This window comes from Furipterus horrens, unplaced genomic scaffold (genome assembly GCF_987537825.1).
Source record: "Furipterus horrens unplaced genomic scaffold, mFurHor1.1.pri manual_scaffold_4, whole genome shotgun sequence".
Taxonomy (NCBI): Eukaryota; Metazoa; Chordata; class Mammalia; order Chiroptera; family Furipteridae; genus Furipterus; species Furipterus horrens.
The window spans coordinates 54930518-55002606 of record NW_028327174.1 but is presented as its reverse complement, the minus strand read 5'-3'; the positions used below and the strand labels follow the sequence as shown (position 1 = coordinate 55002606).

Sequence of the window (72089 nt, the reverse complement as noted above, 5' to 3'; positions counted from 1 at the left end):
GTCCCCAGTTGGAGGCACGTGAGAGGCAACCACACAGTGACGTTTCTCTCCCTTTCTCTAAAAATAAATAAATAAAATCTTTGGAAAACAAAATTATGCACTTTAAAAAACTAAGTAAATCCTAATTAAAAAAAAAAATAAAATTGAAGCCCTGGCTGCTGTGGCTAAGTGGATAGAGCGTAGGCCTGTGAGCCAAGTGTCGCTGATTCGATTCCCAGTCAGGGCACATGACTAGGTTGCACATCAGGTCCCCAGTTGGGGGCGCGTGTGAGAGGCAACCACACAGTGATGTGTCTCTCCCTCTCTTTCTCTGTTCCCCTCTCTCTAAAAATAAAATAAATAAAAAGACAAATAAATAATTTTTTTAAAAGAATTTTAAGTTACATTAAGGAAACTTTTCTTCTTAAAAAAAACTGATAGCTAAAAGATATTTAAACTTAGCATATGCATTTGTGGGTGGGCAGATGTTTTTTAATTTTCCTTTTCTTTAAATGTACATCAGTGTAGGGGAAATGGAGTCAGTCAGGCTCCCTCACCCGGATATTCAGGCATGAGCAGCATAGAGATAATAATTAGACTCTCATGGGCAGAGCACTCAGTTATATAACCATTGATGTCGTATTTTGGCAAGCAGCCGGCTTTGTCTATGCATAGTATATAGGATGGGTGGGATCCCCACTGGTGAGAGTGAGCAAGCACAAATGCTGAACGTCCTAGTACCCGGAATAAAGGAATGTCAGATATCCCCTTGCTTCCGCATCTTTTCTTCCAGTTGCCAGAATCAAATCTGAACCTGCCCCGTCTGGAACATTTACAGAACACTTGGCATAGTTGGCAGGATTTGCAGCAAACTGGTATGGAACTAATGGCACCTGAGGAGGATGAGAAGGGTGGCCCGCTACCAGTACATGGAACTCGGTAGCATGTCACCTCAGGGCTTGGGTTACCCCACAGGACTAGCCTGAGGTCAGCAGTGCTCCTGATATGGCAGATAAAGCCCTACGGGAAATAGGAGAGACCTCGAGAAGCCGAGCATCCAAGCGGCGGGGGCTGGCGCTATGGGCTGGATTTTCCTTTCAGCCCTGCAAGCCAGGATGGAAAAATGCTTCACGATGCGGCCAAGTTCCAGAAACTCCAGAAAAAAAGGTGAAGATTTGGAGACTCAAGTTTGCGCCCTTGAAGAATATGCCACCAGAGCGACTGTGTCAAGGTGATCCCTCTCACCAACGGTGGAGATCAATTCAGAAGAAAAGGAGGAAGAGCCAGTTCCCCTGCACATTCGCCCCATCATGGTGCAGAAGATGAAATTGCAGCAGACTGTGGCATCTGGGGATGGGTTGGGGGCCGGTGAGCCCTGCCCAGATGTTGGAGCACACCACATACCACCCCATATGCAGGCTGAGCTAGTAGACTTGGGGAAGCACTTTTGGCAGTGGTCTGGCCAGCCACTGGCGACCTGGCTTCTCCACCTGTGGGACCTGGGGGTGAACAGGATTATGCACACTGATAATGAGATAGATAAGTTAGCGTCCATTATGATGCACCCTTCCCTGCACCAGCAGCTACAGAATTGCCAAAGGCATGGGGTGGGGTGGGGCGGGGATCCCACTCTCTCACGCTGGGTTATGGCTGCAATCCCAATGGGTCTGGGCCCATGCAGGAGATGTACCAGACACTGAGTAACTGGCAGTCTTATGCGGATCTAGAGCAGATCCTGTGGGAGTTGAGCATGTGTCAGGCTATGGTTAACCTGAATACTCGCGACCTGGATGATGAGCAGTTCATCATGGGGAAGAGAGATTCTGTGTTGTAGCACACCCCTTCAGCCTCCTTTGGGTCACTCGTGGCTATTTGAGCCAGTATGTTGGGTGCGACATTAATGAGGTCACTACAGTGGTGGTGAGCCTGGGAAAGGCGGAGAGCTGGTGAGCCCAGAAGGGGATCCGAGAAGTGTCACAAGCTCCCTCCCTCAGGTAAAGAGCAAACCCGTGCGGGTGACCCATGCCCAGATGTGGGCGAAGCTCCTAGGGGCTGGAGGTGACTGAGACAAGATCGATAGGAAGCCGAATGCCTCTGTCTTGGAGCTGTGGAAGCAGCTGCAGGCTGATCAGTGCTTCCAGTGACCCTAGAAGAAGAAAGTGAAGCATCCTGGGGTTATGTTCCAGGAGACTCCTGCCATGATTCTTGAAGACCATTTGGCAGTGCCAGACTCCTCCAGAGAGGAGAGCAATATCCTTTAAAAATTTGAATCGGGAAAGGACCAAGGAACTCGTCTGCAGGGGATGGGCAGGGACAGAAGGCCATACATGGAATTGGTGATTCACTGGTACCCCACAAATGTCCAGAGGGTCCTAGCCCTAGTAGATATGGGAACAGAATGCACCTTCCAATATGGGAATCCTGAGAAGTTCCCGGGGCCCAAGGCCCATACACAGTAGTCCCTCTCTATATCGCCGTTCACTTATCGCAGTCTCACTGTATCACGGGATTTTTAAAAATATTATATTTAATTATTTATCGCAGATTTTTTGCTATATCTCGGGGTTTTGCAGTACTGTATACATATGTTGTTAAAGTTATGTAGGTTTAAGAGTGTAGAATATGTTAAGAACATAAGTAGCGTTTATAAAATTGTGGGAAAGGTTAATAAGGGAGTGGGAAAGGTTAATAAGGGTTAATAAGTTGTGGGAAGGGTTTATAAAACCTTAAAATATATATAAATACTAAAATAAATGTAAGGTTCCTACTTGGCAGATTTTCACCTGTCGCGGGGGCATCTAGAACATAATACCTGCGATAAGTGAGGGAATACTGATGGTTATGGGGGGGGGGCTGCAGTGTGAAAGTGAAGCCTGTGCAACTTTCACTAGGCATTGGGCAGCTACCCCCCACCCATGAGTATATTGTTTATGTGTCTCCCATCCCTGAGTATATCTTAGGCATAGATGTGCTCCAGGAGAAGTGGATCAAGACCACTGTGGGAGAGTTTCACTTGTGTGTGGGAGTGGTAAAAGCAGTAGTAAGGAGGCATGCTGAGCATCCCCCAGTGAAGCTGTTGACCCCAAGGCGGGGAGAACAAATAAGCAATACCGATTGCCTGAAGGTCATGGGGAAATCACAGTCACTATAGGGGAGCTGGAGAAGGTGGGAATCGTCAGAATGGCGTACAGCCTCTTTAACATCCCTGTATGGCCGGTGCACAAATCTGATGGCACGTGGAGAATAACTGGATTATCAGGAGTTTAATAAGTTCATTCACCTGACACATGCAGCAGTCCTCTCAGTGATGGATTTGATGGACTGGTTAACTAACGAGTTGGGAACTTACCATTTTGTAGTTGATTTGGCAAATGCTTTTTTCTCCATTGATATTGCTCCAGAAAGCCAAGATCAGTTTGCCTTTACCTGGGAAGGCCAGCAGTGGACTTTCACAGTGCTTCCACAGGGGTATTCTCATAGCCCAACCATTTGTCATAGGCTTATGGCAGAGGACCTGGCCAAGTAGTCACAGCCGGCTGAGGTGCACCTTTTCCACTATATTGATGACATTCTGTTAACTAATTAATCTACTGTAGAACTACAGCAAGTGGTACAAGCGCTGTCACATCTGAAGAAATGTGACTGGGCGGTCACGAAGGCCAAGTTGCAAGGGCCTGGATTGTCTGTCGAATTCTTGGGTGTTGTCTGGCCAGGTAAGACAAAAGTTATCTCTGATGCAGTGATAGATAAAATTCAAGTGTACCCTGCGCCACCACAGTGAAGCAACTCCAAGCATTTCTAGCTAGGTTTGCTTGGGTACTGGAGAGTGTTTGTACCACATCTGGCTCAGGGAATTTATCCCCCGCTATGCAGTAGTAAGAAAAAGGGTGAAGTGGGACTGGACCCCAACTTCAGAACAAGCATTCCAGGGGGCAAAACATGTTATCAAATGTGCTCAAGCTTTGCATACCCTTGATCCTAGTAGGTCCTGTGAACTGGATGTGCATGTGACAGAGGAGGGCTTTGGATGGGGCCTCTGGCAACATTCTGAACAGTTGAGGCAACCCTTAGGGTTTTAATCCCAGTTGTGGAAAGGAGCTGAAGTCTGGTACTTCTTAATTGAGAAGGAACTGGTGGCAGTGTATGCTGCTCTGATAGTCACTGAGGATATAACCAGAACTTCCCCTGTAACAGTGAAGACCACCTATCCTATTGTGGGATGGGTTCGAGATTGGATAGATAAGCTATGCAGTGGGACAGCCCAGACTCCCACACTAGCCAAGTGGGGGGCTTATCTGCAGCAAAGAAACACTCTCTCCACTAGCCCTTTGCGGGCTGAGTTGCAGGAGGTATTAGGCCCTGTTACCTATGAGCTGAGAAATCTACTGTTCCTGCCACAGTGGAAGAAATAGAACCCAGTCCTTTCTATGAAGGAAAGGCACCCATCCTTGCAGATACTTGGTACATTAATGGGTCTAGCAGAGGCCAGCCCACTGTGTAGACTGCTGTGGCAATCCAGCCAGAGACAGACACTATCTGGTTTGACACTGGAGTTGGCCAGAGTAGCCAATGGGAAGAACTGAGAGCCATGTAGCTCATGGTTGCAAATAAAGCACTGCCTCTGACTATTTGTACAGATACTTGGGCAGTGTACTGGGGTCTAACTCTGTGAATCTCTACATGGCATGCTAACAAATGGATGGTTATGCACAGGCCTTTATGGGGACAGGCCTTGTTGCAAGACCTACGGGAAATAGGTCCCCAGAAACAGATAACTGTGTATCATATAACTGGGCATGAACCCCTAGCTTCCCCCAGGAATGATGAGACCGACACTCTAGCCAAGGTGCAGTGGCTAGAATCAGTGCCTAGAGGCCCATCAGGGAGGGAAGTTGCCCAATGGTTGCACCGATGCTTTTTACATGCTGGGCAAAAGTCTACGTGGTCAGTTATGAAAGCCTGGGGACTGCCTGTCACCTTGAGGTGTTGGAGGCTTGTGGGACCTGTGTTGTCTGTTCATAAGAACATCCCCAGAGGCCTGCAGAAACTTCTGGACAGGTGGTGTGAGGACAAGTGCCACTGACTTGGTAGCAGATTCATGTGATTGGGCCCTTGACCAGACCAGAGGATATAAGTATGCAATCACATGTGTGGACATGGCCACTGGACTGATGGCTGCATACTCTGCATGCCACCCAGATCAGAAAGCAGTGCTTTCTGAACCTGAGCTCTTGTGCATTGTCTATGGGCAGCCCTGATTATTGAACGTGATCAGGGAACACATTTCATTGGGGCCCAAGTACAACAGCGGGCTTGTGACATGCAGGTAGACTGAAATTCCATGTGGCCTATCACCCCCAGTCTGTGGGGATGATTGAATAGTATAATGGCTTGTTGAAGCAAGACCTTTGGGTCACAGCTGCCACACCATTTTAAGCAACTGGACAAAATGTTTGTGGACTGTTTTTCAGACTGAATGAGAAAAGCTGGGGGGCGGGGTCCAGCTCCAGTGGAAGTGCTGCTTTACCGGACTGCTGCTTCTATCCAGCTACAGGTGCAAACCAAGGACACTCTCCTGAAGCCAGGCATAGGAAGACAAGAGAATATTCTGTTGCCTACACCAGAGGGCCTGGAGCAAGTCCAGATGGCTACTGGGACCTGGCCTTGGGAGATAAAAGCTCCCCACCTGCGTTGGCTAGCTCTTGTTGCTCTCTGAGGGGAAAGAGAAGAGAAAAACCTGAAGATAGTGCCATGGGTAATTGGACAATGGCCTCCAGTGTTACAAATAACATATCCAGGGCCAGCTTGCCATGAAACGCTCCTCCACGGTTCATTTGTAATTTCTCTTTGGCCTATGATGAGTTCCCCCATCCTACAGCAAGTAGATGCAGAGCCCCTGGTTGAGGCACAGAAGGTGTGGTACTCTTGTCCTGGGAGGCCCCCTCCTCTTGCCACTGTGTTGTCAACTAATCAGAAACTTGCACACATATTGCTTGAAGGCAGGGATTTGCCAATATTGGTTCCAGTAACTGCTTTGGCTTTTCGCCCCTAGGGTGGAAACTAACACCTTAGTGGAATAGGTGCATACTTATGCTGCAGTAGCCAACCAGTCAGCCTGTTGGATCTGCACTGAGATTCCTCTCAGCATGTCTGCTGGCCTTCCCTGGTGCATATCTCCTGCTTCCACAGTGAACTGGACCCGGCTTCAGGACCAATGGAACAGTGCACACTCCTTGTGGAATGTGACTTAGGCTGACATCTATTCTAGGGCTGAGCAGTGGTACAACCAGTCCTGACCAGCAATTGGATATACTGTGTAGGATGGGTCAGGATGGCTCACAGCTGAAGCCATGGAGTTGGCTGGACCAGCTCCCCTCTGTATTGAAAATCCTGAAGGGAGAGCCTATGTAGGCTGGACTCCTGTAGGTTTGTGCCAAAACCACACCACTGAGCATTATTGGAAAGCAAGAGATAATGCGTGGACCACAGTGCCCACTGGAGCCCTTTGGATATGTCTTGCATGGGTAGCCTTACTTGCCTGAAAATTGGACTGGCCACTATACACGGGGCTGGCCTTATCTGTCCGCTCAAGTCCAGAAGACTCTTGTAACTTGGCCAACCAATTAGAAAGTGTTTAAGGCATGGCACTGGGTGAAGCACACCCCCTAGTGGAATTACCTATTAGCTATTTTTTCCCCTCAAGCTGCATCCATAGTAACAGAAGCTGAGGTAACAGCACTGGCATTGCATACTGCTTGGGCACTGAATGCAACACATGATGCCTTGAACCTCTTGAATGAGGAAGTATACCAGTTACAGAAAGTAGATTTGCAGAATTGCATAGCTCTAGATATGCTAACTGCCTCCCAGGGTGGGGTGTGTGCCCTGGTCAGAGCTGAATGCTATATGTATATCCCTGATGTCCATCACAATGTTAGTCAAGGCTTGCAGGCTTTGGGCTCTGAAGCACATGCCATTGAATACCTGACCAGCTACCCATTGCAGGAATGATGGGCATCTCTGACCTCTGGATGGAAGTGGGCCCTTGCTGTATTAGGGGTCAGTGCCTGTTTCTTAGTAGCTTGTTGCTGTAGTCTCTATTGCTGTTGTGGTTTATGAGTGTAGGGCTCAGCCCTCCTCACCAAGGGACCCTTGCAGAAGATGGATCTCGCATAGATTGTAAGGTGAGGACACCTGAAGGGGTAGAGTGTGGGGAAAATGGAGTCAGTCAGGCTCCCTCACCTGGATGTTCAGGCATGAACAACATAAAGATAATAATTAGACTCTCATGTGCACAGCACTCACAGTTATATAACCATTGATGTCATATTTTGGCAAGCAGGCGGCTTTGTCTATGCATAGTATATAGGATGGGTGGGATCCCCACTGGTGAGAGTGAGCAAGCACAAATGCTGAATGTCCCAGTACCTGGAATAAAGGAATGTCAGCTATTCCCTCGCTTCCATGTCTTTTCTTCCAGTTGCCCTAATCAAAGCTGAAACTGCCCTGTCTGGAATAGTTACAGAACAATCAAGATGGCAGGTAATCTTAGTTTCCTGTTGTTGTGCTGTTTCTAAATTTTTTCATCATGTGGTTGCTGAGATCTCATATTCCATCTTCATGTGGTATTTAAATTCATTCTGCTTGAATACATTCTGACATGCCTTTATCCACTCTTGTGTAATTTTTGCTATACATATGTCATTTTATAGGCTTAGGCTGTCTGTTCTCAGTATCTTCTTTATCACTGCAATTGAGGGATTTCCCTTATTTGCTATAAGATAAGCTAACATTAAAGATGTTATTAAATTGTATTGACAATTTTCAGATGTTTGCATTGGTGATACTTTTAACTTATTTTAGTCTACAATATTTTTGTAATTCTGGTATTATATTCTTATAAAAACTTGTGTGCTTTATTACTGTATTACACCTTATTTGTAACTTTTAACCCACATTTTATTATACAATTATATCCATGTGGATGGAATTGTTAAATAGATTTTGAATAGAGGAATTAATTTGTAATGGTACCCCATCAGTTAAGTGAAAGAAATTGTAAAACGTTAATAAAACTAAGAGGAAGTATCAAGACAAAATATGGTTAGAATTTTATCAGAAAAGTTGAGGGAATATTTATCCTTCATTTTGATTAATCAACTACTTTTTTTCTTTTCTTTAAGAAGAATGTCATCTTTTTAATTGAGTCATTCAAGACTTTCTTCACTTGATTGTTTCTCAGGGTATAAATAAATGGGTTCAAGATAGGTGAAATAGAAGAAATGAGCAGGGAAACTACTTTGTTAAGAGTCACCTCTTCCTTTGCTGAAGGCTTGATATAGAGGAAGATGCTGCTGCCATAGGTGATGGAAACCATAATCATGTGGGAAGAACAGTTTGAAAAGGCTTGTGTCCTTTGTGGGGCAGAAGGGAGTCTTAGAATTGTCATGATGATATAAATGTAGGACAAAACCACATACAATGGTCATGATAAAAGTCAACACATAACCCTGGCTGGTGTAGCTCAGTGGATTGAACGTCGGCCTGTGAACCAAGTGTCGCTGGTTTGATTCCCAGTCAGAGCACATGACTAGGTTGCATGTCAGGTCCCTAGTTGGAGACGTGAGTGAGAGGCAACCACACAGTGATGTTTCTCTCCCTCCCTTTCTCCCTTTTCCTCTCTCTAAAAATAAAATAAATAAATAAACAAACAAAGAAGTAAATTTTTTTAAAAAAAGTCAACACAGCACACACTGAATTCATTCACTCTATGAATCATGTGTTCGAGCATGATATCTTTAGCAGAGGAATGGTATCACAGAAAAAGTGATAGATGACCTTAGAGTCACAGAATTCCAGATGGAGGCCCAAGCAAAGGGGGAGGAGGGTGTTATGATTATCAGACCAGTCACCCAACTGCTGATAATAAGTCTATTACAGATTCTATTATTCATGATGGCCACATAATGCAAGGGTTTGCAAATGGCTTCACAGCAGTCAAAGAAGATAGGGGCTAGAAGAAAAAAATTATGTTACCCCCAAAAGATAAGTAAAAAGTATTTGAACAGCACAAGCATCATAGGTGATGATTTTGTCACCAGTTGATATGTTGTACAAAAATCTGGGAATACAAGCAGTTGTGAATGAGATTTCTAGGAAAGATAAATTTTGGAGATAGAAGTACATAGCTGTTCTAAGATGGCAATATATGAAGCTGTGGGATATAATGGTAAGGTTTCCAGTGACACTCTATATGTAGGTGCAAAAAAGAAAAATGAAAATCAGAACTTTCAGTTGCGGCTCATCAGTCAGTCCCACCAGGATGAACGTTGTTATTGTGTGATTTCTCATCATGGGTTCCTGCTTTCTGCCCAGTCAGCACAAAAAATTCAGAGACACTTAAATAGAGTGTAGTGAAGCCAAAATGAGCCTCCAACACTGGCTATAAATACTAAGCAAACTGACTTGACTGTCTAGAAGTGATTATCATTCTATGTGTAATATTTTTATTGGGGTAATTATATTTTCATTCTGGCCTTATCTTCAATCAGATAGTTTGATTCTTGTTCCCAACAATTTGGCTTAGTATATCTACCCATTAGTAATGGAAGCTAGTCATCAAATACTTTGTAGTATTGAGATAATTTTAATTTCCCAAGTTTTTTTTTTTTTTTAGCTTTCACCAATTAAAAAAAGAAATTCAATTTTTCCAGTCCACAGTGTCTCCAGGGTTTGGAATCCCCTATATCAACAAACAGTTAAGAAATTCCCCCCTTCAGACCTGAATTATTTTATGTGATTTTACTTTTATTGTCTATTTAAAATATACTCTTCCTACTATAGTGAGAGCAGGATCAACTTTCACAGTTAAACCTGAAGGTTTGTTGACACTATCAGAGAGAAGGAAATTGTTTTTCTTTTACTCTTTGCTTAAGGGCTGAAAGTTTCCCTTAATTAAGGGCACTCCAGGTACATACAGTCAGTTATAACTTCAGGTTGTTGTTTAGCAACATTAGTTTTTAAGGCTAAAATTTACTTGTGCCTTTCTGTTCTCTATTCCTCATAATTTCACTCTATATTTATTCACAGTTTGGAAATGCATAGATCTTTTTGTTAGTAACAAAAATTATAAAATTTTCATCACAGATGATCCTGGTTATTATAGACCTAAGCAACATGTCTTCATGCTGCCTATACCTGAAAAGAAAAAGCACTTCTGAGAGCTGAGAATTATCAAAACTCTTTCAGATTTTGAATATCTTGACAATCTGACCTTTCTGGGCGGACAGGTTTTCACATTAAGAAGGCTGGTGTTAGCCCGGCTCCTGTGGCTCAGTGGATTGAGCATCGGCCTGTCAGCCAAGTGTCGCTGCTTCGATTCTCAGTCAGGGCACATGACTAGGTTGCACGTCAGGTTCCCAGTTGGGGGCGCGAGTGAGAGGCAACCACACAGTGATGTTTCTCTCCCTTTCTTTCTCCTTTCCCCTCTCTCTAAAAATAAATAAATAAATTATTATTTTTTTTAAAAAGAAGGCTGGTGTTTGTTTTATTTAGCAAACTTGCAATTTAATGAATAAACAAAAGGGTCCTTGGAGACCTGGTTTCTAAAAATCACTGTAGATTCCTTTGTGTCATAATCCTGGCAGAAAGCCTAAAGAATGTAGCTCAGATGATAAGTATATTCTCAGAGGAAAGAAGATGAAACATCTTGGAGACTGGAGAATAGGCAACAAAAATGAGACAATACACTATTATACATAATTACAATTTATATTTGTCATCCAAATCACTTTGAAGATCAAAAATCCCTGATTTTCTCTTGTACTTACCTATTATTTTATGAATAAATAAAATTATTTCAATAATTAACCAGATAAAATTTATATGATATAATGTAGCAAAAACTAATGGTAACACTTTGATAAGGATCCTTTCAGATTACACACCAACAACTTATCTAAATGTTATATGCAACACTTAAGACTATGTGAACAATATTAACTAATATAATTGGCTGAATAAGTTATAAAGATCAGTGTAAATCAAAAACATACTGGAAACCGGACTTCCGGCCAAGATGGAGGCCTAGACAGACATGGTGCATCTCCTTCCACACTAAGAAGGTATACAACTACCTCAAAACTGGAGACAACCAGAAGTTCCAGAAAATCAAGTTGCATGGAAGTCCAACAAACAAAGAAATAAAGAAGAAAAACTCATTCAGACAGGTTGGAGGGGAGGAGCCAGGGCAGAGAGGACGTGGTGTGGTGGTAGTGGCAGTGGCATCAGCGGCAGGCAGGCAGAAAGCACCGTCTCACATTTTAAAAACTAGGGAGGAACACCTGGGGAACACTCCCAGCACTACACCAGACCACACAGCTCACTGTCCCAATGCCAGGGAAAATAAAGCCTCATTGCTTCTGACTGTGCAAACCAGTGGGGGTTGGGGTGGAGGAAGAAACTGCTAGTCTCTCAGCAGAGTCTGCTTATTTAAAGGGCCTCCATAGTCCTACAATGTCTGCAGACCCACCCACTCTGGGAACGACAGCCAGGGCAATAGCTAGAGAGGCGCCAGTCTCACACAGAGTTGGGAGAAGTGCCTGGAAAAGGAGCAAGTGCTGAGCAAGTGGCATTGTTCCCTCTCAGACCCCTCCCCCACATACAGTGGCACAACGTGGTGAAACAGGTCACCCTGTACTGATGAATACCTAAGGTTCTGCCCCTTACAATGTAACTTGTGTGACAGCTCTAACTAAGACACAGAGGCAAACAAACACAGGAGCCTGTCAAGATGAAGAGACAGGGACTGCCATGCCTTGGTCAAGGCCTAACTCAAGATCCAAGCACTGGACCGAGGAAAAGACATGTCCAGAGAGGTTGTTAGCGCCCCGGGAGTTAAGCAAAAGGTGGTGGCCTGTGGGAGGCCATGCTCAGACTCCAGAATCACTCCAGTCTGCCACTGGAGATAGCCAATTTAACAGATGAGAAGATAGCCAACCTAACAGATGTTGAGTGCAAAACACTGGTGATAAAGATGCTCACAGGTGTGACAGTTATACCTAAGTATGGCAAATGCATAAGGTAAGAAGTGAAGGTTATGCTAAGTGAAATGAAGGAAAATCCACACAAAAACGACGGTGAAAGGAAGAAAACTGGGGTTCAAATCAATGATTTGGAATATAAGAAAGAAAAAACAGTCAGCCAATACAGAAAGAGGAAACAAGAATTGAAGAAAATGAGGAGAAGCATAGGTGCCTCTGGGACAACTTTAAACATGCCAACATCCAAATCATAGGGGTGCCAGAAGAAGAAGAGAAAGAGCAAGAAATCGAAAGCTTATGTGAAAAAATAATGAAGGAAAACTTCCCGAATTTGGTGAAGAAAATAGTTATATAAGTCAAGGAAGCACAGAGAGTCCCAAAAAAGCTAGACCCAAGGAGGCCCATAATTACATCATAATTAAAATGCCAAAGGTTCAAGATAAAGAGATAATCTTAAAAGCAGCAAGAGAAAAGCAGAGAGTTACCTACAAAGGGGTGCCTATAAGACTATCAGCTGATTTCACAAAAGAAACTTTGCAGACAAGAAGGGACTGGCAAGAACTATTCAATGCGATGAAAAGCAAGGACCCACAACCAAGATTACTCTATCCAGCAAAGCTATCATTTAGAATGAAAGGGCAGATGAAGTGCTCCCAAGACAAGTTAAAGCTAAGGGAGTTCATCATCACAAAGCCATTATTATATGAAATGTCAAAGGGATTTACTTTAAAAAAAGAAGATCAAAATTATGAACATTAAAATGACAACAAACTCACAACTATCAACAAGTGAATCTAAAAAGTAAAAACAAAATCCACCTAAGCAAACCAGAATAGGAACAGAATCATAGGTATGGGGATCATTTGGAGGGTTACCAGCTGAGAGGTGGAAGGGGTCAAATGGGGAAATGGTGCAGGGATTAAGAAGCATAATTGATTGGTACAAAATAGACAGGGGAAAGCTAAGAATAATATAGGAAAGGGTGAAGCCAAAGAAATTATATGCATGACCCATGGACATGAACTAAAGGGGGTGGAATTGCTGAAGGGAATGGAGGTACTGGGTGCAAGGGAGCAAAGGGGAAAAAATTGGGACTCTTGTAACGACATAATCAATAAAATATACTGAAAAAAACATATTGGAAACCTATGTATAGCAGTTTTAATTTTAATTCCACTATATTTTATTACCATAATATCAGATTAAAAAGCAAGCACTTTGCATAAATTTAGAATTTTATATTTTAATTTTATTAAAATAGATACATTCCTATATCTATTTTAATAAAATAAAACAAAATTTTATATTTGAATTTTATAATTTTAAAGATTATTATCATTTCAGTAAAAATATTTTTGTACTCTAATTAAAATATTCTAGAAAAGATTTTTTTCCAGAAATATACACAAATCAAATGTGTAACTCCTACAACTGAAGTGTAAAATCTGAAATGAGAAATATACTAGATAATATTGTGTTAATAGACTTATAGATAATACAAATTAAAAGAAATTTTACATATAGCTTTGAAAGTCAGATACATTGAAACAGAGAAGGAAAATATAAATAGGTTAAGAATCTGTAGGACAATATCAAGTGATCTAATGCATGTGTGACAGAAATATATTTGAAGAAATAAATGACTGAAACTGTATAAATTTAATGCTAACAAAAACACCAATAATCATCAAGAAAGATAAACACAAACTTCCGGCCAAGATGGAGGCTTAGCCTCCCTCTACAGCTAGAAAGGAGTACAACTACCTCAAAACAAGATAACAAGAAATTTCAGAAAATAAAACTACATAGAAGCCCAACGTATGAAGTTATAAACCAGTGGTGCTCATCCGGACGGGTAGGAGGGACGAAAAACCGGAACGGAAAGGTGGGGTGGTGCTGTTTGTGGTAGCAGCGGGGATAGCGGCAGGGGAGCAATCCCGGCTGCAGTCGAGTCCCAGCAGCTTGCCGCCCCAATGCTGGGAAGGCAGGCCCCCCCATTGCCTCGGACGGTGAGGCCCAGAGGGCGGGGGGACGGATCCCTGTCTCCCAGTGGAGAATAATGGCAGGAATCTATCTTAGACCCCCGCCCCCACACAAAGCGCCACAGCACGGTGAAAAAGGTTGCAGATCACTGCTGGTCGCTGGGTGGTGACTAGTACACAGGGCTCTGCCTCCTACAGCCTGCCCAGGAAGCAAAGCAAAACACAAATCTGTCAAAATGAAGCAGACAATGATTGAAATCCCAGTGATGCAGCTCAGCAGGCAGCAGATGAGGAACTTGACAGACGAACAAATAAAAAACCTTTCAGAGGCTCAGTTCAGAGCCATAGTTATAAGGTGGCTTACAGAATTAACAAAAGATTTAGAACAGGACAGGGAAGGAATGAAAGCCACTCATACTGAAATGAACGAAAACACATACGAGACAAGTGGTGAGGAAATAAAATCCAGAGATCAAATCAACAAACCGGAACATAGGGAAGGAACAAACGGTTAACCAGTGCAGAAAGAGGAAACAAAAAGTAAGGAAAGTGAGGAGAGAATCAGAAATCTATGGGACAGCTAAAAGAGAATGAACATAGGAATTATAGGATTGTCAGAGGGCAAAGAAGAAAAACTAGAAATTGAAAAATTATGTGAAAAAATAATGAAGCAGGACTTCTCAAACTTGGGGAATGAAATAGACTTACAGATCCGGGAAGCACAGAGAGTTCCAGAAAAACTGGACCCAGGGAGAACCACCCCATGACACGTTATAATCAAATTGTCAAAAATTAAAGATAAAGAGAGAATCTTAAAAGCAGCAAGAGAAAAGAAAAGAATCATGTACAAAGGGGTCCCTATTAGACTATCAGCTGATTTCTCAAGGTAGACCCTACAGGCAAGAAGGGACTGGCAAGAAATATTCAAAGTAATGAAAATCCAAAACCTACAGCCACAAATACTCTATCCAGCGAAACTGTCATTCAGAATGGAAGGGCAGAGAAAGTGCTTCCAGAACAAAACTGAAGGAGTTCATTAGATCCAAACCACTATTATATGAGATGTTAAAGGGACTGGTTTAGAAGGAGGATCAAAACTATGAACATTAAAATGAAAACTGCATCACAAGAACCAACAACAGAAGCTAGGGAATCAAAACAAATGCAAACTAAATAGGCAATGAGAGTGGAAAAAGAACTATAGGTATGGGGAACATACTGTGGGGAGGTCAGCAGGGAGGGGAAGAAGGAGAGGGAGGAAGATGGTACAGGAATTAAGAAGCATAGTAGGAGGGAGTGGAATAGATAGGAAGAGGTTGAGAAGAACTATATGCACAACCAATGGAAATGGACTAAAAGAGGGGGACAACTGGAGGGAGGGTGGCCACCGGGTGGAGGGGAGCAGAGGGAAGGGAAATTGGGACAACTGTAACAGCATAGTCAATAAAACATATTTTTTTTTAAAAAAAGATAAACACAAAAGAAATAACACCAAGGATTATAACAATAAAAATCCTCTGAACAAGTGATAAAGAAAAACTCAAAAAAGCAGCTACCAGGACAGATATAAGAATGATCACAGATTTCTCATCAGAAATGATACAAGCCAGATTAAGAAATTACATTATTATAGTTGTGTAACTTGCCCAATATCATACAATGAGAAAGTTGTGAAGTTAGGATGAAAATTAAGGCACCCTGACTCTCGTGGTTGTGCTTTATTTTTATAAGTGTATGACTGTATTTTGTGATTGCATATGCAAGGTACTTAATAAAAATCCTGTTAGCATAGGCAGCTAGTTAGGTACTAACACACGAGAAGGGAGAAAGCTGGCTAAGCTTAATTAGGTCTGGAAACGACAGTTTCATTGCCCTGCCAAGGGGATTAACATCCCTTCGTTCCTCGGAGTAGCACGAAGGATGGTTTTCCAATCACCACAGGGAACAATCGTTCCATTCTCCTGGATTACCAAGGTCGGGTACGGTGAAGTGGAGGATGAAGTGTTTGCATGGTATGTCTTTCTATCCTTTGACTTTTTTTTAAAGTATATTTTATTGATTATGCTGTTACAGTTGTCCCAATTTTTTTCCCTTTGCCCCCTCTGCCTGGTACTGCCCTTCCCTCCAGCAATCCCCCACCCTTAGTTCATTTTTATGGATCGTGCATGTAAGTTCTTTGGCTGCACCCTTTCCTATACTATTCTTAACATTCCCCCTGTCTATTTTGTTCCTACCAATTATGCTTCTTAATCCCTGTATCATTTCCCCTATTCTTCTCCTTCCCCCTCCCAAATTGATAACCCTCCAATTGCTCCCCATACTTATGATTCTCTTTCTATTCTGGTTGTTTGCTTAGTTTGTTTTTGTTTTTATTTTTTAGATTCAGTTGTTGATAGTTGTGAGTTTGTTGTCATTTTAATGTTCATAGCTTTGGTCTTCTTTCTCTTAAATAAGTCTTTTTAACATTTCATATTATAATGGCTAGGTGATGATGAGCTTCTTTAGCCTTACCTTATCTGGGAAGCACTTTACTCACCCTTCCATTCTAAATGGATAGAGTAATCTTGGTTGTAGGTCCTTGCTTTTAATCACATTTAATACTTCTTGCCAGCCAGCTAATATCTTATGGGAACTCCTTCGTAGATAACGCTCTGCTTTTCTCTTGATGCTTTTAAAATTCTCTCTTTATCTTTAACCTTTGGTATTTTAATTATGATGTGTCTTGATGTGGTCCTCTTTGGGTCCAACTTGTTTGGGACTCTTTGCGATTCCTGGACTTTTATGTCTATTTCCTTCACCACATTAAGGAAGTTTTCTATCGTTGTTTTTTTCAAATAAGTTTTCAACTTCTTGCTCTTCCTCTTCTCCATCTAGCACTCCTACAATTCGAATGTTGGTATGTTTAAAATTGTCCCAGAGGTTCCTAATTCTTTCCTCATTTTTTTTCAATTCTTGTTTCCTCTTTCTGTTCCTGGTGAATGTTTATTTCTTCCTTTTGTTCCAAATCATTGATTTGAACCCCAGCTTTCTTCCCTTCGCTGTTGGCCCCCTTTATATTTTTCTTTATTTTACTTTCTATAACCCTCACTCCTTCCTTTATTTTGTGGCTGTACTCAATCATTTCTCCGAGCACCCTGATCACCAGTGTTTTAAACTGCATCTGATAGATTGGCTATCTCTGTTTCATTTAGTCCTTTTTATGGGATTTTGTTCTGTTCTTTCATTTGGGCCATGTTTCTTTGCCTCCTCAATTTGGCAGCCTTACTGTGTTTGTTTCTGTGTATTGAGTAGAGCTGCTTTGACTCTGTGTCTTGATAGTATGGCCTATTGTAGTGGGTGTCCTGTAGGGTCCAGTGGCACAGCCTCCCCTATCACACAAGCTGGGTACTCAAGGTGAGCCCTTCATGTGGGCTGAGTTCACCCTCCTTTTGTAGTTGAGCTTCCATTGCTCTTGGCAAATCAATTGGAAGTATTTACCCAGGCCAGTAAGCTGCAAGAACTGGCTTTGACCACTGATCACAAAACTCCACCCTCCATGGAGGGTCAGCTATGCAGGGGAAGGGGTGTGCTGCTCCAACATGGTCTGTAGCTGTTCACTGGGTATGCAGACCCTGGGGTTTCCTGCATGGTACAGGCCAAGGTCAGCCCCAACCTGTGCTTTGCCCAGGGCACCCTGCCTGAGCTATAAAGCAATCTGAGATGGCTGCTACTTGTGCTGGGCTTGGAGATTCCCAGGTGAAGCCAAGCTGTGAATCTAGGCTGGCTGCTGGTAGTGCCGGGCCTTGAGCTCAGTGAGGCTGGCTGTTGCTTTTTTGATAGGGTTTAGGAAGTTTTGAAGCATGAGCCAAGACCAGCCACTCATGTGGAAAAGCAGCTTGGGTGGGCCCATAAGTTGGGTGGGGTGGAGTCTGGGGATCTTCAAGGTGGGTTAAACAGTGTTAGCTAGGTCAATGGATTCTCAGATATGGCACCAGCTTGCTGGCTCTGTTGCAGGAGGGTTTAGAAAAGAGACAATGGCCTCTGCTCGCCTTGATGCCAGATGCTTCAGTTCCTCCCTGTATGTCACCGGTGACTTTCAAGCTGCTACACTGTGCTGGAGCTCAGAGGGAGTGAGTCTGGTAGGTGAGTCCATGCGTGCGTTCTTTGTGATGAACTGGTTGAGGCTCCAGCAGTTTCTTCCACCGACTCAGTCCCCGCTGGTTTTTTTAGCCAGAAATTGTGGGGAGTTATTTTCTTGGCACTGGAACCCTGGGCTGGGGGCTTGGTGTGGAGTTAGAACTTCTTGACCCTGAGATCTCCCTCCCAAATTTTTATCTACCACACGTGAGTGTGGAACCAACCCATTTCACATCTGTGCCCCTCCTACCCTCTTGATGGATTTTGTTTCTTTAATTCTGTAGTTGTCAGACTTCCAGTCACTTGATTTCTGACAGTTCTGGCTGTTAGCTGTCCTATATTTTAAGTTGTAATTTTGGTGTGGTTGGGTGAAGAGATGAGCCACATTGGCCTACACCACCATCTTGACTGTATCCTCTATCCTTTGGCTTTTAACTACTTATATCATGCTATATTTGAAGTTAGTTTTTGTAGATGATATGTATATTTATATTTATTTTTATATATGTGTATTTATGTTTTCCTGATTTATTAGGAGTATTGATGAAATTGTAATATATTAAAAATATACAACATGATTTAATACACATATAAACTGTGATGTAATTTCTACAATCAAGTTAATTAACATATTCATCACCTCACATAGGTAATTTTTAAATTTTTGTGCTGTTTTCAGCCAATTTCATCTATACAATACAATGTTTTTAACTATTTTTATCATACTGTACATTATATCCTCACAACTTATCGATCTTATAACTGAAAATTTGTACCCTATAGCTTTTCTTCACTCTTTTTAATTTCTTTCTCTTTTTCTCCGCTGACTGGATAATTTCAAGAGAGCTGTCTTCCAGTTCCAAGAGTCTTTCTTCTGATTGATTGAGTCTTCCTTTTTTAGCCCCCCCATTCATTGTATTCTTTATCTCCAGATTGTTTTTAAAAATAATTTCTGTCTTGGTTGAACTTATTTGTTCATGTATTGTTTTCCTGAGTTTGTTGAGTAGTCTGTGTTCTCTTAAATCTCTCTGAGCTTCTTTAAAATAATACTTTAAATTTTATTTCAAATAACTCATAGATCTTCATTTCTTTGGTGTCAGTTACTGGAAAATCACTGTGTTCCTTTGTGTCATATTTCTTTGCTTTTTCATTTTTCTAGTGGCTTGACACTGGTGTCTGTGAATTTGAGAGACCAATTAACTATTGTAGGCATTTCACACTGACTTCAGTGGAGAAGACATTCACCTGCAAGTGATGTGACCGTGTCAGCTGGGTGGAGTGTTGGGTCTTCACCTCTAATAAGGAGCAGTAATGCCCCAGGGGTCTGGGTGCAGAGTAATAGGAGTCCAGTAAGAGTTGCATCTTAGGCACCAGGGTCTGGCATGGAGAGTACTAAGCCACTGGTTGTGGATCAAACCTATGACCTAAGACCAAGTTTGCAGGGTGGGCAGTAGCAGAAAGAAACACATGATCTGGTGAAATCTCTTTAAAATGGGTTGATTAATAATAGACCTCCAAAAAAAAAAACCACACTTTTGCAGAATAAAAAAAAAATTATTTATTAGGATGTCATCAACTGTTGGGCATGAGAAAGCCACTTTAGCTCCACATACACATCTTCAAATTTACTCAATTTATCCTAGCCTATAAGAAATAAAATGTGGTGGGTACTATGATTTAAAATGGCACATTTTTGTACAGGGGGCTAAATTTACTCCATCACTTAAGCTTATGGAATCTGAAAGAGGTTGACTGAGAGAGAAACATCTTCTGCACAAAACTTTGTGGGGTATTTCTTCTGATAAAGTTACATATTTCACTGCTACCAATGTACATAAAGGGTCAAGAAAAACAAAGTATTACATAGACATGTTTATTCCATAATGTCCTTAATATATAGACTCACTGAAAACTGGAAAGGGTGATTTAAACACTGGTTATTTTTTAAAAAATGGTTGAAAAATATTGCATAGCTAATTTTGTAGCTAATTCCTTCCTCACAATGAATATGAGAGGAAGTAACAGAGGCACTTCACTGGAAAGGTTTATAGGACCAGGAGATTTGAGGAGGGGTGGGTGGTATTACAATTTTCATGTATGATTTGAAACACAATTTTTCCTCATTGTCCAGGATCAGATTTTAAGTTATGACTGTCTGAGGAGGAGAATGCCAATGGTCAAAACATAATGTCTATACGATTAAATTTATTTTATTTATTTGTTTTGTTTGTTTATTTATTTTATTTTTAGAGAGAGGGGAAAGAAGAAAGAGAGGGAGAGAAACATCACCGTGTGGTTGCCTCTCACTTGCGCCCTCACCTGGGGACCTGACACGCAACCTAGTTATATATGCCCTGACTGGGAATCAAACCAGTGACACATGGCTCGCAGGCAGAGGCTCAATCCACTGAGTCACAGCAGCCAGGGCCTATACCATTAAATTTAACGGTGTGTATTTCTAACAAGCTTGAGATGTGTCATAATTTCATCCATTTGGCCAAATTAGAGCTAACTCTGAATGTGGCCCCTTAAGTAAGTGGCAGGGATATTTCTGTGACACTTTACCTGTCAGATCTGGTGACAAGTGACTGGAGGTGGAGCAGAGGAGAAGTTCTATCAAATTTGCTTTGACAGCCTGACCTTTGGGTGAAGATGATAGCTGAGATCGAAGATCAAGCTCATTCATTATCAACATGAAGCTTTCAAAGTAATTGAAACATGGACATCTGACCAGTAGGTGGGGATAAGAGATGATGGGTCATGTATTGAATATTTTTATAGACCATGTCTAGAAATGGTGCACATCACTTCCACACCTATTCTGTTAGCTATAACATGGGTTACACAGCCACACCTTACAGTGTAGAAATATAGTGGGAAAATGTGGTCTACTGTTTCCAGAGATAACAACCAAAGTGTTTGGCAAAAATAGTAATTTCTGTCAGATAGTAAGCATAAACACCTTAGAATTTAGTTTTTTTAAATGTATTTTATTGATTATATTGTTACAATAGTTCCAGTTTTCTCCCCTTTAGAATTTAGTTTTAATGGAGAGTAAAAAATGGAATAGTCAGGGTTCACAGTAAGCAGGTTTAAAAACAAAGTGAGAATGTCAGTATGACTGAGGAAAAAAATCAGGTAGAGGTAGAGACAAATGGTATCTCAGTAGAAGCTTCAGCTTTTCTGCCTATTCATCCTCGCTTTTAATTGGATTCATTGACTCTTTTCTTCCTTTACATCTTAGAGAGGAATGCCATTTTTTTAACTAAGTCATGAAAAGCTTGCTTCACTTGCTTGTTTCTCTGTGTGTAAATAAAGGGATTCAACATTGGTGAAATGGAAGTAATAAGGAGTGAAATCCCTTTATTAACAGCTACCTCATCCTTGGCTGAAGGCTTGACATAAATGAAGATGCAGCTACCATAAGTAATGGAAACCACAATCATGTGGGAAGAACATGTGGAAAAGGCTTTTTTCCTTTGCTGGGCAGAGGGAAACCTTAGAATAGTCCTGATGATATAAATGTAGGAAAGAACTACACACATGAGGGTGATGATGAATGTCAACAAAGCACACACTATCACCATCTGCTCTATCACCCATGTGTCTGAGCAAGAGATCTTCAGGAAGGGAGTTGCATCACACAAAAAATGATCAATGAGGTTCGAGTCACAGAATTCCAGGCCCAAACCCAGACTAATTGGTGGGAGAATGATGATCAGTGCTGCTAACCAACAGAAGAGGATGAGGTTCTTGCAGACTCTGCTGTTCATGATGGTGGTGTAATGTAGAGGTTTGCAGATGGCCATGCAGAGATCATAGGACATGGTGGCCAGAAGAAAAAATTCAGTTACTGCAAAGAGGTCTATAAACAAGAGTTGACTGACACAAGCACTATAGGTAATGGACTTGTCCCTGGTTAATATGCTATATAAGAATCTGGGAACACAAGCAGTTGTGAAAGAAATTTCTAAGAAGGAGAAATTTTGAAGGAAAAGATACATAGGTGTTTTAAGGTGGGAATCAATCAGAGTGAGGGTGATGATGGTTACGTTTCCAGATACACTCAACATGTAGGGAACAAATAGAAAGATGAAAAGCAAACTTTTCAGTCGAGTGCCCTTTGGTTTTTCATCCTTGATTATTGTCTCTTGTCCATTCTGCTGGAAACAATAAGGAAGGCTTTATATGAGGAACTCCAGAGTCCTGATCATCTTCCAATCTCAAGAAAAAGAAACCTGAGAGTGATTCCTATACAATTGGTCAGTGGGGAAGAAAGCACTTAAACACTTGCCAATGCTTGACCACCTCTTGTATCACATGAACTGACTGTTTATATTTAAATCACATATTCACACTGCTGTTTCTAATTACAGTTTAGCTGTAATTGGTGTCAGTTCAACATATTACCTTGTAAACATTATTGAAAAACAAGTCCTAAAAGTTGCTTTTTGATTTATTATTTTCTCAATAAAAGTTGCTTTTGGATCTATTACTCCCCACCCCCAATTCCTAACTCCAGACATGCTTCTAGCAAGAAAGTACCTAAAAAACTAACAATGGTCTTTATTAAGAAAATTCTTAGTATTATCCTAATCCCCAAACCAGGTCAAGACACAACAAAGAAAGAAAACTACAGGCCAATATCACTGATGAACATCGATGCTAAAATCCTCAATAAAATATTGGCAAACAGGATCCAGCAATACATAAAAAAGATCATACATCATGATCAAGTGGGCTTCATTCCAGGGATGCAAGGATGGTTTAATATTCGCAAATCAATAAATATAATACATCACCTAAACAGAATGAAAGACAAAAATCACATGATCATTTCAATAGATGCAGAAAAAGCATTTGATAAAGTACAACACCCATTTATGATGAAAACACTCAACAAAATGGGAATAAAGGGAGCATATCTTAACATAATTAAGGCTATATATGAGAAGCCTGAGGCCAACATCATACTCAATGGACAAAAACTGAAAGGATTCCCCCTGAACTCAGGAACTAGACAAGGTTGTCCACTCTCTCCACTCCTTTTCAACATAGTGTTGGAAGTCCTAGCCACAGCAATCAGACAAGAAAAAGAAATAAAAGGCATCCAAATTGGGAAAGAGGAAGTAAAACTTTCATTATATGCAGATGACATGATAGTATACCTAGAAAATCCTATAAACTCCACTAAAAGACTACTCGATATAATAAGTGAATTTGGCAAAATCGCAGGGTACAAAATAAATATACAGAAATCTAAGGCATTTCTGTACACCAACAATAAAATAGCAGAGACAGAGACAAAAAAGAAAATACCATTTACTATAGCAACAAGAAAAATAAAGTACCTAGGAATAAACTTAACCAAAGAGATAAAAGACCTGTATTCTGAAAATTACATAACATTGAAGAAAGAAATTAAGGAAGAAACAAATAAATGGAAGCAAATACCATGTTCTTGGATGGGAAGAATCAACATCATCAAAATGGCCATACTACCCAAAGCAATTTACAGATTCAATGCAATCCTTATTAAAATACCAATGACATATTTCACAGACCTAGAACAAATACTCCATAAATTCATATGGAACCAAAAAAGACCCCGAATAGCAAAAGCAATCTTGAGACAGAAGAACACAGCAGGGGGAATCACAACACCAGATATCAAACAATACTACAAAGCCACTGTAATCAAAACAGTATGGTACTGGCATAAGAACAGACATATAGATCAGTGGAACAGAATAGAGAGCCCAGAAATAAATCCAGGCCTCTATGGTCAACTAATCTTTGATAAAGGAGGAAGGAACATAAAATGGAGTGAGAAGAGCCTCTTTTACAAATGGTGCTGGGAGAACTGGATAGGGACCTGCAAAAATATGAAACTAGACCACCAACTTACACCACACACAAGAATAAACTCAAGATGGATCAAAGACTTAAATGTAAGCCGTGACACCATAAAAGTCCTAGAGGAAAACATAGGCAAGAAAATATCAGATATCTCACGTAACAATCTCTTCACGGATACATCTCCTAAAGCAAGAGAAATAAAGGAAAAAATAAATAAATGGGATTACATCAAACTGAAGAGTTTCTGCTCAGCAAAAGAAAACATCAGCAAGATGAAAAGGAAACCAACCATATGGGAAAACATATTTGCCAATGACATCACAGACAGGGGACTGATTTCCAAAATATATAAAGAGCTGATACGACTCAACATCAAGAAAACAAACAACCCAATTAAAAAATGGGCAAGGGACCTGAACAAACACTTCTCCGAAGAGGACATACAGAAGGTCCATAGACACATGAAAAAATGCTCAACATCATTAGCCATCAGGGAGATGCAAATAAAAACCACAATGAGATACCATTTTACACCAGTCAGAATGGCCATCATCAACAAATCAACAAGCAACAAGTGCTGGCGAGGATGTGGAGAAACGGGAACCCTACTGCACTGTTGGTGGGAATGCAGACTGGTGCAGCCACTATGGAGAACAGTATGGAATTACCTCAAAAGATTAAAAATGGAACTGCCTTTTGAACCAGCGACTCCACTACTAGGATTATACCCGAAGAATCTTGAAACACCAATTCAAAAGAACTTATGCACTCCTATGTTCATAGCAGCACTGTTTACAATAGGTAAGTGCTGGAAACAACCTAAGTGCCCATCTGTAGATGAGTGGATCAAAAAACTGGGGTACATTTACACAATGGAATACTATGCAGCAGAAAGAAAGAAGGAACTCCTGCCATTTGCAACAACATGGATGGAACTAGAGAGAATTATGCTTAGTGAAATAAGCCAGGCAAAGAAAGAAAAATACCATATGATATCACCTAATACAGGAAACTAAAGAACAACACAAGCAAAGGAACTAAATAGAACAAAGAGCAGAATAGCAGTCAATAGAGGGGAGGGGAGAGGGAGAGAAGGGGGATAAGTAAGGGAAGGGATTAGTCAAAGAACCCATATAAAAGACTCATGGACATGGACAACAGGGAGGGATATGATTGCGGGAGAGGCGGTGGGTTTGGTGGGGGAGAGAAATTAGGGGAAAAGGGGACAACTGTAATTGAAAAACCAAAATTAAAAAAAAAAGAAAATTCTTACATTAAAGTTTACATGTGTATTAGTTATTAAACTGACAATGAATACTTATTACGCAGTCTCAGCCAGTCCAGCTTTTCTCCTGTGTATAAAACATTTTTACTGGATACATGTTCTTAAATATTTATTTAAATGTGTTGTAGTCCAAAGTTTTTGGGGTTTTTCTCACAGAAAATTTATTTCAAATATATACATTTTATATCATTAATATTATCCTAGGCTATATTTTACTTCTACTGTTAGGATATAATATCTATGTTATACATTTTTATGCTTTTTAAGATATACTAGTGCTACAAAGAAATTTTTTTCCCAGTTTACAAACAGAAATCTGGAATTATATCCTCTGGTTAATTAATTTCCTTTTAGATTCCTTTGACCCTAATGTCCTCTAACTAGCTGCTATGGTTGCATATTACCTAGATCTTTTTTAAAAATTGTTATTCTATTACAGTTGTCCCATTTTCCCCCACTGCTCTCCCCTGTCCCACCCACATCCCCTTCTCCCACAGTCAATTCCCACTCTGTTGTCCATGTTTATGGGTCATTTATACTAGTTCCTTGACTAGACCCTCCCCCTTTTTATTCTCTAGCTCTTGAGAGTTCTTTTCCCATCAGAGGGTTCTCGTTAAGATCAGATTTTTGAAATTAAAAATTTAAACTGAATTTCCATTATTTCTTTTAAAATATATTTGACAATGATATATTTCTACTCCTTGTATGTATTGTATGTCTTTAATTCAAAATTTATGACAGATTAGTAAGGGAACATTTGGAGTATGTTTATAGAAGTAAAGAGCCATATCCTGATTTTAAATGTTTTTGGATAGCCTTAATTCTGCTTGGAATATATTCAATCACCTTATTATAAATGACATTTAACAATATCAGGTTTAACAAGGTTTAGCAATTTCTCAAATATACTTGCACATTTTTACTTAAATGTCACCTACTTAATAATTGTCTTCTTTGTCATATTAATAATTTATAGTTCAACTCATGAGGTTTTTGCATCATTTAAACTAATCTTGTCAAGGTCACCACTAGTCTCCCTCTTGTTTCAATCATTAAACAGCATTCAGACTTCATTTAATTCAGGTTTCTTATACATGTGAGATTATAAACTGTGAAATTATAAAAAAAGTCTTTATAATTTAATTTTTATCATCTCACATTTTCCTGAATTTCTTCCTATTACTTTGTCTATTTTGTCCTATTCTCCCTCATACTCCTTTTCCTTTCTAATTTTTAGGGTTGTTTGTGCACCTGAAATCTTTTTTAGGAAGTATTCTTTTTCATCCTGCTCTCTCTCTCTCTCTCTCTCTCTCTCTCTCTTTCTCTCCCCCTCTCTCCGAGTTTCTAATAAGTAAGGTGATTTTAAATAGGCTGATGATTTCCAAATTTATATCTGCCAGGAAATTACGTGTTACAGTATTCTGACTTAAACATTCAACTTATTCTTGGGCATCTAGATCAGACTTACAGAGTTTAAATTTACACTTTTCCTTTTTTAATCTTTTTTTTAATCAAGGATGGGCAATTTGTTTAATTTCTTTATCTTATGTTTTTTTTGTGTATGTGCGCACAAAATTCAGATACAATAATATGTACATTTTAGGATTATACTGAAAAATTTAGATAACATAGATAAAATATCTAAAGCTGCATCTGGAATGTAGTGAACACTCATAACTATTCATTGTATTGGGCATTCTTATTTTGTTCTTATGATTTCCTATTTTGAGTCCTGTAGATATGTATATTTCAAATTTTTAATGTGGCACTCATGATTATGTTTCCTTCTCTGTCGGTACTAAGTCTTATATGAGGACATTCTTTTATAGTTCTTTTTCTTTACTCCCATTTTCAGTTTATTATCATGCCTTGCCATTTATGTTATCTGTTTAATTTGTTCCTTTTATTCTCTCACTAACATCACTCATTTTACTCTGTGTCCTTATCTCATAGCTGAATTATTGCAAAAGTGTGTTAACATATGATTAACATATATCCTTTATTTTACCATTTAGTATTTTAAAATCAGTGCAATCAAAACCATTTTTCTAAAGCCCAGATGTGGTTAACTCTCTCCTTAGGTTGTGGAAAATATATTTGAACTGCAGTAACTGACATTCATCCAATACAAGGAATTTCCTTGAAACTTTTGATCTATCTCTCAGTTAAATGGAAGTTACTTCATTTTGGCTTGAAGTAAGAGGAGAAAAGGAATGTATTCATGGGTTTTGAGTTTCAAATTCATCAAGTATTTAGAATAATAAAGTATTAAAAATATTTTTAGGCAATAAATATGCTATTCAGAGTAATGACTAAGAGCAAGGTTTCTTATCCTTTGAGACTTTATATAATTTCTATATTAGGGGATAAGATATTTGGGGGATAGCTTCATAGATTTAGGGGTTCTGAATGAGATGTCTATGTTTGCTATCTTCCACTGATATGGAGCCAGAATAACAGAAAAAAAACGAAATCAATTTCTGCAGTTTCTTCCCCTTGTTGAGATCCAAGGAGAACAATAATAAATAAGTTCCTCCTCAAACATAGGCTAAAAGGGTCTTAGAAAGTCACATAGTATTCTCATTCAGAAGATTGGTATATAATCAGCAGAAGGGTGTTCACATGTCTAGTGTGACATGAAAATAAAGAAAAACCTTAGATATTTGACAAATTTTCCTGCACTGCAATCTGTCATAGAAATACTAAAAGTGTTTTAGAACTTACACACAGAACTACTAGTGTTCCAGAATGAAGATGAAGCTGGGCTGAGGGATGCAACACAGGTATATGGAAATGATTCACTAGAATGAGACGATAATGTTAGGTAGGCAGGGAAAACACTGATATTAAGCTAATTAAAAAATAAATAAACATTGTTTTTCAGAATGTAAATGGAGTTTTGTAACTGAAATATTAATTTTACTTCTTTCAATCACTCCCTTTCCTTCATTATACAATTTAAGCTTCTTAGTTAGCATGTAGACATCTTTCTAGTATTTCCAGTATAAGTTCACACAGTTTCTCTCATTTCTTGTTCTGTCCTGCTGGATTACTTGCACTGGTGGTTAGCAGGAGATTGCATAGCACAGTGATTAATAGTACAGTCTATAGAGCCAGGCTGCTGGTGTATCTCTCCTGATTCAGTTAGCTTCACTAGACATGTCTACTAGCAGTTCTCTTTAAAGGTGATGCTTAAAATTACTTGTGGAAATTCTCATATGCTGGTTCCTTTGTCCTTAATTATCTCTGTACTTGTAGTCTCTAACCTCCCTATCCCCTTTTAAATTTTGGTTTAGGTATGAATTCCTTCAGGAATCTATCTATAACTTTTTCTAAAATTTGGTTTTAGAGAGAGGGAGAAAGAGAGAATGAAACATCAACATGTGAGAGAAACATAATGGATTGCTGCTTCTTGCACTGGGAACCTGGCCTGCAACCCAGGCATGTGCCCTGATAGGAATCCAATAGGAGACCTTTCGCTTTGCAGGCTGGAACTCATTCCACTGAGCCACACTAGCCAACGCTCTACCTATAATTTTTTAAGATAGAGGTAGCTTTTACTCTTACTATCCTGGTAGCCTATGATTATTTTTTTTATTGCTCTCATAACTAAATTTTCAAACAATGTTGAAAAAATTTTCTTGACTTTGTGTCCTCAGCAGCAAGCTTATCTCCAGGAGTGTAGTAAGTGTTCCTTAAAAGTTTGTGGAAATAAAGAAAGAATGACTATCGTATTTGCCTTATTTTATTTGAAATGTGTTTTAAAGGTACTTTCTTTAAAATAATTTAGCAGATCCTTAAAATGACATTTAACATTTTAAAATTATTATTTAAGCTAATTGGTTAAAAATTAACTGATTTTTAAAAAACCTGCCTTTAATGTTATGTAGGCATGACTGACAATTGCTTTTATGAGGACTAATGTCTGGGTAAGAGGAAGTATACTTCCTGTGTTTTTATAGAGTCTCTGGAGTAAGACTGTGGTGTTCTCATTTCTCTTTTTCTTTTTAGGTTCAGTTTCCTCTATAATATATAGTTCATATAATTGTTGTGATTATTGATTGTCGTACTTGATGCAAAGTCTCTGGCAGATAGTTAAAGCTAGCATCTCTACTTTTTGTCTTTCATTCTCTTCCTCCTCCTTTAGTCTCTATAAATTGCTTTACTACTTATGCTAATGTATGAAGGAACTAAATGATTTCTTTTTCCCTGCATTGTTAATAAAGTTTGTGAGTTTTTGTGCCTCTAATAACCTGCTCAGTGTTCTGTGAAGAAATACTAAGGGCAGAGTTTAGAGACTCTGCAATTTTGGACATGAGGCAATATGTATTTCACATTTATTTCTTAACTATCACTAAGTAGTTAATTACATGGGAAGATATATCATTTTGTAAATAAATTGTCTGTCTTTTGTTTTCTCTTTATTCCAAGTAAGAAGTGAATTTCCCATGAAAAATTTAATTGGTTTGGTATATGAATGACTTCACTTATTTCTAGAAATCTCTACCCTACAAGAAAGTTACAGGTGTGTTTTCCTAAGGTCTGGTGAATTGAGGTATGTTGTTTCTATCAAGACAGTAACAAATAACAGCACCAGAATACTATAGACAGATAATTACCTATGGTTTACAGATATCTCTGCAGAAAAGGCGCACTAATCTATGGTCAGGAGGAGAAATAATTAACTGATAATCAGGTACCATTTTAGATAGGGTCATATAAGAACTGACCCTTCTGAACCAAACTGAAGAAATTTGTATACTGTAACATTTTAACTCAGAGCATTGTTCTAGGTTACCAAACTTTCCCCCCTTTCCAATCACCAATACTTAAATTCTGTGATACAAAATTTAAGTGAATATTCTGGTAAACCACTGTCATTCAGGTGAACTTTCTATTTAGTATATGGCAAGGAATATTTGCATTTATATTAGCTCATTGGTCATTAATAAGAACATTGCTAATATTTTGGTGTTCTAATAGTTACTTCTCAGTATAAATATATATATGCTGTTGGTAAGAGTGACATCGTAGGGCAAGTCACTTCTGTTTGTCTTTTCAGTTCCTATTAATACTCATGAATTCAATCAGAACATTTATTGAAGCCCTGGCTGCTGTAGCTCAGTGGATTGAGCATTGGCCTGCAAACCAAGTGTCGCTGGTTCAATTCCTAGTCAGGGCACATGACTAGGTTGCACACCAGATCCCCAGTTGGGGACGTGTGAGAGGCAACTGCACATTGATGTTTCTCTCCCTCTCTTTCTCCACCCCTCCACTCTAAAAACAGATAAAAATAAAATAAAATAAAGTAACCTTGTTTAAAAAATTAATTAATTAAAAAAAAAGAACATTTATTGAGAACCTATGATAAGACAGGTCGTCGGCAGCCGTCCGTCTCGAGAGACGATGATGTAGCTTCTTAAGAGTCTATCTGCACCGCCGAGAATGGTTGTGCAGTCCGACTCGGGAGTGACACAGTATCTGTCTCCTCCCGTGTTGAATCGACATCTTGTGATGACGCTGGAGTGTCCTCTCCAGTGAAGCTGAAGCTACAGAGCCTGGGCAGGGTGATATGGAGGGTCTGCTGTTGCCCATGCAGCAGACCCCCCCTCTCTTCGCAGCTGAAGGGTCCAAGGGAAAGACGGAGTCAATACAGCTTGGCTTCAGGTGCGCCGCAGGAGTTGCCGGTGTTGACTACAACGTCAAACCGCCTTAGGGACTCCGGCTCCGGATTTTCTGTCGGGGTTTACTCCCTTAGCCTTTCCCCTGAAGAGGTATGCCGCAAGGCAGCGGAGGTTTTTTGGAGTCAGAGTTTTCCTTCTCTGATGTGCCCTGACTGGAAGATCGAACCAGCGACACTTAGCTCGCAGGCCGACGCTCAATCCACTGAGCCAAACCAGCCAGGGCCCTAAGACAGGTAATGATAGAGATATTAAGGATAAAAAGAGTGAACAGGTACTAACCCATCTCTAGTGATACCTTGCAGTATACTAAATAGAAAATTCACCTGAATGATAGTGGTAATAAATATTTCAAATGAGACCAATCCCTTCTGATTTCATTTTTATAATACAAATAACACTATAAATAACTATTTTCTCTTTCAGAGATACCCAATATTGCCATCTATGATTTTTAAATAGACTAGTCTTATATTTTCCAGAGACTAGGAACTAGAACATTGAATGAAGAAAGAAACTGAAATTACCAAACAAAAACATACTTACTCTTATGGGAGGTAATCATGACTTTAGTTGACTGTGTAATTTTGATAGTCTCAAAGGTGATACTGAAAGTTTAAGTGGTGTCACATAATGTGTACAAATGCCCATCTCATGAAGACATACATGTTCATGGATAATTTATCAGTAGAAAGTGCCAAAGAACTCTCACTAAAGATTCTATTCCACTTTAAACCTAGGAAACAATTTCTCATGTCTCAACACTGAAATAAAAAGTCATTTATTTTAAATGTCTAAGAAATGTAAGGTGATTTTAAAGAAGATTTTGAAAGAGATAGTCTCTGATATCTCTGAGACAAGACTTTTACACAGTAAAATAAGATTAAGTTGACTTTTATTATCTCAGACTCATAGATATACAGGCACCCTCTGTGTGGATAAGCAAATGATCCTTTGTGACCAATGTTCAAACATGACTAATGAATCCAATATGCACTAAATTTTGGCCTGGTACTGGCATAAGAACAGACACATAAATTAATGGAACAGATTAGAGTCCAGAAATAAACCCACACCTTTAAGGATAATTAATATTTGACAAAGGAGGCAAGAACATACAATGGGGTAAATACAGCCTATTCAAGAAATCGTGTTGGGAAAATTGTACAGCTGCCAAGAAAAAAATTAAACTATACAACTTTCATGCACCACACACACTAATAAACTTAAATGGATTAGAGACTTAAAAGTAGGATTCAAACCATAAGAATCCTAGAAGAAAACATAGGCAGTAAAATCTTGGGCATCTCTTGTAGTAATATTTTTTCTGATATTTCTCTTCGGGGAAGATAAACAAAAGAAAAAGTAAACAAATGGGACTACATCAAAATAAAAAGGGTTTGCACAGCACTGAAAACCATCAACAAAATGAAAAGACAGACAACTGAGTGAGAGAACATATTTGTCAATGATGTATCTGATGAGGGATTAATGTTCAAAGGTTATAAAGAACTTATACAGTTCATAGAGGAGTGGAAGATGGCAGCCAAGTAGAGTAGGTGGAAGCTGAGTCCACTTGCTTGTGCCCCCAGCATGTATTTTCAGCTGATCTTCTGACAAATGACCTAAACAATCCCTGGACTCTTAGTTGATACAAATTTTTGAAGCCAAGGACAGAGGATGCTTTGCACCGTCCGGTAAGAGATTTTGTAAGTTGAAGGGAAAATACCCTGTGTGAGGCACCTGCAGCAGAGGAGAGAACAGAGGAGAGAAAATGCAGCTTAGTAGTTCCTGCCCCTCCCAATGCATGGAGGCGATGGTACCACACAAGGACACCCCAACCCAAATCAGGAGAGACTTGGTGGGAAATACTGAGTCCTGGAGCCTCAGGCTGAGCACACACAGCAAGCAGCACATCCAGGGCGGCAGTGACGACCAGGAGAGTTCAAGAGAGAAATTCTATCTCCTAAAACTGTTGGAGGCCCTGGCAGGCTGTGGCCAGCCCTGACCAAGAGAGATTTTGTGCCTTTTGAAGGAGTGGAGTGTGTAGAGAGCAGGGCAGTGGCTCAGTGCTGCAGTGTGGATACCATATAGGGACTTTAAACTTAAAGAGGGAATCAGAGGCGTGGCTGAACAGAGACTCCCCATGAGCACACAGGTGCCCTGTCAGCAAAGAGGCCAGACTGAAAGTGCAGTTTGTGCCTATTGAGTATAGCTGGCCAGGAAGAGTAGAAGGCTGCATGGTGAAGGGACTGTGGGGCCCCACCCAGCATGGCTGGTGAGCTGAGGGCAGCGCACAGAATGAAGGGTCTGGATCTGAGCCTCCAGCAAGAGCAGTGAGATAGGAGCTGGACAGGCAAGAGCTGAGGGCCTGAGATTCTTTGCAGCCAGGCAAGGTACTCAAACCCACTGAGTACAAAGCTCTGGGAAGAGGAAGATGTTGCCCAACTCCCACCTGCATGATTGCAAACTCCTCAGAACAGTAAGGCTAGGCTCAAGAACTTCTTTTCAGTTGCATATCCGCAGCGGAAAGAGAGTCTCCAAAGGTGCCCTTTATGCACTTTTATCAGATACTGTGCTGGCTCTTCCTTGGGCCCTATTCCACTGAAAACAGCAGAGCGGAGAGATTAGAAATTGGTGCAGCAAGAAGTATTCGGGGCACTGCCCAGCCTCCACTCTCACACAGAACTGCCATCAGTGCCAAGCAGGAAAGAGCTGACCCTTTTACACTAATTGATCCCTCACATGAAACAGACAGCTAATTCATCAGAAACTACACATAGTTGGAAATAATATGGGACAAAGACACGTGGGGCAGGGGCAGGGGAACACCCTTCACCCCCATCTTCCCTGAAGACTGAACAGCACTTCCCAGGAAAAAACTGGGAATCATACCCTACTGATCACACCAGAAGCCCCCTCTAGAAGTAGGTGGAGGTGGTACATGCAGTGCTGTCAGACATTAGATGAACCACACCTGTGCCTTGTGCTGATAAAAAGCCAGCAGGGCAGAACAGTAAGGACCAGTTAAACATGAAGGAGAAAGCTTCAGACTGTGGGTTGCTTATAGCCATGAACAGGCTGCCTAAAGCTAGACTAGTGCCGGGGTCTGAATGTCACCTACCACATGACCATATTTAGGGAACAGTCATTTCAGAGCCAAGCTGGACATGAGGCAGGAACAAGAGCTAATGCCTGCTGAGCACTTGTGTGTCAGACCCTGCTGATATGCGTTACGTGCGTCATCTTGTGGAATCCCCTCAGCACCACAAGGGACTGACCCCGTTTTGCAGGTGAGAGACCAAGGCTCAGACAGCAAAGCGACCCGCCCATGCAGAGCCGGGGCCCAGTCCGCAGCTCCAGGACTCGGAAGCCCACGCTTGGTCTCTGCTCAGTACCGCGTCTACCTGCTCACGTCGCAGACGGGGAGACAGGACTCAGAGTGGCACACAGTGCTCCGGTGCAGACCCAGGGGACCCTAGGCGGGCCCCCGGCCTCCAGGCCGGGATTCGTGCTGCCTGCAACATGGATGAGCATCAAGAAAAGCCTGAAAGCCCAGGTCGGAAGTCTCCTGCTCACAGCACAGGCAGTGGCCAGACCGTCACCGCCCCAAGGGCACAGAGGCCTTCTCAGTCCCTTCCACTGCCATGGCAGGCCGCCTGGCACTCAGTGAGCACTCAGCCAAGGCGGTGGGGGGGGGGGGGCGGGCGGGGCAGATAGGTGGTAGTTGGAGCTATTCTTACTAAAGGCCACCCTCCACTGTTCACGTCCCAAGCAGATTCCCATGTGATGTTGCAGCAAAGGCACTTTTTAGGCCACCTCTGTAACAGAGAAACCACAAGCTGCTTCATAACCCTACAGACAGCCACAGGGTCACCTCGCCAGTCCGGCAGGTCGGCTGGAAAGCCCCAGGGTAACCCCAGAGTCGGTCCAAACACAGATGGGGGAGGTGCCTCTAAGCCAGCCTCTGGGGGCTCTGCAGTGGATCCACACTTCTCCTGAAGGAGAAGACAGTAGGTAAAAAACACTAGACTGCTGAGATGAATTCCATCTTGTTCTTTTCAATTATTTGTGTTAGTTTTTCTCCTGCATAGCTTTTTAAAAGTATATTTTATTGATTATGCCGTTAAGGTGTCCCAATTTCTTTTCCTTTGCTCCTCTCTTCCCAGTACCCCCCTCACTCCAGCAATCCCACCCCCTTTAGTTCACGCCCATGGGTTGTACATATAAGTTCTTTGGCTTCACTCTTTCCCATAATATCTAACTTCCCCCTATTTAGTACCTACCAATTATGCTTCTTGATCCCTGCACCATTGCTCCATTTCTTCCCCTTCCCCACCTCAGCTGATAACCCTTCAAATGATTCCCATAACTATGATTCTGTTCCTATTCTAGTTGTTTGCTTAGTTTGTCGTTGTTTTATTTTTATTTTTTAGGTTCTCTTGTTGATAGTTGTGTTTGTTGCCATTTTAATGTTCATAGTTTTGATCCTCTCTTGCTTAAACAAGTCCCTTTAACATTTCATACAGTAAGGGCTTGGTGATGATGAACTCCTTTAGCTCTACCTTATCTGGGAAGCATTTATCCGTCCTTCCATTCTGAATGATAGCTTTGCTGGATAGAATAATCTTGGTTATAGGTCTTTGCTTTTCATCACTGAACACTTCTTGCCAGTCCCTTCTCACCCGCAAAGTCTCTTTTGAGAAATCAGCTGATAGTCTTATAGGCACTTCTTTGTAGGTAACTAGTCTTTTCTCTTGCTGTTAAAGATTCTCTCTTTATCTTTAACCTTTGGCATTTTGATTATGATGTGTCTTGGTGCGGTCCTTTTTGTGCCTAGCTTGTTTGCACTCTCTGTGCTTCCTGGACTTGCATGTCTATTTCTTTTGTCAAATTAGGAAAGTTTCCCTTCATTATTTTTCACATAAGTTTCCAATTGCTTGCTATTCCTCTTGTTTTCCTGGCACCCCTATGATTCAGATGTTGGCATGTTTAAAGTTGTCCCAGAGGTTCCTAAGCTTCTCCTCATTTTTTTTCAATTCTTGTTTTCTCATTTTGTAGTGGTTGACTATTTTTTTCTTCCTTATATTCCAAATCATTAATTTGAACCCTGGTGTCTTTCCCTTCACCATTGGTTTTGTGTGGATTTTTCTTCATTTCATTTAGCATAGCCGTTACTTCTTCCCTTATGTGTTTTCCATACTTAAGCATATCTGTCAAGTCTGTCAACATATTTATCAACAGTATTTTGAACTCTGCATCTGTTAGGTTGGCTATCTCCTTGTCACTTTGTTCTCTCACTGGAACCTTGATTTTTCCCCTCTTTTGGACCATATTTTTCTGTCCCCTCAACTTGACAGGCTCCTGTGTTTGCCTCTGTGTCTTAGGTAGAGCTGTTGCACCTGTTAGATTGTAAGGGGCAGAGCCTTAGGTATTCGTCAGTATGGGTGACCTGTTTCACCACATTGTGGTGCTGTATGTGTGTGGGGGGGGGTCTGAAAGAGAACACTGCCACTTGCTCAGTACTTGCCCCTTTTCCTGCCATTTCTCCTACTTCCCGTATGTAAGTGGTGCCTCTCTGGCTGTTGCCTTGGCCATGGTTTCCAGAGTGGGTGGGTTTGTTAATATTCTAGGACTGTGGGGGCCCTCTAAACAAATGGACTCTGCTGAGAGACTGGCAGTTTCTTTCTCTGCCCCAACCCCCACTGGTTTTCACAGTCAGAAGCAGTGAGGCTTGATTTTCCTCACTGTGAGCTGCGTGGTCTGGTCTGGTGCTGGGAGTGCTCCAAAGTGTCCCTCCCTACTTTTTCAAATGTGTGACTGCCCTTTCTGCTGGACAGCCACAACTGTTGTGGCCACTGCCACCACCTCTACACTGCTTCCTCTTCACCCCGGCTCTGCCCTTCTTACCTGTCTGAATGTGTATTTTTTCTTTATATCTTTTTTTGTTGGATTTCCATGCAGCTAAATTTTCTGATGGTCTCTACTTTTGAAGTAGTTGTATTCCTTCTTAGTTGTGGTGGAGACCTAGTATATCTACTTACACCTCAATCTTGGCCAGAAGTGCTCTGGCTTAGCTTTTTAACACTGTTTCTTTGTCTTCAACTTGTTCCTATTATTTCACTATTTCTTTTTTTATTTTATTTATTTAGATATTATTATTTTAGTTTTATTTCAGATCTTATACTTTACTCTTCCCCTCTTTTACTCCATTTTTCTTCATGCTTATTTTTGTTTTAAATTTTATTTTTTCCCTTTCTACATCTCATTGCTATTCCTCACTCTTACTATTTCTCCTCCCTTCATCCTCTCAAAACCATCTTTCTTGACATTAGTCATCTTACATTCTTTTCCTCTTTCTTATAATATCCTTATGCACATTCCACCTTTATTAATATTTGCTTGGTGTAATTGATATTGGGGTTATTGCTGCATTTCTTCAATTTTATTCCTTATTCGCTATTTTTATTTTAAATCTCTTATTTAACTTTTCCTTTGTCCTATTCCACTTTGCCTCCCTCCTGCCCTGACTTATTTCCATTTTGAATTTTATTTTCTCCCTTTCTTAGCTGGGTTTCTAACCTTTACGCTTATTATTTCTCCTCTCTTTATGCTCTGAAAATTATTTTTAGATATCTCACAATATTTTTTCTTTTCAATATTCTTATTCTCTTTCCACCTTTATTGATTTTTCCTCATTTGTTGAGGATATTACTGCAGTGGTTGTTTCTCTTCAATTTGATTCTTATTTTTCACAATTTTTTATATTTCTTTCCAAACCTCGTATTGTACTCTTCCCTTTTCTTATTCCATTTATACCCTATTCCCTCCCAATTTTATTTAAGTTGTAAATTTTATTTTCTTTGCATCGTTTCTTTTTTTTTTTTTTTTTTTTTTAAAGTATATTTTATTGATTATGTTGTTACAGTAGTTCCAATTTTTTCCCCTTTACTCCCCTCCACCCAGTATCTCCCTCCCCCAGCATCCCCCCCCAAGTCCATACCCATGGTTCATAAAAAATAACTATCCCTCCCTCTCAGATATTAAGACCCTTTGTAATCTTGTAAAGGACAATGGGCGAAGGTCTCAAGCTCCTCTAGCTGCTTCAAGCTGGACATGGTCGTCGTCCTACCTACCCTTGGGTCCAGAAATCCCTAATAACAGTGGGGGTGTGGAGGGGAGGGTGGCCTTCCCACATGGGGAAGGATCGTGCAGACTCCAGGTCAGTTGGCTGTCTCCGGACAACGGCGTGCTTGGTTTAGCAGGCTGGCATCCTTGTTGTGTTCTGGGGGCAACAGATTTGGCAAAAAGGGTTAAAAAGCATCATTCAATCCATAACTACTAGGTGGCAAAAGGCAGGGATTAATTTTTCAATGTTCCACATTAGGAGAAAAAAAAAAAAAAAAAAAAAAAAAAAGAAGGGCTTCTTTGGAGGAAGGTGTGCTAGGCACATCTCTCCTGTCCAAAACCCTTTTGCCCATTTTATTTAGTTTGGGCTGAGGGAAATAGTTTATGTTTCCCCCCTCTCAGACCTCTGGGCCCTTTCTGTCCAAGCCATTAGGATAGAAAAGAGAATTCAGTTTTAAAGTGAAGCCCACAGACCACCCCATTCTTCACCAACTCAGCCATTTAGTTCAGCCAAACTGTTGAGTCTCCGGAGGCAGCGCTGCAGAGAGGATTAAGTGAGGCTTATGCGTACAGACAATCACTCAGGTAATGCAGTCATAGGCTTATGCCCTTTGAAAACAGAAAACACATGTTAATTTATGTAACATAACCAACAAAAAAGTCTCTAAATCTGTAAGTCTTTGCATCGTTTCTATTTTCTACTTTTCTTATTTCTCCTCCCTCCACCCTTTCAAAATTATCTTTATTTCTGTTAGTTGCCTCATATTCTTTTTTCCTTTCATATAAAATTCTTATTCTCTTTCCCCCTTTATTAATCTTAGCTCATCTGTTGTTGATATTGTGGTAGTAGTTGGGGTATTATTGCTGATGTGCATTTTGTTTGCTGGGTTGTTTTGTTCTGGTAGCTACTGTACAATAACATATAAGATGTAGTGGGGGTTGTGATTCTGTCAGCCAGCCAGAAGGGAGGACCCACAGGTGATTGAGCCAATAACAACCAAAACCCAATACAGCAAGATAGTCCTCATAAACTTCATCAATGGCATCCCTAGAACATCCAGCTCAGGAGTTAAAGGAGACTTCATGTCTCACAGGTCTCCTAACACAGAAGGCCACCCCACAAAGACAGGAAGTCAAAGCAGATCAATCTAATACATGGAAACAAACAAGAAGAGCCTCTAAAATGGGGAGGCAAAGAAACAACCCCCAATCAAAAGGAAAGGAAGAATCCCTAGAAAGAGTGCTAAATGAAATTGAGGCAAGCAATTTATCAGACATAGAGTTTAAAGCAATGGTTATAATGATGCTAAGGGAATTCAGTGAGAACTATAAGAAAGTTGGTGGGAACTACCTCAGCATGAAAAAGAACATAAAACCTGTGATAAGAGCCAGGGTGTAATGAAGAACACAATATATGAAATGAAGAATATACTAGAAGGAATTAAAAAGCAGGCTAGATGAAGCAGAGGTTTGAGTTAGTGATTTGGAAGACACCATAGGAAAAAACACCCAGTCAGAACAACAAAGTGAAAATGACTCAAAAAGAATGAAGATAATATAAAGGAGATGCAGGACAATACGAAGCATAACAATATTTGCATTGTTGAGACATCAGAAGGAGAAGAAAAGGAGCAGGGAATAAAAAACTTGTTTGAAAACATAATGACAGAAACTTTCCCTAATTTGGTGAGGGAAAAGGTCATGCACATTCAGGAAGCACTGAGAACCCCAATGAAGATGAACCCAAAGAGATCCAAATCAATACACATACTAATTAAAATGGCAAAATTTAAAGACAGAGAATCTTAAAGGCAGTGAGTGAAAAACATCTTGTTACTTACCAGGGAGCTTCAATAAGACTATCAGTTGATCTTTCAACAGAAATACCACAAGGCAGAAGGTACTGGCAAGAAATATTTCAAGTAAAGAAAAGTGAAAGTCTGCAACTGAGACTACTCTATCCAGCAAGACTCTCCTTTAAAATGGAAGGTGAAATAAGAAGTTCCCCAGACCAAAAAAAAAAAAAAAAAAGAAAGGCTAAAAGAATACATCTCCAACAAACTAGCATTGCAAGAGATGTTAAAGGGATGATTTTAAGAAGATGAAGTAAAAGAGAGAGAGAGAGAGGAACACAGGTACAAAGGCAAAATATCGCAATGAATAAGTACCTATCAATAATAGCCTTAAATGTAAATGGATTAAATGTCCCAATCAAAAAACATAGGATAGCTGAATGAATAAGAAAACATGACCTCTATATATACTGTTTAGAAGAGATTCACCTCAGAACAAAAGATGTATACAGACTGAAAGTGAAGGGATGGAAAAAAGTATTCCAGGCAAATTGACATTTAAAAAAAAAAAGCTGGGGTAGCAATACATATATTAGACAAAAAAGACTTCAAGAAAGTCAATATATAATACTTAAGGGAGTAGTCCAGCAAGAGGATATAACCCTTATAAATATATATGCACCCAACATAGGAGCACCTAAATATATAAGGAAAATCTTGGAGGACTTCTAGAAGGGGATCAATAGGAGTACAGTCATCATAGGAGATTTTAGCACCAATTATCAACAATGGATAGATTGCCACCCCCCCCATTTTAACAATGATATTGTGGCATTAAATGGTGCCTTAGATCAAATGGATTTAATTGATATTTATAGAGCATTTCACCCCAAAGAAAAAAAATACAATTTTTTTCAAACACACATGGTTCATATTCAAAGATAGACCACACAGTAGGACATAAAACAAGCTTCAACAAATTCAAGAAAATTGAAATCATATCAATCACCTTCTTGGATCACAATGGCATGAAACTAGAAACCAACCTCAAGAAAAAAACTCAAAAACATTCAAATACATGGAGACTGAATAACATATTATTAAATAATGAGTGGGTTAACAATGAGGTTAAGGAAAAAACATCAGAAAGTACTAGAAAACAAATGAAAATGAATATACAATAACCCAAAACCTATTGGACATAGCAGAGCAGTCCTGAGAGGGAAGTTCATAGCAATACAGACCTCCCTAAAGAAGATAGAAGAATCTCAAATAAACAACCTAACCTTACATATAAAAGAACCAGAGGGACAACAAACAAATCCCAGAGCAAGTTGAAGGAAGGAAATAATCATGATCAGAGCAGAATTAAATGATATAGTGAAAAAAAACAACAAAACAATTCAAAGGATCAATGACTCCAGGAGCCTGTCCTTTGAAAAGATAAACAAAATTCACAAACCTTTAGCCAGATTCATCAAGAAAAAAAGAGAGAGGACCCAAATAAATATAACTAGAAGTGAAAGAAAAGAAGTAAAACTGATACCACAGAAACACAAAGGATTGTTAGAAATAACTACAAACAACTGTATGCCAAGAAACTGTACAAATTGGACAAAATGATAAATTGCTAGAAACATACACTACTCCAAAACTTAAGAAGAAGCAGAAAGCCTGAATAGATCCATAACAACTAGCAAAATTGAAGCAGTAAAAAAAACCCTCAAAGCACACAAAAGTCCTGGACCAGATGGCTTCACAGGCAGGTGGATTTTACAAAACATTCAAAAAAGTACTAACTCCTTTCATCCTCAAACTATTCCAAAAAAATCAAGAAGAAGGAAGACTCCCAAGCTCTTTACAAGACCAGTATTATCCTAATTCCAAAACCAGGTAAAGACATGAAAAAGAAGGAAAATTATAGGCCAATATCTTTGAGGAACATAGATGCTAAAATCCTCAACAAAATATTGGCAATCTGGATCCAGAAATACATCAAACAGATCATACACCTGGCTGCTCTGGCTCAGTGGATTGAGCATCAGCCTGCAAGCCAAGTGTCACTGGTTCGATTCCCAGTCAGGGCACATTACTAGGTTGCACGTCAGGTCCCCAGTTAGGGGTGCGAGTGAGAAGCAACCACACAGTAATGTTTCTCTCCCTCTCTTTCTTCTTTCCCCTCTCTCTAAAAAATAAGAAATAAAACAAATAAATAAATTATTTAAAAAAAAATAAAAGATCATACAGCATGATAGAGTGGGATTAACCCCAGGGAGGCAAGGATGGTATAATATTCACAAAGCAATAAACATAATATACCACATTAAAAAATGAAGGACAGAAACTACATAATCATACCAACAGATGCAGAAAAAGCATTTGATAGAACCCAGCATCCATTTTTGATAAAAACACTGCAAAGTGGAAATAGAGGGAGCATACCTCAACATAGTAAAGACCGTATACAAAAAACCTGCTGCCAACATTATACTCAATGTACAAAAACTGAAAGCTTTTCCCTTAAGATCAGGAACAAGACAAGGATGCCCACTTTCACCACTCATATTCAACATAGTACTGGAAGGTCTAGCCACAGCAATTAGAAAAGAAAAAGAAACAAAAGGCATCTCAATTCAATGTAAGACCTAAAAAGATAGCTAGATAGATAGAAACAAACACACAATGTGTGTATGTTTTTATGTGTGTATTGTAAGAAAATATGCAATGCCATTGTTAAGGCACTTCTCCAAAAGATATAAAACCAAGACATTAAAATAAAGACGAGACATATCATATTCTTGAATATATGTAATTTAAAACATTTAATAATAAGTTGTTACATTCAATATATCTCAATAAAACTGGATAAAAAATAAAAATATCTTTTCTATCTAAGAGAGAATATGATAAATAAATACATGGCAAAGTTGTTTATCCTTGAGTGTATGCAAACAAATGCAAGTAGAAGCAACTTTAAAATAGCATTATATATCTACTATAAATGCAAAAGTAATTTTTATTATAACAATTGTCAATGTTGAAGTGAGATTATGTATTCATTCTTCTTTTCTTTTTTTCTTAATTTATTTAATTTTTATTAAATTTATTGGGGTGACATTGTTAATAAGATCATATAGGTTTCAAGTGTACATGTCTATGATACATGATCTGCATATTGTGTTGTGTGCCCACCACCCAAAGTCAAATCATCTTCCATCACCATATATTTGGGCTCCTATATGCTTTAATACCTCACCACCCTATTGTTGTCTATGTCTATGAGTTTCAGTTTTTTATCTCACCTATGAGTGAAATCATATGGTTCTTAGCTTGTTCTGACACATTTTGCTTAGCATAATATTCTCAAGGTCTATCCGTGTTGTCACAAAGGGCAGTATTTCATCTTTTCTTATGGCTGAGTAGTATTCCATAGTATATATGTACCACATCTTCTTTATTTGATTCTCTATCAGAGGACAGTTTAGTTGTCTCTATGTCTTGGCCACTAAGAATAATGCTGCAATAAACATAGGGATGCATATATATTTGCAAATAAATGTTTTCAAGTTTTTAGGTAGATACCCAGAAGAGAGATTGCTAAGTCATATGATAACTCTATTCATAATTTTCTGAGGACGCTTTAAACTGGTTTTCATAGTGGCTGCACACCGTTTACATTGCCATCAGCAGGGAATGAGGGTTCCTTTTTCTCCACAACCTTTTCAATACTTGTTATTATTTGTCTTGTTGATAACAGCCATTCCAACAGGTGTGAGGTGGTATCTCACTGTTGCTTTGATTTGTATTTTCCTAATAGCTAGTGAAGTTGAGCATCTTCAACCATTGTATGTCTTCTTGGGAGAAATGTATGTTTAGGACTTCTGCCCATTTATTAAATGGATTGTATTACAAAATATCATCAAATTTGTAAGGAACCACAAAACCTTCAACTAGTCAAGCAATCCTGAGAAAAAAGAACAAAGCCAGAGTTATCACACTCCCTGGCTACAAAGCAACAACAATCAAAATAGCATGGTTTGGCAGAAAAACAGACACACATACCAGTGGAACAGAATTGAGAGCCCAGAAATAAACCTATGTGTATATGGGCAAATAATTTTTGACAAAGAAGTCAAAAACATAGAATGGAGAAAAGAAAGCCTCTTTAAGAATTACTGCTGGAAAAATTGGAAAGCCACATACAAAGGAACAAAACTAAGGTACTGTTTGTCCCCATATACAAAAATTAACTCAGAATGGATCAAAGACCTAAATAGAAGATCTGAAACAATAACCTACATTGAAGAAAACATAGGTACTAGACTTATGAACCTTGGTTTTAGAAAGGATTTTGTAATTTTGACCCCAAAGACAAGGAAAATAAGGGCAAAAATAAATGAATGGGACTATATGAAACTAAAAAGCATCTGCACAGCAAAAGAAACTGTCAACAAAATAGTCAACCAACTGAACAGGAGAAGATATTTGTATCTTCTTCAATAAATGTCTCTATTTTTCATATTACATGGCTGGATACCTTCTGGACGGGTCTCACATGCTACTTAGAAGTACCATCCTTCAGGAAATGCAGATGTCTTCTACTCAACATTTTCAATCACAGTTTGGCTCCAATCACCTTTCCCGTGTGTGTGCACCTGGCTGGGCAGGGTCCCATCACACAGCCAGCACTGCCGCCACCTTCTGTGCAGGAGGGATGCTGAGGATGTTTCTAGATTACGTGGTCTCTAGGGATCCACTGGTTTCTGGACCCTAGACTCCCTGTGGCTGACCAAGCTAGCCAAGGGAAGGGAAAAAAAGCCTCATGTTTCCCCATGTGCTCCAGTTTTAAACTAGCCCAGAAATCCCTGCAGGACTGAACATCTGGCTTTTTTGTAAACGTGTGTCAGTGTCTGCCACTTTTGTCAGCTCCCAGCATCTTTGACCCTCTTTTTGGCTGCCATTTTTTAGCAAGGGCAAAAGTTTTCCAGCTGTGCACAAGCATACAAGCATCTGTTTGTCTGGGGTGAGGTGTCCAGCCAGCAGCTCACGCATGGACCACATGAGCTTCACCCTGGCTATATCATGAGTGGCTCACTGCTGACATGTTGGCACAGCCATGTTGCTTTTGTTCACAGTTTGCCCCAGGCAGCAGCCTCCTTCTGCAGCCCCATCCTTCAGAAAGGCAGAGCCGCTTTATTGCTATTTTAATCTGCCACGGGGGTGGTTACTAACCAGCACGTTTTGCACCTCCCTCCCTTCTGATGAGGAGGAGCTGACTCACCAGATTTGGGGTCCCTTTCCCGAACTGGGGTTCCCTGCTTTCCAGTAACTTCTGCTCAGGCCAGCCCTGTTACAATTTGAGTTCTTTATATATTTTGAATATTAACTCCTTGTCAGATATATAATTGAAAAACATTTTCTCCCACTTGATAGGTTGCCTTTTCATCTTGTTAATGGTTCCCTTTGCTGTGCAGAAGCCTTTTAGTTTAATGTTTATTTTAGCTTTGTTGTCTTTCCTTTGGTGTCATTCAAAATATCATTGCCAAGGCCCATATTAAGGAACTTACCTTCTCTATATTCTGGGAGTTTTAAGATTTCTGGTCTTACATTCAAGTTTTCAACCCACCTCAAGTTGATTTTTGTGTATGGTGTAAGATAGAGACCCAGTTGCACTTTTTGCATGTGGCAATTCAGTTTTCCCAACACCATTTATTGAAGAGACTATCCTTGCCCTACTGTATGTTTTGATTCTTTTGTCATAAATTAACTGAACATAGGAGCATGAGAATTTTTAAATGACATGAATATATAGTATATTAAATTTTAGATCTGATGAAACATCAAGATATTAAACATAAATATGACATGTTTAGAAGTTTAAGAATATTGATGTATATATCGTTATACATATTATGTTGCTGTTTATTTTATTTTATTTTTTTAACAGACTTTATTTATTTTCTTTTAGAGAGAGGAAAGGAGAGAGAAGAAGAGAAATATCAATGTGTGGTTTCCTCTTGAGCACCCCCAACTGGTGACCTGGCCCGCAACCCAGACATGTGCCCTGGGTATCGAACCAGCAACCCTTTGGTTCACAGGCTGGTGCTCAGTCCACTGAGCCACACCAGCCAGGCTGTTTATTTTTAAATAGTACCCATACATATATTGATCTATCTGAAGAGAAAAGCCTGAAAGTCTGATACAATAAGCAGTATGGATTATATTTTTTCTTGTCTAAGTAAAATTTCCCAAATAGAGTGTTATTCACATAACAAACCAGTAAATGTGATTTCTTTATGATCTTTATTAATGGTATATCTTCATTTATGCTATGTAATAGTCAAAAGGAGCTACGGTTGAGTTTTATAACCAGATTTTTTGATTGTCCACCTTTTTCTGCTGCTGCATCCTCCAGTCTCCAAGGACACTGTCTCTGAAGAAGCCATAGTAGTGTTACTTTTTTTATCCCAATTTTATTACACAGAAGATTCATTAGTGGATTTGTTCTAGGGTCACCAGGGACTCTTTGTTTATTCACTTAGTTGACTTTTCATCAAATAAAGCAAACGCCAGACTAGATACAGTAGTAAATGTGCCACAGCCCTGAGCCCATAATAGTCCATAAAAAATTCCCTAAAACTGGAGAAGATTCCTGACATTCCACAGCCCTCATATTAGATTATCATTATTATTTGATATCTTTTTGATGGGGGTATTAATGTAGTACAACAAGGATTTCCATGTAATTTGTTGGAGATGGATACTTCCGAGAAGTATATGTATCTTAGAGTTGCTGTGAATATAACAGTGGATTCATAAGCAAAAATGGCTGGAAGTTCATATGAAAATTTTTGTTTCAACTATCATTTTCAGTTTAGGAGTTTTAAAATTTTATGTGTTTCAAGGACCAACAAAAACTATGGTTGACAGTCATAATAGTAAGTCAGATAAAATTTGCCATTTTAATTATGTTTAGTTTTGTGTGGATTTTTATTGAGTTTTATTATGCTTGGGAAACATAACTTACCTATTGTTTTAAAATTGGAAATATAAATGATAATTTCTATACTGGCAAAACATACATGTTTTTACTGTTTTACAATGAAGTTTCTTTGGATATATAAATGTCATTTACTTGGAGGTTTTTATGCACAAAAATATATTGGCATTTAAAAGGGCTAAAATTGGATAGCTATTCAGAAATATATTACCTGTGTCATCAACCTTACATTTAAAATAAGATATATATTCATCTAATTATGTAAGCATGCTTCTTAGACTCCCAAAAGAATGACATATTGACAGAACTGCATCACCTCATTAGAGATCTCTGTCCTCATTTCAAACATGTCTTTTGAAACAATTAGTCATATTTCACTGTGAATTACTTTTTTTAAACTTGTTTTATTATGCTTTGTGATAGCTTAGAAAGAAAAACAAAGCAATATTTTTAAAGCATAGAATAATAGTCCATGGTGACAGGGCTGAGCAAGTTTACTTAGTGAGATGATACATGTGTTGCCTGAGAGATTAGAAAGAGGGTTGAAGTAAGATAGTAGATGAGGAGCAGAGTCTTTCTCCTCAATCTCAATTTTATCTAATACAGTCATTGAATTTATCTCCAATTGCCATAGTATGTTTTGTCAGGCAAACCATGAGCCTAGTTTAGTTCTTCTTCCTTATGCTGAGTACTGTAGCCCAGAGGCCTTAACTGCATTCTCTACTAGATAATCAGAGCTGACCCTGTTAGTTTACACAATAAAGTGAGTCCACATACAAATAAATTGGGGTCTCCAGGGGAAATTTTTTGTAGTTCACTGTTGATGGGAAATTCTAACCTAGGGACACTACTTTTAAAATAAAAATATTTTAGCCCTTACCAATGCCTTATACATTAAAACTTCCTGTGAAAAAGCTATTAACACAAACTCAAAATCAATTTCCATGCACTCTGGATTTAACATCTTCTAGAAAGATTCCCTCAATGCAAAAAAAAAATTGGATTGACAGAATTTCACTGGAACGTAGAACAAAGAGAAGACAGTTTCCCTTTATCTGCTGTGAAGGTGATAAACAAAAGCAGGAATGTTGACCCTCTTTGAAAGCAAAAGAAAAAAATTCAACAGCAGATTCTAACATGGAAAAAATTTTTTTTGAAATTTAATAATTGTTTAATGTAAATTCCACATTTTTAAGATTAAAAAAATAAAATATTTTGGTTATATAACCAACCTCAAGTTCCTTAGCCAGTTCAGGACAAAATGAGCTAGCTCTTTTTAAATTAAATTTATTGGGGTGATATTGGTTAATAAAATTATATAGATTTTGAATATATAATTCAATGATACATCATTTGTATATTGCATTATGTACCCCAAGTTATATCAAAGTGCTTTGAATTATAAGTCCAAACAGAAAGAAAAATAGCTTTGTAGGTGTCTGGAAAACATACACAGATAAATTCATTTAGAAACATTTACAGAACAGTTGATAACATATCTGGGGCTATGTTAGCTGTATGGTGAAAAAGATGCACATTTTTTATTACCACAAGTTAATATTCTTTCTTATGTGTTAAAATAGTAGCAAACATTGTTTTCCATGGGAACACAGTGACAAGGTTTAGAGATAACATAGTTATCAGACTTGCAAGAAACTTTCCAGAGGGTTTAAAGATGAAGTTGAAAACCAATGGAAACATAGAAGTTATTCAGGTGAGTTAAGAACAGAAAACAGATGTTTTGTGAGAAATATTTACTAAAATACCTGTCACATTAAATGTGCCCAATAGTCTACATATGTTATTTTTATTGAAAGGATTGCACTAAGAGGAGGAGAAGGAAGAGGGATAGAGAAGATCATCAGTTGTATTTGTGACATAATGGAATCGAAGTCCATGTGTAATGTTCAAATAGATATATCAGTTTGCATCTGATAATCAGAAAGTACTATTGTAAAATAAAAATAGAGATTTAGTAATAATCACCTGAAAGATGATATTTTCAAATGTAGAAAGTGATGACAATACAGAGAAAATATCAGTATGGTGAGAAGTGAAAAGAGAGGAAGAAAACATGAACAAACAGATAAGAGGGTCAGAAAAACATATTATCTGTAATATATTTGAAGTTTATCATAGAACTTCATAAAAGTATAAATATATACTGTGCATAAGTATATTGTGCATTAAGATAGCTTATACTCTGTACCACCCATGAATTATAAATAATTACTTAGGGATAGATAAACTGTAGAAGTTGAGAGTGTCAGAAGGAGAGCTGAAAAAGTGAGTGCACATGTGTGTGTGTGTCCACCTATGATAGAGTTTAGAGATATGCAGGAGAGAAACATACATGTATGCAATAAACAAAAATAGAAAATAAAATTCTTTCATTATAGAGCTGGAACAGAGACTTCAAGTGATTACAGAATGTACATAGAGAAGCCAAGTTGTCTAATATATGTTAATACTTTAAGGAACAAAGTGTCAAGCAAATACATTAAACAGGATTCTTGAAAGTCAGGACATTTTGGTCCTAACAGTAACAGACCCATAGGCATCTAAAGAAGTCCTTTACAGAATGTGCATTTAAATTGTAAATATTTTTAAATAATGAATTTTAAAACCTTAATATAATAGATTTCATACTTTTAAAATAATCTACAACAAAATATCTCAATGTTGCATGCAGATTTAACAGAAGTCAAATATCAGCAATGAGTAACAATACTGTAACAACATTCATTCTGCTGGGACTGACAGACGACCTTCAGCTGCAGGTTCTGATTTTTATCTTTTTCTTTCTCACCTACATGCTGAGCATAACTGGGAACCTGATTATCATCTTTCTCATCTTACTGGATCCTCACCTTAAAACTGCCATGTACTATTTTCTACAAAATTTCTCCTTCTTGGAGATCTCATTCACATCTGCCTGTATCCCCAGATACTTGTATAACATAGCAACAGGTGACAAGGTCATTACCTACAATGCCTGTGCCAGCCAAGTATTTTTTACTGACCTCTTTGGTGTAACTGAGTTTTTTCTCCTAGCCGCCATGTCCTATGACCGCTATGTGGCCATCTGCAAACCCCTGCATTATGTGACCATCATGAGTAGCACAATCTGCAGAAGGCTTGTCTTTTGTTGTTGGGTAGCTGGTCTATTCATTATAATCCCCCCACTTAGTCTAGGTCTAAATCTGGAATTTTGTGATTCTAATATCATTGATCATTTTATCTGTGATGCATCTCCCCTCCTGAAAATTTCTTGTTCAAATACTTGGTTCATGGAACAGACTGTTATAATTTGCGCTGTGCTGACCCTCATTATAACACTTACATGTGTAGTACTGTCCTACATTTATATCATCAGAACAATTTTTAGATTCCCTTCTGTTCAGCAGAGGAAAAAGGCCTTTTCCACTTGTTCTTCTCACATGATTGTGGTTTCCATCACCTATGGCAGCTGCATCTTCATCTATATCAAACCTTCAGCAAAGGAATCAGTGGCCATTAACAAGGGTGTGACAGTGCTCACTACTTCCATTGCTCCAGTGCTGAATCCTTTCATTTACACCTTGAGAAACAAGCAAGTAAAAGAAGCCTTCAGTAATTCAATCAAAAGAATTGTGATATTTTCCAAGAAATAAAAGAATGGGAAGCGAAACACATACATAATGAAGTCACCAAATTCTCTAGTCAGGTTAACTTATTCAAAACACTCTCATTCTGATGGGGGACTCAAATATTGGAAAATTTTAGTTTCAGATAACAGCTAATAAGCTTAGTAATCGATGTATGTAAAGTGCTATTGTTTCAGGAACTGGAGGTGTGACCCACCTTGACTCCAGGAGACCATAACCAGTTCCGCCTTTGTGCCTCAGGAGGACTGCAAGCAATCAAGACAGTATCTGAGCCATTGTACTCCGGGGTGAGAAGACCAAGCCCAGGACACAAAGACCACCACCCAGGGCACAAGGACGACCACCCAGGACACAGATGAAAGAATGCTGCAGCTTTTATCCAATTAACTTTTTCCCTGAATTCCAACCTCCTTACCTACACTTTTCTTCTCCTTATAATAGAATTTAAGGTAGTCTGTTAGGTTACAAACCCACTGTCTTCTCAGATCTCCAACCATCTGAATAAAGTGTCCATAAAAATTCAATCCCTGTCTCTGCTTATTGGGCCTGGAAGACAACAGGCAGCATGGACACTGGGTTTTCCGGTTGCAATTCATCCTGATCTAGTGATATCTTTCTCACAAACCTTTTCTAAGATCCTTTTATATATAAGCATACATTTAAATCCTTGCCTCATCTTCAGATTAAGAACACCAAAATAAAAAAATAAAACAGAACTATATTTCCAAATTAAAAATATTAAAAGAGAAATACATAGGTTAGTAAATCTTTACATTTACCAGCAAAAGAATAAGTAATGATTGTCATTGTTTCATCCAATCCAAACCTTTCAAATGATTTATTCATTGATTCACTTAACAAATATATATTGAGTACTTTCTTTGGGACAGGTACTGTTTTAAGAACTAAAAATAGAGAAGAGTCAACAAACCATCAAAAACTTATTCCCATATAGCGTCAGGGGCAAACAATACCAATTCTACGTAAAATAAAGCACAATGGTTAAATGTAATCAAATAAATTTTTTTCATAAAAGAAAATTATAGACCTCATAATAATGGAAATCAACTAAAATATGACACAGGATAGCAAAAACAAACAAAAAACCTAGGACAATTCCTTGGCAAGTGAAATAGGGAAACTGAGACAGGTAACTGAACACAACCCTGAGCAGCAATTTACAGTGAGATACAAAAGGTCCCCTCCCTAGAGATAACATCTAGGCCTCAGCTGTGTTTCAGCTCCAAGCCCAGAAAAACAGCAAAACCAGGTGAGCAACTCCAGGACCAACTACAATGACTAAAGATCCTGGCCCTGCTGCTGATCAATCAGAGACTATGACCCTGAAAAGGCACACCTGGAGAACTGATGACTATTTTGCTGAAACCCTTCCCTGAGATCTCCCCTAAGATTGCAGCCTGCAAGAAAGAGATAAAAGCCACAAGACAAAGGATGTGGAGCACTCTCCTCCTGGGGAGCAGCCAAAGCCATATTCTTCTTCCGTTTCCCCCACCGCAACTTCTCTCTTCACAGGCTCCCATCTCCTAAACTCTAAGGCAGTGGGCAGCTGGCAGCTTGTCCCAGGCTAATCCCCTGAACCTGTCCCTAGGCCCCTTTTTTCTGACTTCCCAGTGAGTTAAGGCAGCCCGGCTGAGGCTCTCCTGTTCTATGCTAAGCCTTTCTCCCCACTTTCCACTCTTGGCAGTTCTAGTTTATCCCTTAAGGGTGTATTAATAAAACTCTTACTCATCCACTTTCTTCTCACTGATCTGTAATACTTTACTGCATTGGTGGGAAGAACTGAGTTTCCAGTAACAATACAAAAACTTAAAAATTATAAGATTTATGTCTTATACCACACCATTAATATCCAAAACTTTTAAATGTCATAAGCTTTTCTCAAAAAGTACTTGAAGTTAAAGGAAAGACGGTGATATAGATAATAACTATTTTGAAGAATTTAAATATTTCAGTATTGCATAACTCTGCCAGATGTAGACACATATACTGAAATGTCAGCACAGAATGTCACTGAAACAGAACAATTTTCAAAAGAAATATGAAAAGCTGTAGGAAAGATTGCATCTTTTATGTTATGAAAAGTTGCAAGGACCCAGATTCTTTACCACATTTTCTCAAAAAAAAAAAAAAAAAAAAGAGAAGCAGCTCATACAGTTCATCATCTGTAACTATTTCCCCCACCCCAGTACTATTGAGGCTTCAGAAGTTTGAACATATGATCCAGCAATTGCACTTCTGGAAGTTGTCCAAAAGAATGAAAATCAGGATATTAAAGAGATATCTGCATTCCCATGTTTATTATAGCATTATTCACAAAACCTAAAATGTAGAAAGAACCTAAACATTGACTAATTAATGGATTTAAAAAATGTAGTATAGACATACAGTGGAATACTATTCATCCTTTATAAAGAAGGAAAATTTTCAACATGCAATCTGGATGGACCTTATAGACCTTATGCTAAGTAAAATAAGCCAGGTACAAAAGACAAATACTTTATGATTCAACTTACATGAGATATCTAAAAAGTCAAATTTGTAAAATCAAAAACTAGGATGGTGGTAGCCAGGAGCTGTGGAATAGGGAATTATTAATAAACAGGCATAAGTTTTCAGTTAAGATTTTAACAGCACTAAAGGTTAGCTTTAAAACACTGTACTTTTGGTCAACAGTAATATAAGATTTTTAAGAGGAAATATCTCATGTCCAGTGTAAACACTTTTAGGACAATATGGAATTTAATAGCTATAGGATACAAAATAAAAACAATCCAGAGCTCCCTTTATTTTTACAAGCTTTCCCAACTAAAACCTCCTAAAATCATTTCACACCACCAAATGGCTAGCAAAGAATAAAAAGATGCAAAGCTTCCAAAAGTGACAGATGCTCAGCTTGAGAGTGATGGCTGAGTCAAAGGACCCCATTTCTGGAGGAGCCCACTGTTTGCTCTACTATAGCAGCACGTCAACACTACAGCCTTCTGAATCGGAGGCTGGTGTCGGGGACAGCCTGAGCATGTCATTGGCTGGAGCTGCTGGTCAGTAGGCAGACTATTTACTCCCTCCATGCTCATCCTTTAGTTGCTTCACTGTCAAATCCTGCTTCTGTTCCGCTAGTGCCTAAGAGGACAGACATATGGGGACTTCTAGGCAGAAGAGCTCATCTGAAGTGATGAGGTGGAATCAGCCAGGCTCCTTACACATTCAAGACTTGCCAGGGGGCAATATCAGCTTGTCCAGAAAGTGGTGATAAAGCAGCAGCTCTTCCTCAGATGAGCATGGATCCAGGTACTCTTTCAAGTGAATCCAGACAGAGAGGCCAGAGCCAAGATGGAGAATCTTCAGTGCCTTCAACTTGTTAGTGCTGTACCTTTGAGCTGCCTGCTCAAATCTCTTGTCTGTAGCACATAGATACAAATCAGAAGGAAAACTGGGGAGCCAAAGGGAGATTCTAAAGTTGGGGTCTGAAAGCCCCTGAGCTGCTACTGTTTTTTTCAAGCTCCTTTATTTGGTTCACAGTGAACTGTCACTGTGAGCAAGGACTCCAAACAGCACAGTGTGAAAGGCCACTAAAACAGGATCTGTCAGGTGTCTTTACATGCATTTTTATTTAATTAATAATAATATCCAACTTCTTACTTATTTACAAAATTAATGTGTAGTCCTTATAAATTTATGAATAGAAGAAAATATAAAGAATGATAGAAATCATATTTCCAGAAAAAATATCTTATTAACCATTTTTTCCACTGTGAACATTTTCCTTTACTTTTTACTATGGAAAATGTCCAGCATACATAAAGAAAATAGAACAGTGTAAATTTTTTGACAGGGAAAGTATGTTAAGTGTTCTTATTACAATTATTTAAAAACACACACACACATTTGTCTTATAAAAGAAACAAGCTCATACAAATATGATTTTAAGGGAATACCAAAACTTAGCTTGATTCTAGTTATTATTCCTACATTTGATTATCAACTCATCATTTAGCAATACTTACTGCTACTAAAAAGACCATTCCTTTGAGGTTTCCCATTTTTTAAAATTTTTATTTATTTTTAGAGAGGGAGAAAAAGGAGAGATACATAAACTGGTTACCTTTTACACGCCCCCCTATGCAACTCAGGCAGGTGCCCAAACCTGGAATCAAACTGATGACCTTTCGGATTTGGGGGACAATGCCCAACCCACTGAGCCACACCAGTCATGGCTAAAAGAGCTAACTTTAGGTGCAACGTTCCTTCAGTCCATTCAACATGCCAATATTGTTGGGAGCCCCAGTGCTCTCTTCTTGGCTTACATTCCACATCCCTGTCCCCACTTTGGGGTTAGAAATGTTGCCCCTACTGTATTAAGGCACAGCCTACCAATAGGCCTGGCTGTCAGGGAGAAGGAATTAGAATACTCTACAGCATGCTGATCAAGTATTCAGGCAACACAGATAACCAGAGAACACATTTATTAAATGAGCTTGTTTTGTTTTGAAGCACAAGCTTTCAAGAAAGGAAGGAAGAGGATTTATTTGCCCTTCCTGTCCTTAATTTTCCTTAGATAGAACTGCAGCTCTTTGCCCGCTAGCACATAGCCATCTGCTCGGCCACACTGGCCGGGTCTTGAAGCGATGCATGCTGCAAGAGAGTATGTGGTCCTTAGCAAAATAATCATTTGGCCCTACCCATACCTATGTGCCCTTAAGAAAAACCCTCATTGGTTCAGGTATCCTAGGGGCAGGCATAAAACCTGTTGTCTCCTCAGATATACTTTATTATCACTTAAAATCAGTAGCAGAACTGGACAAAGTTTTCACCACTGAGATAGCCCCCTTCACCTGGACACTGAACTTCTCAAAATATTGTTCCTGAAACTCAGAGGCAGATGCTTATTATTTCCTTTTTTAGCCACACAGTAATAGGTTGACCAAATGTTGATTTGTATTTGTATACTGTTATCATTGTATTTGTATAATGCTATCATTAACTGGTCCTGGTGAAGCCTCTAGATCACATGGCTGACAGTCAGAAGAACTAAGGTAAGGGTAAACTGTAGAAAGCCAACCACATCTCGTGACCCTGCCCCCATCCCAGTCTAACAGCCATGTCACCAAGAAGCTTGCCCTGCTGGAACTGCTCTTCTAGAAGAGTGCTGATTTTGGCATTCTTTTTCCTTTCATCGTATTTCTTCTGAATTTTCTTTGATGATTTTTTTGTTTAAAATCTCTTCGTCTTCAGGAGTCAGCTTGGCCCCTTTCTTGTGGCCCAGGGGCAGTGCATAGTGAGACTCGTACCACTGTCGGTACAGTGTGCTGTCAATGAGCACGATGCAGTTCTTTACTAGGGTCTTGGTGCGGACCAGTCATTGTTGGATGCATTGTAGACAACATCAATAATCCTTGTTTTCCGTGTACAACCTTAGGGTTGGCAGCAGGGCGTCCCAGCTCATATTTTCGCTTCTTGTGGTAGGGCTTCCTCTTGCCCCCGGGTTTGCGGCGTTTGTGCCAGTTGTCCCGAGAGATGCCCATGGTTTGGCGCCAGCTGGTCCCATTTTTTTTTCTTCTAATTTTTTAATTGTTGTTCTATTACAGTTGTCCCATCTTTTACCCATTGCTTTTCCCTGCCCCACCCACCTCCTCTGTCTCCCACAATCAATCCCTAAGCTGTTGTCCATGTCCAGGGTTTATTTACATTAGTTCCCTGACTAGATCCTTCCCCTTCTACCCTTCTACTCCTCTTCAACCACTCACTCTGGTCACTGTTAGTCTGTTCCTTGTTTACATACCTCTGGTTCTATTTTGTTCATTTCTTTGTTTTGTTCATTAGGTTCCTGTATTAGGTGAGATCATATGGTATTTGTCTTTTTCTGCCTGGCTTATTTCACTAAGCATAATACTCTCCAGTTCCATCCATGTTGTTGCAGAAGGTAGGAGTTTCTTCTTTCTTCTGCTTCATAGTATTTTGTCTTGTAAATGTACCACTGCTTTTGATCTACTCATCTACTGATGGGCACTTAGGCTGTTTCCATGACTTGGCTATTGTAAATAGTGCTTCTATGAACATAGGGGTGCATAGGTTCTTTTGAATTGGTGTTTCAGGATTCTTCGGATATAATCCTAGCAATAGAATTGCTGAATCAAAAGGGAGTTTCATTTTAAGTTTTTTGAAAAAATTTCATACTTTTCCCACAGTGGCTGCACCAGTCTGCATTCCTACCAACAGTGCACTAGGGTTCCCTTTTCTTCACATCCTCACCAACACTTGTTGATTGTTGATTTGTTGATCATGGCCATTCTGACTGGTGTAAAGTGGTATCTCATTGTGGTTTTTATTTGCATCCTTCTGATGCTAGTGATGTTGAGCATTCTTTCATATGCCTCTGGACCCTCTGTATGTCCTCTTTGGGGAAGTGTTTGTTCAGGTCCTTTGTCCATTTTTTAATTGGGTCATCTGTCTTGGTGTTGAGTTATATAAATTCTTTATATATTTTGGAGATCAATCCCTTGTCTGAGGTATCATTGGCAAATATGTTTTCCCATACTGTTGCTTTCCTTTTCATCTTGATGTTTTCTTTTGCTGAGCAGAAACTCTTTAGTTTGATGTAATCCTGTTTGTTTATTCTTTCCTTTATTTTCCTTGCCTTATGAGATATATAGGTGAAAATATTGCTACATAAATATGAAATTTCTTGCCTACGTTTTCTAGGACTTTTATGATGTCATGACTTACATTTAAGTTTTTAATCCATTTTGAGTTTATTCTGGTGTATGGTGTAAGTTGGTGGTCTAGTTTCACTTTTTGCACATCCTCGTCCAGTTTTTCCAGCACCATTTGTTAAAGTGGTTCTTTCCACTCCATTTTATGTTTCTTCCCCCTTTGTCAAATATTAGTTGACCATATAGACCTGGGTTTACTTCTGGACTTTCTATTCTGTTCCATTGATCTATATGTCTGTTCTTATGGCAGTACCAGACTGTTTTGATTACAGTGGCTTTGTAGTATAGTTTAGTATCAAGTATTGTGATTCATCCTATTGTGTTCTTTTTCCTCAAGATTGCTGTGGCTATTTGGGGTCTTTTTTGGTTTTATATAAATTTGGGAGTATTTGTTCTAGGTCTGTGAAATATGTCATTGGTATTTTAATAGGGATTGCATTGAATCTATAAAATGCTTTTGGTAGTATGAACATTTTAATGATGTTGAATCTTCCCATCCATGAGCATGGTATATGCTTCCGTTTGTTTGTATCTTCTTTAATTTCTTTCTTCAGGGTTATGTAGTTTTCTGAGTACAGGCCTTTTACCTCTTTGGTTAAATTTATTCCTAGGTATTTTATTTTTTTTGTTGCTATAGTGAATGGGATTTTTTTGTGGTTTCTATCTCTGATATTTTATCATTGGTGGCCAGAAATGCCTTTGATTTCTGAATATTGACTTTGTACCCTGCTATTCTGCCAAATTCACTTATTAGGTTGAGTAGCTTTTCAGCGGAGTCTACAGAGTTTTCTATGTAAATTATCATGTCATGTGCAAATAATGACAGTTTTACTTCCTCTTTTACAATTTGGATGCCTTTTATTTCTTTTTCTTGTCTGATTGTGTGGCTAGAACTTCCAATACTATTTTGAATAGGAGTGGAGAGAGTAGACATCCTTGTCTTGTTCCTGATCTCAGGGGGAATGCTTTCAGTTTTTGCCCATTGAGTATGATGTTGGCTTCAGATTTCTTGTATGTGGCCTTTATTATGTTGAGGTATGCTCCCTCTATTTCCATTTTGCAAAGTGTTTTCATCATAAATGAGTGTTGTATTTTATCAAATGCTTTTTCTGCATCTCTTGATACAATCATGTGATTTTTATCCTTCATTTTGTTTATGTGATGTACTACATTGATTTGCAAATATTAAATCATCCTTGTATCCCTGGGATGAATCCCACTTGATCATGAGTATGATATTTTTAATGTGTTGCTGGATCCTGTTTGCCAATATTTTGTTGAGTATTTTAGCATCTGTGTTCATCAGTGATATTGGCCTATAGTTTTTTTTCTTTGTTGTGTCTTGACCTGGTTTTTGAAGGGGTAATACTGGCTTTTTTGATTACTGCTTCAATTTCACTAGTTGTTATTGGTATGTTCAAGCTTTCTGTTTCTTCTTGATTCAGTTTTGGAAGATTATATGTTCTAGAAATTTGTCCATTTTCCCTAGGTTGTCAAATTTCTTGTGATTAGTTGTTCATAGCAATTTCTTACAATCCTTTTTATTTCTGTGGTATTGGCTGTGATTTCTCCTCTTCCATTTCTGATTTTATTTACTTGGGCTCTCTATACTTTTTCTTGATGAGCCTGGTTAAATGCTTGTTGATTCTGTTTATCTTTTCAAAGACCCAGCTCCTACTTTTGTTGATCTTTTGAATTGTTAGTTTAGACTCTATGTCATTTAATTGTGCTCTGATCCTGATGATTTCCTTCCTTCTACTCGCTCTGGGCTTTGTTTGTTGTTTTTCCTCTAGTTATGGTAGCTGTAGGGTTAGATTTTTTATTTGAGATTCTTCTATCCTCTTTAGATAGGCCTATATTGCTAAGAACTTTCCTCTCAGGACTGCTTTTGCTGTATCACATAGATTTTGGGTTGTTGTGTGCTCATTATCATTTATTTCCAGAAACTTTTTCATTTCTTCCTTGATGTCATTGTTAACCCATTCATTATTTGATAGTATGTTTTTAATTCTCCATGAGTTTGAATATTTTTGAGTTTTTTCCTTGAGGTTGATTTCCAGTTTCAGGGCATTGTGATCTGAGAAGATGCTTGATATAATTTCAATTTTCTTGATTTTGTTGAGGCTTGTTTTATGTCTTATCATGTGGTCTGTCTTTGAAAATTTTCCATGTGCACTTGAAAAGAATGTATATTTTGCTTCTTTGTGGTGAAAAGTTCTGCATATGTCAATTAAGTGCATTTGATTTAGAGTGTTGTTCAATGTCTCAATATTTTTTGTTTATTTGTTTTGAACATCTGTCCATTGTTGACAATGGGGTGTATAGTCCCCTACTATGAGTGTGTTGCTGTCAATCTCCTTCTTGAAATCTTTCAAGATTTTTAAAATATATTTTGGTGCTCCTATGTTGGATGCATATATGTTTACAGGGTTATATATTCTTAATGGATTGTTCCCTTAAGTATTATAGAATGTCCTTCTCTGTCTCTTTTTATGGCCTTTGCTGTGAAATCTATTTTGTCTGATATAAGTATTGCTACCGCAGCCTTTTTTTTCGTGTCCATTTGCTTGAAATATTTCTTTCCATCCCTTCACTTTCAGTCTGTGCAGATATTTTGTTCTGAGGTGTCTCTCTTGTAGACAGCATATATATGGGTCATGCTTTCTAATCCATGCAGCTACCCTATGTCTTTTGACTGGTGCATCTAATCCATTTACATTTAATATTATTATTGATAGGTACTTATTCATTGCCATTTTCCCCCTTTGTACTTGTGTTCCTCTCTGTCTCTTTCTGTTTCTTCATCTTCTTAAAGCACACCCTTTAGCTTCTTTTGCAATGCTGGTTTGGTGGAGATGTATTCTTTTAGCCTTCTTTTGTCTTGGAAACTCCTTATTTCACCTTCCATTTTGAAGGAGAGCCTTGCTGAGTAGAGTAGTTTTGATTGTAGGCCTTTGTTTTCCATTGCTTGGAATATTTTTTGCCATTCCCTTCTGGCTTGTAGTGTTTCTGTTGAGAAATCTGATGATCATCTTATCGGAGCTCTCTTGTATATTATTATTAGCTTTTTTTTTCTTGCTGCTTTTAGGATTCTCTCTTTGTCTTTGAATTTTGCCATTTTAATTATGATGTGTCTTGGAGTGGGTCTGTTATGGTTCATCTTCATTGGGAACTTCTGTACTTCCTGGACTTGTGTGACTTTCTCTCATCAAGTTAGGGAAGTTTTCTGTCATTAGTTTTCAAACAGTTTTTCTATTCCTTGCTCCTCTTCTTCTCCTTCTGGTATTCATATGATACAGATATTATTACATTACATGTTGTCCTGCAGCTGTTTTAAAACCTCTTCATTCTTTTTCAGTCTTTTTTCATTTTGTTGCTCTGTCTGGGAATTTTTTTCTACGTTGTCCTCCAGCTCGCTGATCTGATATTCTGTGTCCTCTAGCCTCCTTTTAATTCCTTCTACTGTGTTCTTCAATTCAGAAATTGTATTCTCATTTTCTCCTTGCTCTTATTGATAGCTTCTATGTCCTTTTTAATGCTGATGTAATTCTCAATAAGTGCCTTGTAGTTTCCCTAGAGTTCTTTGTAGTTTTCTTTGAGCTCACTTAGCTCATTGAGCTTTTCTATAACCCATATTTTGCATTCCATGTGTGATAGTTTGCTTTCCTCTGTTTCATCTAGCACTCTTTCTGAGGATGTCTCCTTTCCTTTCAATGGGGGATTGTTTCTCTGTTTCCCCATTTTTGTGACTCTTCTTGTTTGTTTCTGCTTGATCTGCACTTCCTGGATATGTCCCTGGTAGCATCAGTCTGGGCCTAGCCTGCTTGTTGGAGATTACCAGAGATCTACTGCCTTTGTCTGCCTCCTTTAGTTGTTAATCTATTTAATCTGTGATCAGCCATCAGGCTTAAGCACCGAGGGTGAAGCAGATTAATTCCTGCAGGTGGGGCTATTGCTTCCCTTCAGGGGGATGCCACATTGAAGAGAGTGGTCTGCCTGCAGTATGGGGAATGAGTCAGCGCTGGGACCCGGTTGGCTGCTCTCTAAGTTCTCTCCTCAAAGCGACCACCCCAAACTCTCCTTAAGCATCTCTAGTCCTCTCTGCTCTCCCTCTTCTTGAGCCCAGGGTAAGTGAGTGCCAATATATTTTCATACATAATCCCTTTAAAAACTTTTTGTCTCCAGCTGTTTCTTTCAGGCCAGCAAAAAAATAAATTAAAAATTAAAAAATATATATATATATCCCTGTGGCTTTCCCCTTTTTAAAGCTGGCTGGGAAGCCCAGCTGGAGATTTAGACCCTGCTCTTCTCAGGGGGAACCCCCTGCTGCTGAGCTGTTTCTCAGTGCCTGAAGCTGCCATTCATGGGAGCCCAGCCAGCCCTTTCACGTCTCCGCTCTTCCTAACAATCATGTTGTGAGTGGCCTTTTCTGTTTGTCCATGGCTATAAGGCTTCTCTCCAGCTAGGGTTCAGTTGGTTATTCCAGATGATTTCTCTTCAATTAAGTTGTAATCCCTGTTTGGTCCTGGGAGGAGGTTAGTGCAGCTTCCACTTACTTCTGCACCATCTTGGACCTCTCTGTACCAGTTTTTGATCCACTCATCCACAGAGGGTATTTTGGCTATTTCCAGCACTTGGCTATTTAAATAGTGCTGCTATGAACATAGGGGTGCATAGGTTCTTTTGAATTGCTGTTTCAGGATTATTCAGGTATAATCCTAGCATTCTTTCATATGCCTAAGGGGCTTGTATATGTCCTCCTTGTAGAAGTGTCTATTCATATCCTTGCCCATTTTTAAAATTAGATTGTATGTCTTGGTATTGAGTCATGTAAGCTCTTTATATATTTTGGAGATCAATCCTTTGTCTGAGGTATCACTGGCAAATATGTTTTTCTATATGGTTTGTTCCCTTTTCCTCTTGCTGATGTTTTCTTTTGCTGAGCAGATACTCTTTAGTTTGATGTAGTCTCATTTATTAATTATCTCCTTTATTGGGACTTTTTTTCTTATTACTTTTAGAGAGAGAGGAAGAAGGAGGTAGGGAGAGAGAGAAACATTGATTGGTTGCTTTTTGTATGCACCATAACTGGGGATCATGTGTGCCTGGGAGACCATATACGCCCTGACCCAGGATTGTAGGTGTCTGAACAAGAATGAACCAGCAACCAAATTATGTACCCTGACCTAGAGATAAACCTACAACATTTTCATTAGGGGATGGTGCACCAATTAACTGAGCTGCACTTGTCAGGGCTGCTTCCAAATCTTGGCTATTGTGAATAACATTGCTGTGAACATAGGGGTACACATACTCTTTTGACTTAGCGTTTCAGGTTTCTTTAGGTAAATTCCTAGAAGTGAAATTACTGGGTCGTAAGGCAGTTCCATTTTTAATTTTTTGATGTGTCTCCATACTGCTTTCCACAGTGGCTTCACCAATCTGCAGTCCCACCAACAGTGCATGAGTGTTCCCTTTTCTCCACATCCTCACCAACACTTGTTTGTTGATTTATTGATGATAGTCATTCTGACAAGTGTGAGTTTATATCTCATTGTGGTTTTAATTTGCATTTTTCTGATGATTAGTGAAGTTGAGCATTTTTTCAGATGTCTATTCATCATTGTATGTTCTCTTTGGAGAAGTGTCTATTCAGGTTCTTTGCCCATTTTTAAATTGCATTGTTTGTTTTTTTGGTGTTGAGTTTTGTAATTTCTTTATAAATTTTGGATATTACCCCTTATCAGATATTTTGGAAAGTATGTTTTCCCATTTAGTGGGCTTTTTATTTTGATGATGATTTCTTTTGCTGTGCAGAAGCTTTTTAGTTTAATGTAGTCCCATTTGTTTATTTTTTCTTTTGTTTTCCTTGCCTGAGGAAATATATCAGACAAAATATTGCTCTGAGCAATATCTGAAATTTTACTGCCTATGCTTTCTCCTAGGTTTTTTATAGTTTTTAGTCTAATGTTTGTCTTCAATCCATTTTGAATTTATTCTTGTATATGCTGTAAGAAGGTGGTCTAAAAAGATCATACACCATGATCAAGAGGGATTTTTTTCAGGATGCAAGGTTGGTACAATACTTGTATCAATAAATGTGATACATCACATAAATAAAATGAAGAATAAAAACCACACGATCATATCGATAGATGCAAAAAGCATTTGATAAAATTCAACACCCATTTATGATAAAAATTCTCATCAAAGTGGGAGTAGGAGGAACATACTTAAACATAATAAAGGCCATATATGACATACCCACTACCAACATCATACTCAATGGGCAAAAACTACAAGTGTTCCCCTTAAGATTAGGAACAGGATAGGATGTCCACTTTCACCTCTCTTATTTAACATAATACTGGAAGTCCTGGCCGCAGCAAGCAGACAAGAAGAAATAAAAGGCATCCAAACTGGAAAGGAAGAAATAAAACTGTCATTATTTGCAGATGACATGACATTGTACCATACAGAATCCAAAGGATTCCACCAAAAAACTACTAAAACTGATAAGTGAATTCAGTAAAGTAGCAGGATATATAATTAATATCCAGAAATCAATTGCATTTTTATATGTCAATAATGAACTACCAGAAAGAGAAATTAAGAAAATAATCCCACATGCAATTGCTTCAAAAAGATAAAAGTACCTCAGAATAAATTTAACCAAGAATGTAAAAAACCTGTACTTGAAAAATTATAAGACATTTAAGAAAGAACCTGAGGAAGATACAAATAAGTAGAATAATATATTGTGTTCACGAATAGGAAGAATTAACATTAAAATGTCTGCACCACCCAAAGCAATCTATAGATTTAATGCAATTCCAATCAAGATGTCAATGACATATTTCACAGAACTAGAACAAATATTTCAAAAATTTATATAGAACCACAAAAGACCCCAAATAGCAATAGTGATCTTGAGGAAGAAGGACAAAATTGGAGGAATCACGCTATCTATTATCAACTACTATAAGGTCATGGTAATTGAAACAGTATGGTACTGGCATAAAAACAGACACATAGACACACAGGAGACTTCTGGCCAAGATGGAGGCCTAGACTGACTGCTCCATCTCCCTCCACAACTAAGAAGGAATACAACTACTGCAAAACCAGAAATAACCAGAAGTTCCAGAAAATAAATGGAAGTCCAACGTATAAAATTATAAAAATGTGGTGCTTGTCCGAATGGGTAGGAGGGGAAAAACTGGGGTGGAGAGGTCAAGCTGTGTTGGCGGCGGTGGCAACAGTGACAGTGGTGGGACGGTGGTAAGCAGAGACACCCGTATTTAAGGAGAGGAAAGAAATGCCTGGGAACACCCCCGGCTAGAGACCAGACCTGTCAGCTTTTGATTCCAATGTCAGGGAAGGCAGACCCCCATACCCTTGGACTGTGAGGCCTGGAGAAGGTGGTGATGGAGGAAGAGGCTCCTGGTCTCTCAGCAAAGAGTGAATGGCAGGAATCCATCTTGGAAATGCCACAGCATGGTGAGAGGGTTATCTGGTTGTGATGAGTGCATGGGGCGCTGCCCCCTATAGTGTAGGAGTTGTGACAGCTCTGCCCAGGAAGCAAAGGTAAGCACAAAACTATCAGGATGGCACAGATCATGATAGAGATCCCGGTGACACAGCTGACCAGACAGCAAATATCTAATCTAATGAAGCAGCAGAGAGGAAATCTTTCTGAGGCACAGTTCAGAGCTTTGGTTATAAAAATGCTTACAGACCTAACAGCAGATCTTAAACAAGACAGGGAAGGAATGAAGGCTAGTCCTGCTGAAATGAACAAAAACACATATGAAACTGGTGGTGAGGGAAAGAAAGCCAGTGATAAAATCAACAAATTGGAACAATGAGTGCAGAAAGAGGAAATGAAAAGTGATGAAAATGAGCAGAGGATCAGAAACTGGTGGGACAGCTATAAGCCGGCCAACATCTGAATCATAGGATTGCCAGAAGGTGAAGAAGAAGAACTAGAAATTGAAAAATTATGTGAAAAAATAATGAAGCAGAATTTCCCCAACTTGGGGAAGGAAATAGACATACAGATCCAGGAAGCACAGAGAGTTCCAAAAAAAAACTGGATCCAGGGAGAACCACACCAAGACACATTATAATCAAAATGTCAAAAATTAAAGATAAAGAGAGAATCTTAAAAGCAGCAAGAGAGAAGAGGTCCCAATAAGACTATCACCTGACTTCTCAAAAGAAACTCTGCAGGCAAGAAGGGACTGGCAAGAAATATTCAAAGTAATGAAAAACAAAAACCTACAACCACGATTACTCTACCCAACATAACTGTCATTCAGAAGAGAAGGGCAGAGAAAGTCATTCCAGGACAAAGTAAAACTGAAGGAGTTCATCAGATCCAAACCACTGTTATATGAAATGTTAAAGGGACTTGTTTAGGAGAAGGAGGATTAAAACTATGAACATTAAAATGAAAACTGTATCATAACAACCAACAACAGAAGCTAGGGAATTGAAACAAAGGCAGATTAAGTAGACAACAAGAGTGGGAAAAGAATTATAGATATGGGGAACACCATGAGGGGAGGTCAGCAGGGAGGGGAAAGGGGGGAGGGGAAGGAGATGGTACAGGAATTAATAAGAATAGTAGGAGTGGCATAGACAGGAAGATGTTGAGAAGAACTATATGCACAACCAATGGGCATGGACTAAGGGGGGGGACACAACTGGAGGGTGGGGGGTCCCTGGGTGGAGTGGAACAAAGGGAAAAGAAATTGGGACAACTGTAACAGCATAATCAATAAAACATATTTTTTAAAAAAAGCTGAAGAAGATGGCAGAGGAGTGAGGGGAGGCTGCAGTTTTTTGCTCCTGAGACCTGTCCGTAGTTTGGACTAATTGCAGACAGAACATTTCAGTTAACATCTGGATACTGGCAGGAGTTGAGCCTTGGCACTGCTGGATCAGAGAAGACCATCTGGGAGTGACCTGTTTGGTGAGGATACCAGAGGAGAAAGGGATGAGACGGGATTTCTGACTGGGTTGGCTTCCTGAGCTGCGGCTGGAAGTACACAAAGTTTTTAGTGACCCCAGGTTTCCCCAGAGAGGAATCGGGAGGAGAGCGGGGGTCTGCCACTGGCAGAGCCAGGAATGGGCTAGGTGGCATTTGGCGCTGAGAGGCAAGAAACAGCATACTGCTGTGTATGCATGAATGTGTTTTTCCTTTTTCTTTTTCTCTTGTTTTTTGCAGAGAGGGGAGGAGAGGTTAGGGGTGGGTCAAAATTCTTGAGGAGCGCAGGCGCAGAAGCACACTTGCCCATGCCCCAACCCTCACCCTGGGTCGTGCGAGCACGCACAGGGAGGTGCTTGAGTCCGCCCGCCCAGGCGCACAACCAACTTGCAGGCTGCTGCATTCAGGTGCCCCTCTGGACTGCCCCAACAGGCACAAAATTGATGTGCTAGCTCCCAGGCACAGACGCCCACCTCCACTGTGCTCAGGAGATGCTGGAAATTAAGGTTCCTAAACTGAGGCATGTTCTCATGCCTCTTGGTCCAGGTGTCCTATGACCCGAGCTGGCGAGCTGGACTCGCTAGCACCAACAGTCTTTGACTGATCAGGCCTCAGGGTTTCAAGACATCCTGTGACTTAAAAGATATCTTGCTGAGTACTCCATCTTCCCTGATGTTGAGAAGGAAACCAAACAAAGCCGAGCACAGGTAGTGCTTAACCCTGTGTGCTTTCTGTTAATGTTTAAGGAACAGTATATCTGTTCCCATAGTCTTAAAAGAATAGATGATTAAATTCCTATTTTTTGTTTTTGATAGAAATCATTCTTTATAGTTTATATATTAATCTCCTTTTGTTGTAATCCCAGGTAAGTAATTGTATATTGTAATCAATATTGGAATGTGCCTGTGAGCTCATTCCTTACCCTCTCTATTGATTTCTATACTTGTAAAACTCAATAAAAGGAGAGGTCTTTGCGCCGTTCACTGCTGACCTGCCAGAGCATGTGGCAACCATCCAACCGACTCATTCTCCTTGCTGGAATCGCTTCCATGTCCTCGACCACATTTAATACAACACTCAGGTGCCTGTGGCCCCACCCCAATGGGTGCAAAATCAACTGGCTGGGCACTCTGGCTTCCATGTGCAGGCACCCCTGGCCTGCTCCAATAGGCGCCAAATGAACAAGCTGGCCACCGCACATGGGTGCCACCTGGGTGTGAGCCAACGGGAGAGAGGCTAGCGTGCCCAATACTGTGTGCAGATGTACACTGCCGCCGCTGCACCAGGCACCTCTGGCCTACACCAATAGGCGCCAAACCAATGCGCTGGCTGCCACGTCCAGGAGCCACCTGGGCATGCCCCAGGGGGCACAAGACCAGTGGGCCAGCTGCCAAGCATAGGCGCCCACTGCCGCTGCACACAGGTGCCTGTCGCCCTGCCCCAGTGGACAAAAACCAAGTGCCCAGCTGCCACACACGGGCACAGGCATCACCTGAACCCGCCGCAACGGGTGTGAAATCAATGCACCACCCACGCCAATAGGCCCACAACAAACCTGCCCACCGATGACTAGAGGCCTCCCCCTCTGCCAGAAGAGGAAAGCAACCAGTCTGCCTTGGACCCACCCGCCCCGGTACGCAATGGGTCTCCCTGCTCCGGGCCTTCATGAGGGAATGCACTCCCCTCTGGCTGAGGCCAAAGGACAGTGAAATAAACTAGAGGCACTTTGTAATAAGTTTTGGGTGCTGGCTCTTGAGAAAGATCTGGGAGAGCAGCGGACTAGGTCCCAGAACAGAAGCATCCCAAGTGCTACGGGAGAAATCACTTAAGCAGACTGCTCCCCTCCAAGTGGCGTAAACTGGAGACAGTAGTTCAACAACTGTACACAAGAAGTTCAAACCATAAAGGCAGAAAATAAAAGCAGATCAATCTAAGAAGCAGAAACAAGACCTGTGCCCAAAATGGGGAGGTGGAATAACACCTCACCAAACAGAAACAACACTCCACCAAAAAGAAAGGAGGAATTCCCAGAAGGAGGGAGAGATGACACAGAAGCAAGCAAGCTATCTGACATGGAATTCAAAAGGATAGTAATGAGGAAGCTCAATGAACTTGACAAACTCAAAGAAAACTATAATGAACTCCAGGGGAACTATAAAGAACTCCAAGGAAGCAACAAGGAACCTACTGAGAACTACACGAGCTTAAAAAAGGACATAGAAACTATCAACAAGAACCAGGAAGAAATGAATACAATTTCTGAACTGAAGAATGGAGTAGAATCAATCAAAAGCAGAGTAAATGAAGCAGAGGATCAGATCAGTGAGAGGAAAACATAGAAAAAAATTCCCAAACAAAAGCAACAAAATGAAAAAAGACTGAAAAAGAGTGAAGAGGCTTTAAGAGAACCGCAGGACAACATGAGACTAAACAACATTAACTCATAGGGATACAAGAAGGAGAAGAGGAGCAAGGGATAGAAAACCTGATAGTAAAAGTAATGACAGAAAATTTTCCTAACTTGATGAGAGAAAATGTCTTGCAAGTCCAGGAAGCACAGAGGGTCCCAATGAAGATGAACTCAAAAAGGCCCACTCCAAGGCACAGCATCATTAAAATGGCAACATTCAAAGACAAAGAGATAATCCTAAAAGCAGCAAGAGAAAAACAGTAAATAACATACAAGGGAGCTTCGAGAAGGCTATCAACTGACTTCTCAACAGAAATACTACAAGCCAGAGGGAATGGCAAAAAATATTTCAAGCAATGAAAAACCAAGGCCTACAACCAAGAATACTTTACCCAATAAGGCTCTCCTTCAAAATGGAAGGTGAGATAAGGAGTTTCCCAGACAAAGGAAGACTAAAAGAATACATCTCCACCAAACCAGCATTGCAAGAGATGCTAAAGGGAATGCTGTAAGAAAAAGAAGAAAAAGAGAAAGGGAGAGGAACACAGGTACAAAGGGAAATGAATAAATACCTGTCAATAATAACCCTAAATGTAAATGGATTAAATGCTCTAATGAAAAGACATAGGATAGCGGATTGGATATGAAAACATGACCTACGTATATGCTGTCTACAAGAGACACACCTCAAAACAAAATATCTACACAGACTGAAAGTGAAGGGATGGAAAAAAGTATTCCAAGCAAATGGACATGAAAAAAAAGCTGGGGTAGCAATACTTATATCAGACAAAACAGATTTCACAGTGAAGGCCATAAAAAGAGACAAAGAAGGACATTTTATAGTACTTAAGGGAACAATCCATCAAGAAGATATAACCCTGGTAAACATATATGCACCCAACATAGGTGCACTGAAATATATAAGGAAAATATTGGAAGACTACAAAAAATATATCAATAGCAACACACTCATAGTAGGTGACTTTAATACCCTATTGTCAACAATGGGCAAATCTTTGAACCAAAGAAACACCAAGGATATTGAGGCATTGAACAACACCTTAGACAAAATGGGCTTTATTGATATATATATAGAACTTTTCACCACAAAGAAGCAAAATATACATTCTTTTCAAATGCACATGGTACATTTTCAAAAATAGATCACATGGTAGGACACAAAACAAGCCTCAACAAATTCAAGAAAATTGAAATTATATCAGGCATCTTCTCAGATCACAATGCCCTGAAACTGGAAATCAACCTCAAGGAAAAAGCTCAAAAACATTCAAACCCATGGAAAATGAATAACATGCTATTAAATAATGAATGGGTTAACAATGATATCAAGGAAGAAATCAAAAAGTTTCTGGAAACAAATGATAATGAGCACACAACAGCCCAAAACCTATGGGACAGAGCAAAGCAGTCTTGAGAGGAAAGTTCATAGCAATACAGGCCTACCTAAAAAGGATAGAAGAATCTCAAATAAAAAATATAACCCTACAACTACAAGAACTAGAAAAACAACAACAAACACAGCCCAGAACGAGTAGAAGGAAGGAAATCATCAAGATCAGAGCAGAATTAAATGACATAGAGACTAAACAAACAATTCAAGAGATCAACAAAACTAGGAGCTGGTTCTTTGAAAAGATAAACAAAATCGACAAGCCTTTAGCTAAGCTCATCAAGTAAAGAGAGAGAGAGAACCCAAATAAACAAAATCAGAAACGAAAAATGAGCTATCATGACTGATATCACAGAAATACAAAGGATTGTAAGAAATTACTACAAACAACTATATGGCAAGAAACATGACAACCTAGATGAAATGGACAAATTTCTAGAAACATATAATTTTCCAAAACTAAATCAAGAAGAAGCAGAAAGCCTGAACAGACCAATAACAAAGAGTGAAATTGAAACAGTAATAAAAAAACTCCCAGTGCACAAAAGCCCTGGACCGGACGGCTTCACAGGCAAATTTTACAAAATATTTAGGGAAGAACTAACACGTACTCTTCTCAAACTATTCCAAAAAAATCCAAGAAGAGGGAAGACTCCCAATTTTTTTATGAAGCCAGTATTACCCTAATTTCAAAACCAGGTCAAGACACAACAAAGAAAGAAAAATACAGGCCAATATCGCTGATGAACATAGATGCTAAAATACTCAACAGAATACTGGCAAACCGGATCCAGCAACACATTAAAAAGATCATACTCATGATAAAGTGGGATTCATCCCAGGGATGCAAGGATGGTTTAATATTCGCAAATCAATAAACGTAATACACCACATAAACAAAATGAAAGACAAAAATTACGTGATCATATCAATAGCTGCTGAAAAGGCATTTGATAAAGCACAACAACCATTTATGATGAAAACACTCAGCAAAATGGGAGTAGAGGGAGCATACCTCATCATAATGAAGGCCATATACAAGAAATCTGAAGCCAACATCATACTCAATGGGCAAAAACTGAAAGCATTCCCCCTGAGATCAGGAACAAGACAAGGCTGTCTACTCTCTCCACTTCTATTCAACATAGTGTTGGAAGTTCTAGCCACACAATCAGACAAGAAAAAGAAATAAAAGGCATCCAAATTGTAAAAGAGGAAGTAAAACTGTCATTATTTGCACATGACATGATAATTTACATAGAAAACTCTGTAGACACCACTGAAAAGCTACTCAACCTAATAAGTGAATTTGGCAGAATAGCAGGGTACAAAGTCAATATTCAGAAATCAAAGGCATTTCTGTCCACCAATGATAAAATATCAGAGATAGAAACTACAAAAGAATTCCCATATACTATCGTCGTCGGCAGCCGTCCGTCTCGAGAGACGATGGTGTAGCTTCTTAAGAGTCTATCTGCACGGCCGAGAATGGCCGTGCAGTCCGACTCGGGAGTGACATGGTATCTGTCTCCTCCCATGTTGAATCGACATCTTGCGATGATGCTGAAGCTACAGAGCCTGGGCAGGGTGATATGGAGGGCCAGCTGTTGCCCATGCAGCAGACCCCCCCTCTCTTCGCAGCTGAAGGATCCAAGGGAAAGACGGAGTCAATACAGCTTGGGTTCAGGTGCGCCGCAGGAGTTGCCGGTGTTGACTACAACGTCGAACCGCCTTAGGTACTCCGGCTCCGGATTTTCTGTCGGGGTTTACTCCCTTAGCCTTTCCCCTGAAGAGGTATGCCGCAAGGCAGCGGAGGTTTTTTGGAGTCAGAGTTTTCCTTCTCTGATGTACCCTGACTGGAAGATCGAACCAGCGACACTTAGCTCGCAGGCCGACGCTCAATCCACTGAGCTAAACCAGCCAGGGCTTCCCATATACTATAGCAACAAGAAAAATAAAGTATCTAGGAATAAATTTAACCAAAGTGGTAAAAGGCCTGTACTCAGGAAACTATGTAACCCTGAAGAAAGG

The 72089-nt window shown here is 39.4% G+C and overlaps 2 protein-coding genes, 1 non-coding gene and 1 pseudogene across 3 annotated transcripts; 1 reads left to right on the top strand and 3 right to left on the bottom strand.

Annotated features, from left to right (window-relative positions):
• Positions 1–8131: 8131 nt before the first annotated feature.
• Positions 8132–9333, bottom strand: LOC150011910 (olfactory receptor 6C68-like; annotated as a pseudogene).
• A 12018-nt stretch (positions 9334–21351) lies between these two features.
• On the bottom strand, positions 21352–34189 carry LOC150011909 (olfactory receptor 6C2-like). Its single transcript, XM_090275139.1, has 2 exons — positions 34181–34189; positions 21352–22281 (listed from the first exon to the last, which is right to left on the bottom strand). Exons 1-2 carry the CDS (start codon positions 34187–34189, stop codon positions 21352–21354), a joined length of 939 nt encoding a protein of 312 aa, XP_090131265.1.
• A 15392-nt stretch (positions 34190–49581) lies between these two features.
• LOC150011908 (olfactory receptor 6C2-like) lies at positions 49582–50517 on the top strand. The gene has a single exon (XM_090275600.1). It carries the CDS (start codon positions 49582–49584, stop codon positions 50515–50517), a length of 936 nt encoding a protein of 311 aa, XP_090131726.1.
• A 4765-nt stretch (positions 50518–55282) lies between these two features.
• LOC150011907 (small nucleolar RNA SNORD38) lies at positions 55283–55351 on the bottom strand. The gene has a single exon (XR_016510975.1). It is a non-coding gene; the product is annotated as a small nucleolar RNA SNORD38 (small nucleolar RNA).
• Positions 55352–72089: the final 16738 nt, after the last annotated feature.

Excerpts from the sequence above, each read along its gene's own strand:
- LOC150011908 (XM_090275600.1), top strand. The coding sequence starts at position 49,582 with ATGAGTAACAATACTGTAACAACATTCATTCTGCTGGGACTGACAGAC.